Here is a 72,089-nt window from a genome sequence, read left to right as displayed (position 1 = left end):
GGCTTCGGGCTAACCGAAATCACTGATTTTTTTTCGGAGCTCCAGATCCCAAAGGTCCCAAAGAAATGTTAATTTAATCAATTTGAAATGCTTCAATTGCTGAATTCGGCCGTCGAACACCCCAGTGCGCAGCGGCACAGCAAGAAAACTTCGTCGAAAGTAATTTGCGCTAAGTGACAGGCAGTTCCATCGATACGGTACTCGATGCTGAACTGCGGAACCGGCGTACGGTGTGTAGAGAGTCTACGAATTATCCCCTGCACGCCGGTATCCGCAACGCCGTGTGCGTCAACCATTTAATCGAAGCAATGGCGTAGCGCACAAATCCATGACAATGGCGGTTCCGAAGGCGTCAGTGCAGGAGCAGGAAAAAATAAGGACGTAACCTAACCGTCAATTTGTGATTGATTGATGTGCTTTTCTCGTCCTCGTCGGAGTCTCGGAGCTCGGAGACTCTGATTGCACAATCCACCCAGCGCAACATGACGCACCCCTGATTCTGTGTGCCGGTTGAAGTCTGGCATGGCATGATCGTCTTCCATTTCAGTGAGAGCCGACCCTCGTAAAACTTTTCTTACCCTTGTACGGTGCGCACCCCTCGCCAGATACAAGATGGTCTTTTTTTCTCGAGCACACTGTGGAAACGCTATTCTGGCTCTCCCCTCTGGGGTATGTGGGTAGATGACTACACCTCAAAACTCTATGACTCCTTCTCTTCTCGCAGCATCCTCTCGTAGTATCATTTTCCTTCGGTAGCTATCCCGCAGCCGTACAATCCATTGGATATCTATCAGCTAAAACGAAAATCTGGCCCAGAGGGACAATGGTCATGGTGCTAGAAAATAACATACACACACACACAGATGTACATAGAGACCCATTCTCGAAAAAATCTGCCCAAGATGACGCCCTGGGATTGGGAACGGAAATAAGCAAACGGGCCTCAGAAGCGATGACACAAAAAACATTTTTCCAGCTGTCAGAAAAGGAGAACGCAACGGATTTTTCTAAATAAAGTGAAAGTAGTTTCTCTTTTCGCTATCTTTCCGTCCTTATTCTAAGGGATGATGTCGTCAGCACGAATATCGAACTGCTTCCGCTCTGTTGCACACGCTGTCCTTTTGCTGGTTAGTGCAAGAGGACAGAAAAAGTGTCAGGTATAGATGCTAAGAAACAATCACAGTAATTTTTCCTATTATACCTCCAAGTAACAGTGAGTTTTCAAGAAAAATCGATTTCATTCGGAAAAAGAAGCTAGAAACTAGATTTCCATTGGATTCCGTCGAGTTTTTCCCAATGTCCATCCCAAACCAAAACTATTTCTATTTAATTCCAATGTATCAAGATACAGCGTTTCATCAAGATGCTGGTTACTAACGTTTGTGTACTTAATGGTAAAGGTAAGCCGGCGCTCGCGAATCAGTAGTTTGTTCTTAAGGTGTACGAAAAGGTACCTGAAATGATGACATGGTTTCACAAGCCCATTTCTCAGACAACGTAGGACCTGAAGACTCTGAAGAAAATGCCAGCGGACTGAAAATAACCGGCCTCGCCGTCGGCTAATAATTATAACGTAATAAAAACCTTCAACTTTATTGATTTATTGTTTCTTTGTTGAACTATTAATGACTGCATTGGCGGACGAGTAATGCATGTAGGAACCTTCTCGAAGATGGTGAAGGCATTCCTGCTTGGGACCTTCACTTCTTCCGTTGCGACGCTGCGCTGCAGGTCGTTTTCCCATGACGGGATGCCCTCTAGCATACAGGTTATGCTTCAAATTGGCCACAACTTTTAGCTGGTAACAACTTGTGTTTACAGCTAAACTTCTTCCTTTTAATCCTCGTATGACGCCACCCTTCCTCATCTGCCTCTAAGCAAAGTGATCTCCACCTAGATACTCTAGCAAGGGCTCTAAAACCACGATCGAGCGGACGAATTCTTCCGTTCTTTTTACGTCACCCCAAGCATGTGAGATAGAAAGACAGGAAATGATACACAGCGTAAACCATACGACTAGCGTAATTTTGATAAAATGTTGTAAATTATATAGTACGCTACGCCCTTCACGAACCATGAAACAAGGAAGGTCGATACCTTCCAAGCTGTCGATGAATGATAAATTACTTTCTGATCTTTTTCTGGCAATACCTACGGTAAATGGTACGATCATCGGATTAACCATTTCGCGGTGTTGATCCTTGATCCTCGCTTCCCTCCCGTTGAAGCATTTGAATTACGGCACATTTATCCCCCTCTTTGGATCATTCTCAGCGGACTATACTGAGAATCGCACCAATCGGTACCAATGGCTTACGATCAAGCTGACGATGTATTTATTTGAATGTGTAAAATTTGAGTTACAAATCAAAATTAAAGTTATCAAACCAAACTATTAAAGAACTATACTGACCAAAGCAGAATTGTGCGATCAAACGAATGGATTTGTAACATGCACAAGTATTCAAACTGTAGACTTCGATTTGTAGACTAAGAATTTACGCTTTCATAGCCGGTAAAGTGCAGAGTTTCATACTCTTCTGTAACCGCAATTTCAAGTATGAAAAAATATTGTGCTTCGAAACGCAAAGTTTTTCTTGCTCATATTCGCCATCCTTCGGTAACAGGACGTTTTACATGGGTGAAAAGCATCGAAAGAACATGCATAAATCACGCGACACTCTTTTGCATCGAATTTGTACGTTGTTTACCATGTCTCCATTGTTTCGATTCAACATACGCACTTCAGCAATCATCGTGCTCGGTCATGCTGCTGGTCGCATCCCGGCCACCCAAATAATTCATTTATGTGACAATATTCGATGACGGTGGCGAAAATTGTTTCCTAGTGCCGACAGTTTGGCAAAAACATTTCCAAAAACTGACAGATTTTTGTGTCCTCTCTCTTGTGATGGTCATTTGAAGTTTGGATGCCCACAATGTCAGACAATATGCAGAAGCGTAGCAGGCGATGTACTGGCATTGTACGAACGCGGCAAGCAAAGCGCAGCATGCATGGACGAATATGTAATCAATACTTCAGCATCGTTCTGCTGCCGGAGGAATGTTATGAATTTCGTTCAAACACAGCCTCACGGTTGTGAAAACAATAAATTACATTATCCATCCATGGAACCATGGTCAAGCTTCAACTCGATAGAGTCATCATGGGGAAGCTACCTGATATGACGGAACGGCCTTTGAATGAAGTGATTTATGTGTTGCAGCATTTATTTAACCATGCTCGGCGGTGGTAAAACACTACATAGAAATGTTTAAAAATTACTTTTGCTTCACTCAATTCCTACAGCGGAATCCCGACTCTGAATCTGCAATTCAAAGTGTACCTCTAATGCCTAATTTTCTGTCAAGTGAGCGGCATCTGGAAAAAATAGCATGTCCTTCGCCAAGTCACATTGACTACTGGCGAAAAGCTTCTCGGCTCGAAATAAGGATAAAATCATTAAGGGTACGACAAGGGTGTAAAACGCCCCGGGTGTGTGTTTTATGTATCTTTTGTTATGTTTTTTGTTACCTTCTTCGAAGAAAAAAAAATTCTTTCCGACGACAGTTACCGATTCTAATATGGGCCCCCTCAAGGTAACAGAATCGTTACGTCAGCTTACAACGTCATATAAACTAAATGTTCAATCAGTGGGAGGTCCAAGAGCTCGTGGGAGTCCGTTTCAAGTTTACCGCCAAGACTAAGATGTCGTAAAAGTAAGGTCCAGTAAGGTAGACGGCTCAATGCAAGCGAACGAGACGGGTTTTGCCAGGTCAGGAGTCTTGCCGATCGGCCCAATCATATCGACGGATGTTAAAATTACCCTGGCGGTGACATAACTGAGGTTACCAAGGTTAAGTAACAGCGTGACGTTCCTTTTCTTTGTCATAATTCCTCAAAATTAAAGCTCGCATGTATTTGTAGATACGTATGGGGATTTCGCTGCATGCATCAGTAATAATATAAAATAAGAAATCAGTAAAGTAGCTACAAAACAATGCTTGTGCGGTATTTAGTTGTTCAAAGGCAAGGGAGAATCTCCGTAAATATTCATTACAATGTAACGTTACAATCGTTCATATTTTCGTTTCGATCCATGATTACTCACAAAAATGGTCGTATGAATTACCGTACCAGTTTAAAGAAAACTATTTCTTCCAACTTTACGAAACTCAAACTCATATAGTCGTCCTTTTGCTCGCCCATTCTTTTTACTTCTGCTACTCTGTATTTCGTTTCCCCTTCTCTTTCTCACAGTTTCTTTTTCTTACTTTCGAACTTCTCTGTCTGTCTGCCGTTCTCTAGCGATGTCTCGCTCCCTGCTTCTCCGTCTCTTTCTGGCGTACGCCGATTCCGTGCAGCAGATGATCTCTCGTACATAAACAAAGCATAAATCTTACGGTCACGCGCGCCAATGCCGTTTACAATACGTGTTTCAATTCGCAATTCGCACCTACTCTCACTCTCTTCGAATCCGGAGTCTCAGCGAAACGACTCTCTCACTCGATAGAAAAACGAATGGCGTCTGACCAAGCGAATCACGTTTCTAACTGGTGAACTGCTCGTTTGATGGTGTTGGTTTGCGGCGCTCATGAACCATACAAAAATAATTTATAGTATGTTTACAACCATATATCATCTACACATTCCTGAGACTATACAGCATAGGGCGACCAGCAAGCAGCACATTGCTGTAACATCCAATTGCGTTTCTTTTGTTATTGTCGAACGCAAATTGAGTGTTTATGTATGAGCAAAAAACATAAACAATGTTTTTTTTAGTATGAGCGGTGTCATCTGTATATCCGTGGTCTGATCAAAAGTTTCCGCGGGATACGTAAATCCGATTTTCCATTTTTTCGTGACGCTTGCTACACATGTCAGTGGTGTATGTTGACAAGTTCGGCCATTTTGAGTAATCAATAAATTTTTGACAGCTGTTTTGCTTGTGTTTTGGCTCATCGTCGATTTTAGTGTTCTCCAAAACGAATTTACCACGAAGAGGTAATTTAAGTTATGAAAAAACAGGAAAAAATCACAAGGGGCCCGATCTGGGGAATACAGTGGCTAGAGTATTGTTTAGACCAAACATTCACGCAGAAACTACGATGTTTGAGCAAGGCCGCAAAAGGCAATTATTGTCTTCCCACAAATCCTGGCGTTTGTGGCGGATTGCTTCGGGCGAAATGCGCATAACTTGCAGGAAATATTCTTTATTGACCGTTCTATCCTTTGGCAACAACTCATGATGCACCACGAACCTGCAATCGAAGAAAATTTTAAGCAAACCCTTAACACTCCACCGAACTTGGCTTTTCGTCGTTTACATCTTCTGGGCCCTCTTAGAACATTTTGAACTACCGATAAACGCTGCTTTCGGTCTTAATAGCTTCACCATACGCCACAGTCAACCTTTTGAATGCGTCGGCGCTCTTAATTTTGTTTTTCACACAAAACATGATAAAAATTCTTTGCCATCTATATTTTTGGAGCAGAAAAAAATCTTCCACGCAAAACAGCTGTCAAAAATTGACAGATAACTCAAAATGGCCGCACTTCTCACCATAAGTCACTGACATGTGTAGTAACCCAACGGCACAAAAAAGTCGGATATACGTAGCCCCCGGAAATTCCAATGTAGCAAAAATTTGCGATCAGACCACGTACATATCGGCTCTATTGGGCACCCTATTCCGTTCGGCATGTGTTCATTTGAGAGAGGATTTCTGACGCACACACTGACGCGAGTGGCACTCACTCTACCAAAGCGTTCTCTTTGGATGAGAGAGGATTTCGCTCTAGCTGTTTCGTCTGACAACTGAGTTTTCCGGCGACTGTCGATCTCTTTTCCCCGAACGTTTCTCGTGGTCTCGGAAGCGCAATTCGTAAACGCGTATTGCAACATCCCCTGGCTAAGGGTAAAATATATTATCGGGGACTCCCCTATGGCTCGAGAGATGTAGAGAGATTGAAAGCTGAGCGGTTTTCCACACGGCGGGCAATGCAATGGCCCCGCAACGGCTGCAGACCGTGAAGAGTAGTTCCATTCATTTTCAATCGAGACGCTCTCCGGCTTTGTAGATTTTCGTGTGGGAGCTCACCGGTCGCGGTTTGGCACACAATTGCAACGTTCATAACGTAAAACTACGTACTCCGCGTAGCGCACCGCTTCAGCAACCAGTGATCCAGCGTGCTGGCGGCGGTTGCACCACCATTCTGTATTTTTCAAACGTTCGATCGAGAGTTAGGCCCGGCTCTCTGTGACGCGCGCGCTAGCAGCTGGTCCCCGAGTCAACAACAGAGAGCAGAAACAGCAAACGGAACCGCTACTAACAAAGTGTGTGGTTTTTACAAGGGCATTTTACAATAGGAGCAGCTTAGTATTTGCATGACGGTGTTCGAGTAGTAGCCCTTCGAGGTCTCGGGCGTGCGTTACTTGGCAGAAAAATGAATAAGTGAGATTGACACCAAACTTGTTCCCCCAGCAGCGTAGCCACCGACAAATTCGTTCCCATTTTCGTCCCACATCACCCCACAGTCGAGATCAACGCGGTTCTAAAGGATAGTGTGTGATTCCGCGCCTCAAGGTTCCGACAGAAAAGCTGTGTGGTATGCCGTGCCGTGCCCTTTTGAAATGGGCCGCCCGCGAGTGTAAAATAATTACGAGAATTTAAATAATGATATCCACTAACGAACGGTAATCCGTGGCCGACCGTCGCGACCGCTGACGTGTGTGTTTACGCGCGCGCGAAAAGAGTGTACTAAAAGCCGTAGTCCTGTGCCGTAATATGTACTCCGCGAGGCAGTGTTTCTGTTTGATGTTTGTGCGGTTAAAGCAGAGGAGTTCGTAGTTCTTTCGGTCGGTCGGTCGGAAAATCTCAAGCGTATCAGTTACCTCTGAATGTGATTTCTTGCGCGGTGTTTTATGTGCTTGAGAAAGTCGAAGTCGAAAGGAAGAAAAATTGATGTTCAAGTGGTGAAGCGTAATCAATCAAGCGGAAGCATTTAAGCAGTGATCACCGTAGTGCCGTAAATTGCGAATAAGATGGGGATTGTGCAACGCATGTGAGAATAAGCGAAAGTGGATCCTCAGCATTATTTGGCGACAGCCGTGGCGGGTGTTTGTGTTGCATATGTGCCTTTTCGTGATACGTCCGCGGAAACGACATCGTGGCGGGATCAGCGTGCTGTTAAGGATAGTTGAATTAGGCAGAAGCATGTTTCGCAGTCCGCGGTCCTTCTCGACGCGGCGCGGAGTGTTTGGAAACCATAGTTTGCTGCTGTACCGGCAGAAAGCTCGGTAGCCCAAATGCAGCACATTTGAGTGAAATGTTCCAATCGTCCCCATGTTGCCGGGTGGCCTACGAGTGATTTTCAATGTGGATAATGCTGGTGTCGGCGGCAGTAACGTACAATCAATTAGCGGATAAAATTAGTGGTGTTGCATAAAGTAATGCTAAATATTTTCAACAACTTATCATAATGGTAATGAGATAGTATACGCGATAAGCCTTACCGTCCTGTACAGCGTCCTTACATTTTCTTTACTCAGACCTTACATTTCAGACTATATTTTTGTTCAGCTTGTACAAGAATACATATTTATTCGTAACTGACCACAGACGTACGTACCAAGCACAAATTAGAAGAGCAATGGTTTTTGCATGAATAATGCGCTGCCAACAACAAGGCTGAGAAAAACCTAGCATAGGGGTGTCTGGAGACATTTGCTGTGGTGACACAAGGTGGAACTGCAAGTACAAATTGATCCTTCGTTATCCGTTTTCTTTGTACCCCCGGCATGGTCTCTTGTACCCCGGCATGTCCGCTTCTTCTGATTCTATTGTAAAAGTTGTACGGAGAAAGTACAGACACTTCCCCCTTTTTTGGTACAAATTAAGAATAAATAAACATCGTTATAAGTTTTTAGTTATGTTCCTCATCGAAGCGCGGGGCGATCCGAAAGACTGTCTTAGGCAAAAGGGAACAGCGGCATCCTTCCGTATAAATTGGCTTCCCATTCATCCATATCGTAGACCCGTGGAAGCCTTTTTTAAAGTATAGTTTTTTTCGCGCCCTTCGATTTCAAGGAACATGGTAACGGCACACACACACCATACAGTCCTGCTCCTGCTCGCTTCCATATCACAAGTGAATTTTCGTTCGTTTTCGATCGTTACAAATATCAAAAAGATAATTTATCGTGAATGTTTTTTGCCAGTTCCACATTTTGCCGCTCGTGTTTCTTTTTCTTTCCTCTTTGTTTCGCGTTTCCTACTCAAATGTGTGTGAAATTACAATATATTATGTGCACAAAAATATCATGTTTGAGATGCGTTGGAAACGATTCCTCTTAGTTTTAGCCCCAGTATCCTCCTATCCCTATGCCGGTCGACGAGGATCGTTCGTGCTGTGTTAAGAAGAGAAGAAACCCTTTTTGATCACAAAGCTATTCGCGAAACTGTTTTTTTTTTTGGGAACACCACATTGTGTTGTATCTTCGGTGCTCAGTCGCTAGCCATGAAAGTGTTCGCGACCCGCGTGATTTTGTTGCGCAAATGCTTGACCACCGGCAGTTGGAATTCCAAACATCACCAGCATCAAGAAGCAAATATTCATTTTGAGTGAACGAACAAACCCTAAAATCGGGTAATATTGCCCAACATATGACCGGAGTTTGCTCCACCAGACGCTGACACACCGAAATACCGATTCGCTGAGACTAACCAAACAGGGTTCGTAACAGGAAACCTATATCCTACGGTACAAGGCGAGAGCAGTGCAGGCAGTGATGGCTCAAACAGCGGATCTAAAACGCGAATAGCTTGAATAAAAATACAATAACCCAGAAAGAAACCAAAACCTGTTTGAACCCGGGGGGGGACCCTGTCTGCGAGGGCTCTGACTCTATTTAAATTACAAAAATGCTGAATTTTTGGAGGTCACGTTGGCAGACAAAAGGAATGGTTTACCTGTTGCTCCTGTATAACGGAAGAATATTCTGTTTCGAGCCGTTGACAAATGAAACTGTAGGAAATGTTATAGATTAAATGGCATGGCTGCGTAACAATGACAGAGCATTAACATAAAATGAAATGAAGTCAACTCGTTTTTTTAAAATGACACTCTTTCCGATCGCCAACAAGAATATAAAATGTTGGTGGTTTGATTATCAGAATTACTATAACTATTAATTGAATGTTACTGATTAAAACTATTGAAATGAAATACGGAGGATACAGTTATGATATGTGTGCCAGAATCTTTGACAGTACACCGTTCACTTCACCTGCCGTTGATGTCGTTTGCTACTCATTGACTTGGTCAGTATTCAGCGGTTAAATTAGTATGTGATATTAACCCAGCCGCTGCCAGTTGCCAGGATGCCGAGCAGCTGTTGAGGTGTGGTGCATATGCGTTCGGCCGGGGAGAAACCGCGAGTTCGGCCACCTCGAACTTCATTTGGTTGACCGGGACAGTAAGTTGGCTAGCACGTTTCGGGTTTGCCACTAGCCGGATTAACGTAATAAATTAAACTGGCCTCTGCATGACCAACCCCACAACCATGTCAAGCTGCCGCTTTGCTTGTTTCGGATCCGAACGCAGCTCGCAAGGCATACATAATAATTACGAAAAATGTCGAACGAAAATAAAACTGTTCGCGATGTCCAGATACGTTTAGTGTCCAGGTGCGCTGAGTTAAGACACTCTCTTGGGGTCAACTCATCGGATTGTGAACCGAACGACATCAACCTTTAGCATAGCTAAAGGACGTATGTTTTTTTTTTCGCATATGGATGCGTGTATCTTCGTCCATGTGAAAGTTGGAAAAGAAAATACGCCTTTGTCATGCTCAGAATATTTGCGAACGGATAGTGAAGCGCACCTATATCTTTTGTCCAGTACTTCAGTATAAATGTTATTTGACTATAAAATGAACAGAAACCATTGTTAAAAATGTTAAGCACGGGTAAACCAACCAAACATATCTATTTCGAATGCAAAATCTCTTTATTATGAAAATTCTCCTTCTTTAAAAAAACACTCAGTACCGTAACACATTTGAAGAACGTTACCTGATTAAATTGGACAAGTTAGTGAGTAAATAAAACCAGCGTGAAGTTATAAATCAAATAAATAAACTCCTATTCGGGCAGGGTGCAGCTAGCGATCTTGCGCTATACAGCACGCCTAGTATAGGTAACTGGCGTACTGTTTATTGTTTATGTGAGACCAACTATATCAACGTTAATGCTAACGCATCGGTGGGACAGAGTGTTGTTAGATTATTTGAAATTATTCAGTAAGCTCTTGATCCCACAATCGCCAACAGCAGCAGTGAATCCAACAACCTGTGGTTCGTCGGTGACTTTGAACGTAAACACATGAACGGACCGTCAGAAAACGGTTATTAGAGCAGTAATAACAAACAATCCCAACACAGTATTTGTTTGTTGTTATAAACTGTATGTAAAACACGGCCTGAACGGATTCGATAGGTAAAACCGAATGGACTCAACACGAATGGCGCCAAACACATGCCGCGTATCAGGATGTTTTGTGCTGCGAACGATTGATTTATTGGAATTTAATTTCCTTATCACTCCTTACTACATTGGACTAGCACGGGCTAACATTATTTCCTACCTCAGGCAAACCTAAAAGTATACGTACGTGAACACCATAACGCAAAGATATTGTATGGGATCCCTCAGGGAGTTATAACTGCAGATTTGTCCATAACTAACTGGCGTCAACAAGAAGTTCGCTGGATCTTCACTTCCCGTATCTTGGCTTGGGCTTTACGAGCGGATCGTACTCTTTGAATCAAAAATAATAATAACGTAGACCTTATTCGACGCAGTAATTACTGCTTTAGGATGAAAATGAATGCCTTTGTTTTCTTGGTTCCACAGTGATTCAATGTTTCTTAAGAATTGTTGGCGGAATCGAAGAAATGCGCTGATGTAGCCTGGTTCAAACATTGTTGCAATACTGATTTCTCATACAAAATATTACTGGTCGTAAGATTACCCTGCAATAAACGTGATGGTGCAGTAAATCAGTAATTCAAAACGTGATGGAAATGCTCGAATCGGTAATGGTCGGCAATTTGTTCGGGCACGGCATCTGTTGTGGAACCGATTAATTGTTAACGTGTCCAAAGGCGGGTGTATGATAACAATGATTATCTAATTACACACGCAATTTCGTTTTCTTTGTTATTATGGAAGACACCATGCTCTATAAATTTTCTTCTTTTCCCTGTAGATTTCTGCACGAAACATTGTTGTGCGCAAAATTTCAAAACTACAAAGTGTGGTGCTGTTGTTTCGTTGAATGCGTCATCATCGATACGCACAATGTTTTACAAGCCAGCTAGCTGCCTCCTTGTTATTATATTTTTTATTATGTTTCCGCGCTAATTTTTCTACATTCTGAAACATGGTTACGCAAGAAGTAACATATGCATATGACAAAAACGCATAAGCATAAGCATTAAACTTGAAAGGTGCCGCTGGGAAGTATCGAAGGCCGAACAGTGCGCATTCAAAGCGGAATGCAGTATAGTGTAATGGAATGTGCGGGAATATTCAATTAAAAAAAGGTCAACTTTTCACGCTTGCCGCCTTAGCATAGTCTTTCTTGCCGAGCATTAACATACTACTTCCTACACTCTGCAGGGAGCACCAGGTGGGTAGTACTTGTGTACCGTGTTTATCTGAAGTTAATTTGTAATATTATCTTGTTCGGTCTTGTATCGTTGATTAATTCTTCGCGTCTATGATGCTTGCGTGTCTCGTGAAGTCGTGAGCAAACTCTGCGCACTTTGCGAAGCCAGTTAACCATTTCAATCCCACCCGTTCTCTTTTTTGCATCTTAAACTTCGAAAAGTACGTATATTCTTCCCCCGGTAAGTGACTGCACGCACTCTGCTGGTAGCATAAACATGGGGACCGATTACGAAAAACATATTCAGCTATCCAATTGCAAGAAACACCGACAGCACAATTGTGCATTTGCTAATTATACGAAAATTTCTTACAATCTGAAGGAGTGAAATATTTATGTACCAATCGATATCATTACCGTAATGACTACATAATTTTACATTGGCCAATAGTCAACAAAGATCGGTAATGAAGAAACATAACTTATTGCAGAGAAAAACCATAGGTAACTCATATTACAGCAAATTTGTTGTCCGTTGCTCTGGAATAATTTATGAATGATTGTTGAGACTTGTCACCAAGTTATTTGCCTATGAACTATGCGTCTTAAAATTGTAATTGTATTTTAACAACTTTTCTAGATCACTTTTTGAGCACTCAAATTGGCAAGGTGTGACTGTAACCTTTTTCGAATGAATCAACCGTATCTGCACCGTAGCCCAAGCGGACGCCACTTGCATCGTTCCTGTTGCCAAGAAACGCACCAGCAAAACAAACGCTTCTTGGTACCTTTCGTTGCACACATGGCTAGATTGCGTACAAAGATGAAAGTCTGTAACCGTGTTAGCCTTTGATCACCGTTGAAACCTCGAGAATCAACATAAATTTTCAGTTATACGGTTTCGTCACTGGCAACAGCTGTGAAATTTTTATGCCAGTGGAACGTGCTGCTTGGTTGCTTGAAGCGCACGGTCTGGGTATATGAATATTTGCAATACAACTATTTTCTTCCTTGATGCTCTCCTTGATGAATAGGATATTTTTTGCCTCCATTACTTATTTTCCATTCTCTGTTTCTCTCTGCGTTTTTTTTTCTGCTGTCCCTCTTCAACTTTGTCCTATATATGCAGATGCCAAGGCAGTACAATTATAAGTAAAAACCCCAAGAATGTCTTCGCGTCTTACTGCGCTAGTGTTATTGCCGTTTCGTAGAGCCTTTTTCTGCATGCTGCATGATAAAAATGCAATTATAAAATACTCCAAATTTAACAGAGTGTGGCATGGAGTGATCCACCATCGTTCGTTCCGCCACCACCCCAAATACGTTGGCAGTACTTCCTCGCTTCTGCCGCTAAGCGTTCGCCGTGCACGGATTTGGCTGGAATATGGGTGCACGCGTGCCGTTAGTAAAGAAAGCGGCAAAAATTCGGACAGGAATGCTTGAGTCGGCCTCTGTAACCGATACCTCGTTCAAGTCGATCTTGCTCTTGCCCTTGGCGCAGCCGTTACGATCGGTTGTTAATTACTCGCCGATAACCGGTTTATGTCTTGCTGTGTTCTGTAGTATACTGAGCCAAAGTGATCGGCTTTTGAAGGAACACTTTTACCAAGTCTAGACGCCATCGTCACCGTCAACAAGTCGTCATCAAAGATGACTGGTACCAAGCACAGTCAAACGGTGCGTGGCTCTGTCGGGGCTCAAAAGCAGGCCTTTAGTCGCCCTGGAAACGATAGGGATATGATGCAGTGTGGTGTAGAATGTTGCCCGTTCTTCAACTACACCGCCAATCAAGCATATTATCTCGCCATCTGAGGTCACGCGGCATTGAGAAATTGTGCTATAATAAAAAAACGACTTTTCGGGGCCTTCACGTGTAAGACCGCCGCCCTGCCGCCGCCCCATTGAAAAAGGGAAACCGAACGGCGCTGAACGTGGATAAGGTAGCGATGATGGTTGAAGACGAAAAACGAAAATAACTAAATAAATAGACCCTTCCATTTGGCATGTTCAGTACGAGCAGATTCAGGCTGCAGTATTGCCGTTCTCAGCCCTCAACAGATGGAACGAAGCGAAAAATTCTTAGAACAGCACCAGCGCGAATGAAGAGAAAATTGGAATCGTGAAAATGTTATGAAGCCTTCTCGACCGTAACCGGCTGCCGTCTGTCAAGGCACCTATGGGGTCGGCGCCAAAATGGGGTGAAGCCGAAAGCCAGCGCTGAACGCGTACTATGTGGGGAACTTAGGCGCAGTTTAAAATTTCGAAGGGCTGAAGGGCAAGTCTATGGTGAAAAAACGTGAAATGAATTGGGAAATAAATGCAAAAGCAATTCTCGGAACATGCAGAACTCTTCCCGAGGCCACCACCACGCCCTGGTCTAATAAAACATATTCATGATGGTCCAAGGCGGCGAGCGTTGAAATGTCTTCCTTTTCTCGCTTTTGATTATTTTTTAGTTTTTTTTTTCGCGGCACGGCATGTCGACATTAAATTTAACTTCCTTTATATCGGCCTCCTTGTGATATCATGTTCCAACTGTCCCGCGTTTCTCATTCTTCACACCTTCGTCGCCATACTTTTTATGTCGCCTCCCGGCTCCCGGCTGCATGTGGATTTAGGTATGCCGAAAATAAAACAACTATCTAAGAGAACGAGCACATGCCACAGAATGGCGGAAAACGCGTGAAACAGCGCAAGTCGGAAAATCGTGTGTACCTGGCTGCAAACGGCGGCAGGGATCTGACTGCTTCCCTGCAGTTGGTTTGCGCAGCGCAAGCGTTACGGATGCGGTCCGTTTAAATAGAGATGCAATTTGTTGAGCATTTGTTGCGCGATTTTGTCGCGTGCAAGCGGACCGTGCGGATGTTGCCGGTGCGTTTTTACATCCCTCCGATCGGAGGAGTGCTGCGATCATTTGCATGTGGATGATGGCTGACGCCATATTGCTAGACAGGGAATTGTACAGAAACACCATTAAGTCACGATCAAGATGATTCTGTCACTCAGCCTGTCTTTCACAACCTGCTGTACTGGCCCTCTGTACCGCTCCTAACAGTTACAGCGGTACACAATCACTGACAACTGTCGCTTGGCCGTACACATCGGACAAGAGGACCGCTGATCTTCTCCTCCGGAGCGGGAGAGCCCTCCTGTGTAGCAATCTGCCAATGGCGAATAAGATTGACAGCGTTTATGCCTCGATTTATTCATGCATCATCATGCAACTCAACCAAACTTGCCTAACCGAATCCAGAGCACTTCTCTATCGAATACGAAAGCGGCAATATGTTCAAATAAAACGGTTCATAGAATACTAGATTATGCTGGAAACGTAGCGTTCACACGATCATTATCATGGTTATATTTATTACCAGTGATATATGGTTTCTATTCGTCAAACTATTTTATAAACGTTTGAATTGACAAAATACAATATCAATGATTCATCATGATACTTTAAAACACTTGAATTTGAATCATATATGAACTGTTTGAAAGGAAGTAACGCACAGAGCAATACAGCGTTTTTCGCAAACAGCAACCATCATTCACAACGTAATTACACAGCATCCGCTTTTATGTTTTTATCACATCCTCAAATGAAGCTGACAGACCAAATCCAAAGGCAAATGATAATTATTATGTGTCCACCTAAGAGTCGTTTCTTATATGCCCGGCTCTAGTGAAGGGTTATCCTACAGAAGCGTACTTTAATTATAATTCGTTCCACAAGATCCCTATTTTGTGCTGACTCTTGAATCTTTGCGAAACGATAGAAAGCCTGTTTCCCTGCAGTTATTGTTTACAGCTCAGAGTTGCACCATGGAATGAGTCGTTGGACAATTTTGGTTTGTGCTGGTGCCGGTCATCTGGTGCTGTTAAGAAATGCGACAATGGCTTGGTATAATTGGCTCGATTACTTGCTCTATACCCGACCACAGTTACCTTTCTGATGTTTACGTTAGCGGTGGGATCTGTGACGAAGGTTGTGATTATGTTACTTCAAAACCCGTAGATAACAATAAGGATATGAGGAAGAAAGCGTACTGCCGGACGATTCTTTCGTAAAGAATATTTTCGCGACCAGCTATTATATAAAATGACAAGAAAACATACACTATTTTCAAATTTTATAACAGTTCTATACATTTTTACGGTGTCTCCACTCCTAGTAACCGATTAGTTAATGCAGAAACGTATTGTTTTCGTATTCGTATTCGTACGATTTTCTTTTTAAATAAAATAATAAATTATTTTTTTAATTAAATATTAATATTTTATTTTTATACAAGACACCGATTTTTACTAAACGCTAGTTTCTTCTATCAGACTTCTTTAGGCCTTACATTTGTACATTTCAAATTAAATTTATTGAAATACAAACTTACAATTAGTTCAACTAAACCGGAACAAATAATACGGCTTCTTAATCATGCAAATCAAACTAGAGTAACGTACAACATGCTCTAAATATTATACATACATTTAAAACGGTACTTTTTACGGGTCGTAATCAGCGACATAATAACACCAAACAGCGAGACCTTAAGCAAAACATAAAGTAAAGGGAAACTGAAAAACTGAATTTATTTTCAATTTCAAGCCAATTATGAGTTGGTGTATTTGTAATATGTTTGAAAATCTAGATGAAACATAAAAACATCTAACATCATGCAAATCGGTGCATGATATAGACTACCAAACCAAAGCTACAAAATAAAGAAAAAACATATTTAGAATTTTGTTACCAGACATGTTGTCTGTCTTCTGAGCGTCTGTCTTTGGCGCTTGTGAATTGCGGACGGTAAATGTAAAAGAAAGGTCTCTGCGACAAGTTTCGAGCAATGCCATAGAAATCGACCATCGTTACATCACTCAGGTTTTATGGAACAGTGTTTCCACAGTTCTCAGTGGGTGTCTTTCAACTTTTTTTGTTGGTTCAAGGACGAAATTAGAAAGCTGAACCGATTTTGTGTGTCGATTCCTGACAACAACGCTACGCTCGGTTGGGACATTTATGAATTACAAAAGAAGTGAAAGCTGAGAAGGCCTCGAACGAGAGAACACAACTTATTTTAAACATTTTGTCCGACCATAAGACAATAAAAGTAGAAATCGTGCTAGAATACTCCTACTCCAACTGTCCTTCACAAAGCCTCTGGAAAACCTTGAGAAAAGTTGCATATGTTCAATGTGGGAGAAAGTTCTCTGGGTTGAAAAAGGTCGAATAATAAAAGACTCTAGCAAATCGACTGCAAATACTATGGTTGAATCGAACAACACATACAATTGCAAAGGAACCAGGAAAACCTCCTGGCTGATAGATTTGCGTGTCAGAGGTTAATTAATAATTTAATGCCTTTGTGCTGAGCACGTGAAATGAAACCTTACTTAAACTGTTCACGTATCAGTTTTACTGGAGCTTCTAGCAGCTGGACAGCGAGTTAGAATGCGTCCAAGGAAAGGACCTAATAACAATGCTTGTTTTGGCGTATTGTTTCCCATCTGTGTTTTGAATTGTGTATTCTGCGCAATATTTGAAAAATGTCCTCCCCTCTCTTTGCTTGTTCGAGTAAGTGAATATATGATTTCTAAAATTATTGATTAATCATATTATGTTGATTATTGATTAAGTAAATTGATTTCTGAAAGCTTAAATAATGATTATACTTATTAAATATAATTTTCAATAAGTCAATGCGCATCGGAACATAATTTATAAGATACACATGTTGTAAAAAACAGCTTTTATCGAATCATTTTTACGAATCAATATCGCCATCCAATCGTTCTTAGGAATCGAGTACTGTCTTTCAATTGGAATTGTATTCTATCATGCGGTCTCCGTCCGTTTGGTCGGCAAAATGTTGCTCTGAGAACAGGTGTTACTCGTGGAGTAGCTTCATCAATCTGCACTCAGAACAGGTCATCTCAAATTCACTACACCATAGGATACATTCTTGTAATGTTTGCCAGTTTTGTACTTGTCAACTGAAATACGGAATGACTTCTAAGTTTTTGTTCTCCAGAAATACCTCACCTCACATTAGCTCTCGCGTTTGCAATCGTGATCGTTGATAGTCCGGTTGAAGGTTCATATTTGATCCATAGCCGTTTTAAAATATGTTTACCTTAATCGTAATAAAAGTAGTAATAATGTTTAATCCACGTCCTATTTTAAGTTACAAACTAAATAACCAGAACCAGGGCAAGAGCGATTAGAATTGAAAGAGATAAAGAGAATCACTAGTGGTTGACCCAAATGACCGTTAAACAAGAGAATTTATGACTCGCTTTCAGGCATTAGCAACAAGTTGATAACATAATTTATTCATCCACACATTTGTGACCTATCGACACCCATGTTCTAGAATACGTTTGCCGTCGGTAAAATGGCGCGCCAAACTGGATACATCTTCTCTTACGTTGGGTGCTCCTATCGAAACAACTGTTAAACCGACTAATAAAGTGCTAATTGGAAGTGTGGCAATAAAACAAATAATCAAAACATTAAACACCTTTTTTGATGACGATCGTTCCCATGAAGGCGCCATAGCATGTTGCGTAAGGGCCATCAATAAGGCGACGCGTTTAAAAGTCCATCATCATCATCATCATCATTATTATCATTGAGATTGTTTTGATGCTGATGATTGCGATTATCACAGTATTTGATACACTTCTTGCCGTTGTCGGAAAGCCAAGATTTTACCTTGGCCACTAACCGGTATTTATTAAGCCATAAAAAAGTAAACATTTCAACGAAAATTGCTCCAATTGCGGTGCGTTCTCTTTTCTCAACTATATGAGCCAAGACCAAGAAAGAAAGAGAGACACAAAAAACGAGAACAAGTAGAGAGAGAGAGCCAAAGGAAGAGAGTAACGGAGAAATAGAGAGAGAGAGAGAGAACGACAGAGAAAGTCGAAACTGTCTTATGAACGAAGGAATAATTTAATGGCAGAATAGGAAACGGCGGAAAAGCTGGCATGAGAAATTCACATCAAAATTTATTGCTCTCGATTATCACATCGTTAAATTGAATTACTTCGAATTACAGTTTAAGTACCACGTAGGCATCAGAGCACTGCGTGGATTGATGCCAGTGATCACCAAACGATCTTGTTAACCGTTTAAAGTATACTTGTCATACACCATTGCCGCCTGAACCGTGGACAAATGTGTTGTTTTTATTTGTTCCAAAAGGCTTATTAGATCCTGCTAAAGGATTGCACTTTAGTTTCAGTTTGAGTCATACTTCTCTTTGAATTGAATTGGTAAAATTGATTTCTTTGGATTCAATTAAGTTTGGCTAAATGGCAAAGATCTAGTATAAATTGTGCAAATGATTATGCATTATATAAACTATATGAAGCATATATTTATATTTTCTAAACCTAGCAACAAGTTCAATGCATATTTTTTATAAAGATGATAATCAAAAAAGTTTTCTTCGTAAAACGTTATTAGAAGAAACTTGATCTCAAAATAAATTCTCTTAAACAATTATAGTTGTATCTAATAGTCAGTAATAATCTATTTTTGCAATAACATGCTGCTTGCACATGTAGCATTTATGTGCTGAATCAAGCGCTTATTATATACGAAATACTTATTTTCGTACATTACGTTTTCTTATATAATTGTCCGTTTAATTCAGTTTAGTTCGAGAGACAAACGAGTCGAGCGATGGGTGGACAGAAACCGTTCAATCGTGATATCCATTAAAATGCCTCACCCAGTCCAACATAACCATGGTGTGTTCATCCAATTGGCGTTTCTCTGGCAAAAACAATTTTTACACCGATCGTACAATGTCACATGATCGGGCGTAGTAGGAGACAATCGCACAAGTGTTGTTAAAGTATTCAATAGCAATCACCGACTGCATCGGCTCTGCTGCATGGTCCCGATGCGCCAAGCGGCTGATCTTGAGAAGTCCAAAGATGTCGATAAAAACAAAAAACAAAAATTGTGTTCGATTGAAACATCTTGTGGGTTTCTTGTGATTCAATAAGCAGCCACGGGTTTGGTGTTCTCAGGGATATAATTGCAAACCGAGAGTCTGTCGAGAAGGATACACCGCAAAGGAAGCGAACTGACGTACATCGCATCCTCGATAGAGGAAAATGATCGCGGCTGTTGCCTACAGTTGAGCTTCTTGCTGCAACAAGTTACCAGAACAGTCTTAACCAAGCGATGTATGATTAAATGTTGATTAAATTGAGACAAGGTGTTAAAAAATCCCATAGTGGCGAAGTAATCGGCGGTGCAATCTTCCAGTTTTATGACTTAATTATCTGAGGACGCATTATGCAATTGCATCAGAAAGGAAACATCGTTCACACCGCACCGCAGTGAGGTGATTCTGGTTATTATGATGTTGCACTGCTTCAGCAGGACTGTCACGAGTGTCGCTCGACGTCGAGGAAACGTGTGCGCGTTTCGCGTACGTGTGAGAAAATGACATCAATTTACATTTTATTTACTTTTCAACGTTAACATTTGCGGTTTTTCTGCTACGCGAGAAGAGGTCAGTACATTTGTACGATGCGTTGGTTCGTGCGTGGCTTGATTTGGTTAAGATTGCCTGTAATGATGCATATTTATGCATGCCATGCACGCGCACTGTATCGCTGGACATCCACGCTGCACACCCGAAGCTCTGTATTCGAACGGTGTCTCGAAATCTCATAGAAAAAAGGGAATATCGAACATGCGAAACTATGTTACGATTGTGACTAAATCGATGACAAAAAGTGAAAACTGTTTACCGATCACTCGATATCTACAAAGTTAAATATTTCATCTATAGATTACCAACACTGCAGATATACTTTCTTAACTGATAGGTAGGAAAAACATAAGTCATTCCATGACATGAGTATTCTTTCTATCCGGCTCTGTTCTATTGCTTACCAGTTTAAACTGGTTTGACTCAGGGGCTTCTGAGACAAGGACGCTTTGAAATTATTATTCATCAAACCTAGCTCCTTCATAAACCATCGCTGTGTAGCACTCGGTGAACGTTTTTCGCCTCTCGCTTTATTAAAATGCGCTTTATATTAAAATGCGTATAGTTTTCTTAATATTCTTAGGCATCAGTACAGTATATTATGGATGTAAATAACTCTTAGGGCCGTCGGTAGTTTCGAAGTTTTCCCACAAATGACGTTTACAAAACAAGTTTTCATTTTTCAATCCAAATTCTCGTTTCGGTTATTTTGTTATAAAATACCATGTTTAATTTTTATTTATTTACTCATAAGCTATTGTCCAAACCTTCTAATACAGAATTCTTGCCGTCATTCGTTAGTTGGTGCAATGGTATGGTATAAATATGAAGTTAAAGCAATTAAGAAAATGCTTGCTTGCTCTTAAAGTTGGCGAAGTTTAAGAAATCTTTAACAAACGTATGTTAAAGCAAAAGTGGTCGATGCACGACTTCAGTGGTTATTTTTTATGCATTTTTTTCACTTCAGTTAAAGGGATTTGGTGTAAGTCCAATGGCTTCTTTGGCTTCGAATATGGTCGCCAAACATACATTTTGCAACTACGATTATGAGGTTTGAAGAAACCCGAGCAAAACTTTACGGAGAGAGGGTTTTACTCGGGAGAATATCCCAAGCGAAAGCGAAAAGGATCTGAGAGCATAGGAGAGAGGACAACAATGAGAGAAGAGAAAAGAGAAACAGCTTACAAGAGTTACAAGAATAATTCGATTCAGTGAGCGAGACAATGAAAGGCAACGAAAATGGCCAAAATAAAAATGGCCAAAGAGGAATTATTATTTATAGCTACGCCCATCAAATCCATCCATCAAAAAATAGGAGGATCACTCTCCTAGCGTGAGTGAGATGGCATGAGAGTGTGAGTGAAAGGGGTGAAGTATATTCTTTGTTGCTTCCATCATGCCATCTACATGCGAGTAGCGGAACGAAAAAGTCGACAAAAAGCGGCAAAGCTGGGAACTTGTAGTTCAAACTATCGACAAGAGATGACGTGACAGACGTTTTCAACTCACCCATTCGCGCTCGATAATTGCCTACTTGCAGGCGTTTTCCCATAAGGCAAACATTTCCAGCAATTTTTTTTGTAAATTTTTCGTATGTTTGTTCTTTTTGTATTTTTGTTTGAATGTTTATTTGTGTTCTTCTTATGTTTTCTTACGTCGGAATTAAGAATTTATCAGTCAGTAATAGTTAATAAGTAAAGTAATTATATTAATTACGTAAAAGAAAAGAAAAACCATTTTATCGTTAAATCAGTAATGTTCGTATTTTTTAATTAGACTAGGTGTGAAATCTCCTATTGCTTAACTTTATTACCATTACCGGGATTAGTTTGCAAGGCTCAGACAATTTTTTCCTCGTAGTGTTTGCTGTCGTTCATGATTTTCCAATAAAGTAATTGCAACAACAGAAACCGGTTTGGTGTTGCGAAAACTCTTTTGCACAGTGATTCTAACACGATCTTGATGAATTATCAAAACATGGTTTGCCCTTGAAAATAGAATTCTAAACAACTTATTGAAAAGCAATTTAAAATATACTACTTAAGACGTGGGGTAAATTGTATCACTTGTGGTAAGAGGCAGAAATATGAATTTAAATTCATTCACAAATTTCTTGAGTGATGGCCTCGATTGGCTACTGGCAGTAGATTTCTGCCTTCCGAGTTCGGAATTCCAGTCTGCAGCATGATTGTAGGGTGGATCACGTTTGCAACTCCTGGTCGTAGATGTGTTGAATGCCGAGCAATGAAGGCTGAGCCTTGTAGAACAGAATAGCGTCAGGTTGCCGAAGGACTAGTGCTGCTTGCAGCAAGCCAACAACAGCAAAAATGTAATAAATTAATCAAACCAAATTGCAAATATTCACACCATTTAGCTGGAATTCAATCCAGATAACACAATTCAAAGCCGAACACCGATCGCCACGGAGAAAATTCGCAGGCGTCGCTCGGCACCCACAATCTCGTTCCGGTTCTGCTGTTGTGCCTTTTGATTCAACTATGCTTCTCGGCTTCGGCGGACGGCCGTGCCCTACATGGCTAACCACGGTCAGCCCCAGAATAGAGAAGAATAAATATGTGGACGTTGATATGTCGCTGTATTCGCCATAACCGTTGTCGCCTCTGTCACCATCGACTGCGTACTGCAAAACGCGTTAAGTAAGGAACGCTCCGTTTCGAGGCGTGTTAGTGAGGGCAAATCTTACATTCTGCAAAGCGTACACTATTCACCACTGAATGCCTATCATTAAAAGGTCCTAGATTCGGCCTTAGTCAGCGGAATCATCGTTGAATTCCTGGCTTCATCCTTATTGCTCTGGCATGTGCTGCTCGGTTGTCGTCGAATTAGTACGCTTCAGTGCGCCGGCAATAGTCGACTGGAAGGCAAGAAATATGTCGTTCTGGAATATGTACCGATAGTAATGCTTTACTCCGTAGTACGCACCCGTTGTTCGTGGTGTTGCACGGATAAATATTCTCTATAACTTGGGTGACGACATTTTTGTTATAGAATTTTACACTCACATTTTAACTTATAAAAAGAATGCAGTGAACGCTATGAATGAGAATATTCATTTACGAATTTGTTCTTATAATTGATCCAACACACATTAGCTTTATATTGCATAACTTCGCCTCTCGGTTCGAAACGCTGGTCGTAAGGTTTCCACCGTTCCTATGTACCATTTTTTGTTAGTGTTTGCATCGTTAAGGCGAGTGAAGACGGCACCGACATCACTCTATGGGGAAGTGAACTGTTTTAGTTCATGTTCGCTTCAGCTTAAAAGAGCCCTGATGCTACCAGTATATGTTTACTCGCTTTAAATTCAATTAAGTTTAATTAAATCAAATGATGAATGTGGTTTTTTGGGATATGCCATACGTTATCTTAGGTCATATGATCACTCCAGTTGGCCAGTTGGCCTGTTCTTAGAGGTAGTGACAAGAATCGGGAATGGTCCACCACCTAAAATGGTAAATACGTCGACTGATAAATGGAACCTATTGGTTTTGAGGGGAAGGACCTTGATTTATGGACGAGTCCGACCAGCATTACTAGGCAGAGAATCTCTACAAACACTGAGAATGCAACCAGTCCATTGGACAAATCTCTTTGTCTGTTGGAACATTTCTTATTATATTGCGCAATCATGCATTTCTGATGACTAGTTGTGATATCAACGCGTTCAGAACCAGATAAGCTAAATGCTGAACAACAAGTAATGAGTATGAATTTGATCAGGTTTTGAACACTAAAAGTGCCGTGACTGCTTCGGCTTCATTTTAGCCAACGGCCGTGTTCTGGTAGAGCGTTCAGTATTTTTACTTATTCATTGTTATGGTTTATTTCTTCTTACGGCTCAGTTTTGCATTAAATCGAGTAAAATGTTTACATGCTGAAAGATCTGCCACTCTATTTATCATTGTGCTTAATAAATTCTTCTGTCTGCTGTCGTTCCTAGTCTCGGGGGGCCAGCGGAACCACGAGAAAATTCTATTAAGAAGATCAGTAATCCCTCTGCAAGCATGGCTTCATTTGGCGGCGCTGGCCGTGGTTTTGGGTGTGTGCGATTGCGCGAAACTCCCTACGCACGGTAATCCTTGGGCGTAATTATGATTATACGCTCGCGCTGGCTGCACATTGAATGCATTGAAGACGCTATGGCTCATCGCTTCTCATGTGGGTAACAAATCTCGAAAATAACATGAAATGAAATTAGTCACTTTCACGAGACCAGCCTGTCGTGGCGAACGTCCAATGTTGACGTTGGCGCAGCCAAAATGCTACGACTGAGATGCGGCAGTAGAACCGCTTCCTTCGGATTCGTCTTCTGCCATCGGATTTTGTAATTGTACCACTATGAACATCGGTCTTTCATTTATGGATCCTGGCGATATTCTAATGTTAGCCGGTATGTTACTGTCTCAGCTTTGCCACGGCTGACGGTGCATCACCTAGACCTCGTAAAAGAATACAGTCACTCGGTTCTGTCTAGATAATTGAACGGTACGGACTCTCGCGGCGATGTTTTTAATTTTCTTTGACATACTACATGAGAAAAGTTTGTAAATGTCGCCCCGTGTCCGTCTGGAAGAAACATGTCGCCGCAATGTTCGAAACGGCGAAAGCAACGAAATTTAAAAATGAAATACAAGCCGCGAGTAAAGACGACGAAATCGGGACTAATGTGATAGCGTTTATCGTTACCGAACCTTAACAGGTTATTTAAGCAATCTTTAGTCATCATCACAAACCTTAGTTATCGTCATACTTTAATAAATACATCTTGATTCTTGATTACAGATGAGATTAATTTTGGTGTTTTGTATAAATGGTCGTTGACGCAGAACATTTTAAAAAGCACCAGCTTTTAGTTGATTTTATGAGTTTTCTTTACGTTCGTTGAAAATACCGCACTATGAAAGAAAACTTGCCTCAAACCCATATAACAGTTTTACACGACCATCGTTTAACTACGTTTTTCTTTCGATTTCGTTCCAGATCCAGATCCTGACTCTTCGTGAAACGCATTTTACGTAATAGCGCTCAATCGATGTGTTTTGATGAGCTGACCTGAACCGGCGCCGGGAGCTTTAGCGTTTAGTTTCGGTTTTTAGTCGACTGTACTTCTTCTTGGTTTCGATCAGCCTGCTGCTTCCAATCCAGTTCCGTGTGAAAACAAGTCAACACTCGATTGGCAAAGACGCTATCTACTGATTGGCTTACGTCACGAACGATCGCATGAGCACCGGTCTCGTTTGTGTGCGGCTCTATTTAGTTCACGCTACCGTCTGTCGCCCGATTAAAGCTCGGTCGCCTGATTAGAGACCGGCCGAGACCAGAACCATGCTTTTTGCGATGCGATATCATAGCTGAATAAGTTCCTGTAGTCCTATGTATCCTGTTCGTTTGTCGGCCGTAGCAATCCCTGCTAGTAACACAACACACTAGAGAAGTGCTCTTGGACGCATACTCTCGATCGGGCTGCCGGATTCGGTCCATACTGAGTGCTCTGGCCGCTTTCTCAGATCGCAACACATCCTTTGCCCGGACATCAAGCAAACCAAATTGAAGATACAAGCTGTGCACTTTTTGTGATATTTTTTGTAAAACAAACCCCGTCAGAGAGAGAGAGAGAGATAGAGCCCGTCGTGTCCTCAATGTACCATAACAACAACGATCGAGAGCAAACCAAAGGCGACATTTGGTAAAGAGAACTGACCTAATCTAAGCGGAACTCAGAGCCGGGAGGCCAATCGAACCAACCGGAAAGAAAACGATCACAAGGTTGGTCGTGGGTGAAGTAATAGTTGGCGCGATAAACAAAGATAACCATTCACCATGACTATGAGTACAAATAACTGTGAAAGCATGACGTCATACTTCACCAATTCCTACATGAACTCCGACATGCACGGCCACTACCCGGGGACGGGCGTCGACGGGCTGGACACGAGCCAGCAAATGTACAGCCACCACAATCAGACCCACGCCAACCAGGCCAATATGCCTCCGTATCCGCGGTTTCCGCCGTACGATCGGATGGGTTACTATCAGCAGACGATGGATCCGGCCGGGTACGCGCGTGCCGATAGTCCGTCGAGCCAGGTGGGTGGTGTGATACCTCCGCAAACGAATGGCAATCCTTTGCAGCAAACGCAAGTACAACCGCAGCAACAGCAACCAATCGTTTACGCAAGCTGTAAATTACAGGCCGCCGTAGGCAACGGCCCAACCGGGCTGGGTACGTACGGGGCAGAGAATGGATCTCCTCCGCTCGAGCAGATGGGCCATCATATGAGCACGGCGCAAATGACAATACCTCAGCACCACATGGGCCACGCACAGGGACAGGTGAGTGCGAAATGTCTCGCGTAATCAGGAAAGGGCACCCACCACCAACCCGCGTACCTCGTTCCAGGAATGCTATCCGGAGCAAGTGCATCAAAATCCGCAGCACATGGGCATGTACGCGAACGCGGCCGGCGGGCCCCCGGGGGTCGTGCCACAACAACCGCCAAATATGATGCACCAACAACCTCCCCAACTTCACCAAGGACAACAGCCACCGCCAAATAGTCAGAACGCCAACTCCGGCTTGCAGTCACCGCTATATCCCTGGATGAGGAGTCAGTTCGGTACGTAATCTTATCGGAAGAATGCTACAGAAGATTCCTGCCTTGGACTTGGACTTTGTGCTAAATATTGTTCGGCACCAGATGTTCTATTTGTATTGAGACACATTTACCCAAAGCTGCTAACTATTTTACATGTAACCGATCTCCAGTTCCTAATATGCTTTTAATTTCTGTGCTTCACATGAAGAATTACTATTGTTTTCGTGTCTCTTTTATGGACGATGTTCCACTTGCTCTGGAGATCTGACAGATCTCCAGTTGGTGCTCTCCTGCAGAAGGCCCATCTTTTCTGTACCTTTTCGAATGCGGAATAAATGCGCAAGAGTATTTTGTCCTGCGGCAGAAAAGCCGAAGAAAGTAAAACTTTTGAGTACCCGGCAAAGGTAATCTGAAATGTCCAACATGCTTCAAATAGTACTGAAAACTACAACATTTACAGACCTTTCCAATGCCATCAGAAAATGCACACCTTCTTCAACATGACTGGGCGAAGCGGTACGAAAAACAACAGAAAAAATCAAAAACAAGGCAGAAGAGTTGAAGCCGGAGCGCTCCAGAGAGCGGCCCATCGGACCTGAAGCTGCACTACGAGATTAATGAAATGAAATTAATTTTAATTCCATTTATTTCATACGCCTTGTGTAGCGCCGTCAAAATTTGGGTCCCCGTCTGGACGCCGCCAAAGCTAGAGGGGTGCTACTTTGATCTTGCTACAGTTTTGAGCATTTTTTTTCTCTGTTATCTTCTGTTTAAAGATGCTTTCCTTATGTATGGTTCAAAAGTCGAAAATTGGCACCTTTACACTTTCCACGGAGACTAATTCCACATCACCTTGGATGGTATGTGATCAATTTTCTTGCCAAGAATGAGTTCTGCAATTAATTTCCGGCGCACAGTGTCGAAGTACACAGAACAAGAACTGTTTTGAAATTATATTACGATTATTGACTAATCTACCTTCTATTTAGTTTCACGTCCTGTGCTCTGATACTTGTGGCAAGGCACGCCAGCTGCCCCTCGGTACACCCGCCCGTACGTTGCCCCGTACGGCTAGCGGCCCGTGGCCTCGGTGGAAGTATGTGAGAAATACTGTGCATTAATGCGTATCAACCGGAGCGCGTCAAAATGGCTTCCTAATGATTTTTTAATTTTATGCTTCTCGATCGTCCATCTTCTACCGAGCCACCGAGCGTCCGTTGACGCCCCATTACCGTGGAAAAAGATCATCTACCATACTCGTTGCCATGGGCCGAGCCTACGCGGCCACTAATTATATTTGTGTTGCCGTTGATGGCTATGATTGACAGGTTTTAATTTCATTGAAGTACAGCATTGAAATGCAGCACTGGCCGAACTCGCCTATTCCGCTTCGGCCGGGCATCGTAAGAAGAAGGAGCACATCCAAATCCAGTCCTGCGATCAGAGATCATTAATCATCGGAAGGCTGCAATCGCCGGGCTGCGGTTAACTATGAAAGTTCTACAAAATACAACTCATCCTTGTAAGACCAGCGAAGGCCACGATAAAACCATTTTTTTCCTTTTCGACAAGAACGCTTTTGGCTAGCCAATCCGAACACGGTCGGGTCGGTGATTTGACTAGAAGTTAGGAAGACGGAATCCATTTTGAAATGGGAAAACACACTTGAAACTTTACGAACAATCTCTCATAATGAACAATTTTATGTTCATTTTTATATGAACGATTGGACTTGTTTCCTACCTTCCTTGAACCCAATTATTCGTTTTACATCCAGCATAATAGTAATCAGCATCAGTGTGAGTCGTAGCGAGGGAATCCTTTAACGTATCGAACAATGTTAACGAGCGATTCAGTGTTATTCCATTTGTAGCTACCTCTCAGAGGGTTTTCATTACGCATTTCTTTGTTCAACAAATCAACGAACGGTTAAAAACTTTCGCCCATGCTTCATGGAATTTCTCAACAAAAAGATCCTTTGCACAGTGTGCCGATAGCCGATAAAGTGTAATATTCTAAGTTCACGCCAGGAGGCACTTTCGGGTTACTTTCGCTTGCATTCGGTCACTTTCGCTTGTGTAACTAACTATTGCTTCGTGTCGAATTGCGTCCGTCCGTCTGGGACTTTTATCATCCCAAACTGGTTCAGCAAGGGGCCGAAGAGCGGACCATAATTATCACGCTGAGGCAACCCGGGCCCGGGCCACCGAGAATGTGCTCTACTTTTACCCGATCGTTCGGGATTTGTGTGGGGTTTTTGCTTTGCTTATCCTTTGCACACAATGTCGTCTCCCGGCGAGGACCGTCGGCGGTGTTCTTTCGGAGGTCTGTGACCGACTGTGCTGCGACGTCGGACATCGAATTCATTTGCAATTGTGCATTTATCCGTCTACAATGTAGGAGAAATGGCTCCGGGCACCTTCTGTTTCGGCCCGTGGAACCTAAGGAGTTGGTTGACAAGGGTGTCCCCGTCCCCTGTTGGTTCATTTGCATGCTTCAGTTTCCAGTCGTATTTATGGCGTAATTTACAACACTTCGCAGGCCCTCGCAACGAGTTTGCGAAAATGTGCACAATACTGCACAACGCTCTTTTGATAGGCATTTGCCGGTTATTGGAAAGTTTGAAAACAAACCCGACCCACGGGTTGACGAATCAGTGCGATGCGACGTTTTCGCTTCCATCCGGGGCCAGTATTGTAAAACTTTTCTACGGCTTGACGGAAAACCACGACTAGAGAGAGCGGTGAGGTAGCGAAACGCGTAATCCTAGCTATTCATTGCAAGATTACACTCGGACATGACGAAACAGAGCGCTGCTGCCCGGAGACGTGATTGCGTTTCGATCCTCACCTTGGCAGGTTGCGAAACGCAAGCCTCTTTGGCCTCGACACGCATCACGCAGGACGACACATCTTCAAGTAGAAAGTCTTAAAAAGTCATCAACCGAAGCTGCAGATAAGGCCGAACAGTGTGATGTGCCAACCCAAGAGCGCAGCGCACTTGATTGCCGTGACCGATAGCTATCAAGCATCAAAGATTCCCGTAGGTCCTTGGCCAGGCGTTCCTTGTGAGACATTTCGCATGTCCAACGCATGCGAAATAGATTCTGGGGGCTGCCCCCACGTAAGGCAGGGCACTTGACTTGTATAAATAATTCATTTTCCTTCCGAAAGCGATCAGCATTCCATTCGACAGCTTCCCAGACATTTACCGAAGAATTGCCAGTTCGAGCAAGGAATGGATTTTCTTAGCGAGCGTCTCTACCGACGAAGGTGTGCTCGCTGAAAGCCAAAGATGCTCCCGGCCCGGGGGGGCTGGACACAGAATGGCAGATTTCCTCCCGAGGCTGGTGGAAGTTCGGTGAAAAATCGCTTTTGATTGTGTTTCCGATGTTGATAAATGCCGCCATAGGCGTCGGTTCTAAGAGGGTGTGTGCTGGTGGTGTATGCTTGCGTGTCACACGCCCGGCACATGCACACAAGACTGCGGCACAAGGTGCGTAAAGAAGTCGATACTTTCACGGCATGCGTCATAAGAGATCGGTTCTTCAATGTTATCAAAGACCGAGCATCAACTGTTTCCTGTCGATTGCCGCGCAGAAGAAAGAAAAGAAAGTGCTTCCGATCGTCCCAAGCATCCATCTTTTCCCAGTTCCGGCCTTAGCAGGCTTAGCTCAGGCGGTAGGCGAAGACTTTTCGATATTTTTCACTGTCACACGGCGGCGGCGTTTGCCCGCAAGAAACAATCGCTGAGGCGAAGGGAAATGGGAAAGACTGTGAAAATCTTCTAGGCCTACTCTTTCGCTCACCGTTCAGACCGGCTTGCTGCTGTTCCTCTGTTACCTACGCTCGTCGCCGGAAGACCACACCGCCTAGAGCTCGGGGAGTAGAAAAAAGTCCATGTCCCACACGATTGAAGAACCGTAAGGGAAGAGCAACCAAACGAATGTAGAGAAAGGAAAACTCGGATCGAACGCCTTGTAGTAGAGGAACATATTTTTCACTTTACTCCACGGATCTTGTGGCTGAAGGCGGGGAAGAAAGTGGCCAAGGGCAGGATTAAAAATTTGTATCTTTCACATGGGTGTAACGTGACGCGTAAGCTGTAAGGGAATCACAAGGAACACATGTACATGGACCTCACAAAGACCTTAAAGTCATAATTGTCTCCAAAGTACCCACCGCAATGTCTTAAACGAATGTTGAAATCCTGATAAATAAATTCTGAAAGTTGCATCATGCAAATATCTCATTGTGAGATAAAATCACGAATTCGACAAGCTTTCAGCAAATAAATAGAAAAACAAGTTAGAAATGGCCTCTGCTCAAACCTTAGAGCGCGTTTTCAATATGTCACCCTTCAGTGCGATGATTTCTACACTCCACTTTCACGCAATCAATGGCCTTACTCAAAGAAACTTCATTCACAGACGCTGGCTCCTGGCTCGTGGGATAAACCTATGTTCCTAAAGTTTCGTCGTCATGACGGCTTGTTGCTGAAAATGCAAACTCAACCAGCCAAAATTTATTATTGATCGTTATCTGTTCTCCGCAGAGTTTCCACACCTCGCCCTAGCTCTCCGCTGCTCTCTGGCGACGTGTCCAAATGGTGCCGTGGCTCTTGGCGATGGCATACGAGATGAAAGGGGATGATGACACCGACATCAGCTTCTCATTGCGAGGTGGGAAGTTTTATTCAGCCACTTCTCTCTGCGCTTAGCGCCGGTGCCAGTATTTTTTAAAATATGGCCCACTTGTTGATGAACTTTCCCTCTCGTTTTGCAAACGAGAGCGGCCGCCACGAGAGCCTTCATGCAAAAGTATTTGCTGAAGTGGGGCCTTTCTTGTGCTCCTGCTCCTTGTTTGGCGATGTTGACTCGCTCCCTGTGAAACTTCGTTTCTTTCTTCGGTAACGATGTTTGTTTTAAACTGGGATTTATCTGGGATCCAACATATTTCGGAATACACTCTTCACTCTGGCGTCGTATGCAATCAAAACTATACGAAATTGTCAATCCTCAACTCAATGGGTAAACAGTATCTCTGTGAGTTGATGTTTGTTTGAAAACGTGCTTTGTGGAAAACAAACTGTTTGAAACTAATATCATCACTGGCAACACTTTGTACACGAGCACAAATACGAAGGTCGGAAGATGTGTCAAGAATGAGATTGCATAAAGTGGAAAACATATTCAACAAAGTGAACATGTCTACGGTGGTCGACGGTGGTCAGTGTCGCGATTTTTATGTTACCAATTATTTCCTGCGCCACTGGACTTACAGATCACTCGCTATTGGTGCCCGTACCGGTGAGTTTAAGCACAGTGCGTACGAGATTGAGTAGACACCGTGTATGTTGCTAATGTTGGTGATACATTTTACTTTAGCTCTCAATTTCCTGCAATTTTTCCCGATTTACTCATTGCTGCCTTTGAACCGTTAGCTCTTGAGCTCACAGCGAGCACAGCTCCTTGGTCCAGGTAATATGGCCGTGTGCAAGAAATTGGATCCGACAGCATGGCACAGCCATAGGCAGTTCCAAACCGCAGAAAAAGGCTTACTGATTTGGCATGAATTAGGTTTTTCGAGTTTCTATTTGGGACCGAAAAGTGCCTAAGCAAAGAGTGCCTCAAATGAAACCATTTTGAAGACGCATAGGCGAAGGAAAATAAAATTGGTTTTGTATTTCCCCATGCAGTTTCGCAACCAATTTTTACAAACCCGAATAGGCCAATATTTTTGACAGATGCAAGAATAGATTTTCAGTACATCTCTTTTTGATAAATCAACTTAAAAATTCGTTTATCAATAAAAAAGTATGGTGGGTTCGAGTTCGAGTGAACCGGCTGAAACGAAGGACTCAGTTGATGGGTGAATGGAGGATCGATAATTCCAAAGCGAAACGTCCGAAAGAAAAAGAAAATGGTGGATAAAGTCATTATGCATGAATTGAAATAAAGACATTTTTCAAACTGCCGCTGCCGAAGGTAACAAAGAAAGCGGTTTCAGCTAGTTCATGCTGAACGTTGTTTCAGAGCCACGTTTTATGGTGCTTTCGACAAAATTTTGATGGTTTGTTGAAAAACACAAAATAGTTGATGTTGTAAAAATAAGGAACAACGTATGGAATGTTTTGCTTATGTTTAATGTAATGAATATGGTCGGCTTTTCATACCACAGTTGTACATATTCTACAGTTTTGTTACTTATTCACATCGTTTGTATGTATATCGGCCGGCGAGTGATCGGCCACACAGAGTAAATACACTTTGCCCTGATGCCGTTGCAACTTTCATAATGACATCACTTAGTACACGGTGCTTCTAGCGCTCGTCAACGCTCCAAACAAACAAAACCACACACACACGCACACCGCACATCCCCTAATACCCCCTTTGTGCCCCTGTGATAGCCAGGGGCCGCCAAGATCGCCATAGTTGTATGTTTAATACGATTTTAATTACTTTCATGATCGTGATTTCCCTGGGAAACAACGATTGCGCACAGTTTAATGCCCGTGCCCGGCAAACGGGCGAAGCATTCCTCCCTCGGCCCTTGATTATGGCGTTATTAAATATTCATTTCTTGTGCACCCCGCTCACGGGACTCGTTTGCACCCGGCTCTGCCGGGGTAACGAAATTGATTCCACGCCTAAAAAACTCGTCATTGTAAATGTACCTTCCTGTCATTTGTATGATTACTTTTTAATCCTTTCCTTCGAGGCCTTGTGTTTGGCTGGTCTTCGGTTGAAATTTTGCAGCGCTATTCACCTAAAATTTCCGCAGCGTGTTGTGGCCTTTGGGATTCGTAATAACAGGCGCTCTGCATCACCCTGGCCTGAATCGAAACCAAATAGGTGGCAAGAATGTCAAATGAATGCACAATGTGTACAGTCACCCCTTTTTCAGCCCAACCAATCGGGGTTCATACACATGAATGTGCAACCTGCAGTATATATTTTCAGTTCCTTGTCTATTTGTATATTATTCCATTCCCATTTCAAGTCCATTGTCGTCGGCATGTGTTAATGAGGGACTCAAAGCGAAGCAGTGCCTCTATCGCGGTGCCCAAAGTTGTTTTTTAGAGACCAACCTATCTAAGAAAAATGTGTGTTGTATGTTTTTGCGTGTATGCGTTTTTTTCTAAACATATCTGTGTGTGTGTGTGTGTGCTGGTTTGGTGGCCACTTTCTCCATCTGCTTTCTTATTTTGGGCCATCCTTCGGATAACCGTCCTCCATCATTGTGGCCCGCCATTCTAAAGGATGGGACGGCTAGCTTTGACGCGAGGAAAAAAAGCAAGTCCTTGAAGATCCTTCGTCTCGCGTCGGAAAGGGCCGACGGAAAAGATCAGAAAAAAATGCAAGCGAAAAAGAGAAAAAGAAAAAGAAATTCCCTTCCAAAGGAGCACCACCAACCAACTGAAGATGAATAATAAGCAGCAAAACCGAGCGGAATCGACGAGAAAGGCCCTTTAAGTCTTGGCGCGTACGAGAAGGGTACAGGTTTCGGTCCGTCCCAGGAAACGGCCCCAGCTTCACGAAGACACTCTGGGATGGATGTCGGAAGAAAGGTTTGGCGAGCTCAAGCACCCATATCAAAAGATTTGACAGCTGACTGGAGCATGAACAAGAGCTCTCTTCGTTGGTCCTCCTCCGGCAGGTCCCTTCTGTCCAGTGCGTTATCCGTCTCGTTTTCCGTGTGCAGCTCAGGATGGGGCCATGGATGTTTCGCTCTTTATCACGCGCACAGCAAGACGGTTTCGAAAGCGGAGGCTAATCGAAAACATGCAGGACTAACCACCCAACCATCATCGCCGGTTTCGCGGCCGCTGGTCACCGGGAACAAAGTGTATCAAATAGAACGAGAAAGATAGCACCGAGAAAAGCGCTTTGCGGAGAAAATCCTTATAAAATAGTAAGAAAAACTACAATAACTGAATATTGCGAAACCGGAATAAAAGTTTTCACTGGGGACGTGATGAGGGATTCGGCTGCTCTGTGCTGTAACAGGCTTTCCTTTGTCCCCTTGTCTTCGATCAACTTTCAACTCCCACGTACACAACTTCGGCACCCTTCGGTACATGCACCGCGATTTGGGCCAACTTTTGCGTGAGATTCGACAGTGCGAAAAAAAAGTTGATCGTTTTGGGGCTCCACGGTTCGCTCCTGCGCCATCGTAACGATCTGCGGACGGTTCTTTGAGCTATCGTAAACGGCATTTTCATCTTTTGTCTTGCCCTACCGTTTCCATGTTGCCCGATCGGGAGCGGTGAATAGGTAATTAGAGTGTCCAACGACCGACGAACCGACGACGGAGCAGCCGAACGGTTGCAGTGGGGCCAAACAACAGCCAAACAAAATTCCTTAATGGCACATGAAAGCAGACTGCTAGAGTGTTTCAAGGGTGTAAGGGAACTGGGGAGCGAGGGTAGCAAAAAATCGAATTATCCATCATCGGAAATCTCATTTCCACTGTTCTCATGCACACGCTCTCATTGCCCCGGCCATGGCTAGCCGGGAAAATGGACTGAAATTCGGCATTAATTTGAAATCTCATGCTCATTGCTAGAAAGGCGAGTGTACCCGACGAAACCATCATCATTCGGTTACAGCATTTCCTTGACGCGTTTAATGTACCGGCGCTCTAAGCCGACTGCGTTAAATGATATCCAATTAGGGAGAAAATTCGGTAGAAAATAGATTTTCACCTTTTTCTCTCCCGTGATTTGAAATCTTAATGAAAGCCACGCATACGGCCACCTTTTCAATCAATTTGGTTTTCGTTTATGTTGCAGTTATATGTCGCGGTTTCCCAACCGTGATCAAAGCGCGCAGCCTCTACATGGGGCCTAATGGATACGAACTCTAATTATAATGTCGTTAGAGGCTTACATTTTGCGTTCGTGTTGTATTGTATGGCTGTGAAAAAAGATAAATTGAACTGATTAAGGCATACATCAGTATAACGTAACAGCATCTAGAAATGTTTATACAGAAATGTTGCTGATACAAGTGGATTTAACGTTACCGTAATAGGGTCCTGTATAAAAAGAACCAAAATGAACCGAATGGCTTGAGCATAACTCTGTGACGATTACTATTAGTTTACTATTGAATTTAAAATCTAGATGTGTTTTAACTATTATCCTCATGTTCTGCTGGTTGAAATGTAATGGCTTTGTGTGAACTATCATATTCTCTTCAAATTCTGATTCTATTAAATGGATATCAATGATTTCGGCATGTATTGATGTGAAGGATTGAACGTTGGTTTGAAGTCCAACGCCGGTTTAACACCTCTATAGTTTTATATAGCCTCAAAAAGCAAATATTTGCGAGCACAACGTATCTCAAAGGCTTTTGTGTGTACTGTCAATCCATATGTTGGATGGGTCCTATGGGCTATGATTCAATATCCTTTCATTTCCTCATTGATAGGTAGAACAATAGCTAACATACTAGCTGAGTGTTAAACATTTTTTGAAACGGTCGTAATTAGTCTAATCCATAACCAGTCATATGCAATAATCGTAGTTGAATATTTTACACTGAAGATATGGTTAATTAACACCACAACTGAGAGAAACCAGTTCTTTTTATGGGAAAATTATTGTGATATTTTTCTAGCATTGATTGTAAAGGACCGTTTACACTTCGGTTTTAATTCGGTATTCTTGTATTCTTTCAGAGCGAAAACGTGGTCGACAGACGTACACAAGATACCAGACACTGGAGCTGGAAAAGGAGTTTCATTTCAATCGTTATCTAACTCGACGACGAAGGATCGAGATCGCGCACGCACTCTGTCTAACGGAACGCCAGATTAAGATCTGGTTTCAAAACCGACGGATGAAATGGAAAAAGGAAAACAAGACCAAAGGAGAACCGGGCTCAGGCGACGAGAACGATATGACACCGCCACAATCTCCGGCATAAAAGTTGGAGCATACCAGCAAGAAGTAATCATCCCACTCTCACAAAGTCAGCGATGGCTAAGGTGAGCTTTTACGTTACATGTGCTTGCAATTTCTGAGAATCTGATACCTCCATTGTTTGATCACTGGTCGAAAAAGCTTCGCGTTCCATATACAATACGAATAGAAATGTGTTAGATGTAATGGGCTGAATAGGTAGCCAAATTAAGATGCATTGCATGAGAGAGGAGAGGGATACAAATGATTTGACTGTGCTTCGGTTGAAACGATCAAAACTTGTTTTGTTGGAGTGCAAATTCGACGTGTAGCAGCGTATCACGACCTTTGAACACAAAAGCATATAATCAACCCCTACAAAAAACGTCCTGAACATTTATTTCCGTGTTATATTACTGGGCGAAGATAGAAATTGCAAACTACATTGTAACTAAATCAACTTATGTGACCTCAAACTTAATTTTAATGAATGAAAAACAATCTGGATAATAAAAAAATAAAATAAACGCAACAAAGAACTCACATCCGTTCGAGTGCGTCTATACAAAATAGTAGGAAATCGTGCAATTTCAAAACTATTGCACTGCTAGTAGACGAAACGGCCAGAAAGTGTAGTAATCATCGGACAGGATCGATCAAATTGGGATGAGAGACAATTCCAACTACACGTTACGTACAAAGCTGTGCTAAAACTCTTCAAATGACATTTCACGGCTCGGACAGCGGCAATTTGGGTACTAGACAAAACAAGTAAACACTGGGGAGAGCAACATTTATATACAAAATTGCATGCACTATGCAGAGGAGTCGAGTCTAAGACAAAAACATTGCATGTTTTATATGTTTGATAAGAGAACAAATCTCGAGCTAGTATTTCAAAGAAAACATAGAATGAAAGCGAATCAAAGCGAAAAGAAACGAACAATTGAAATTAGTTTTAGAAAGCTGTCTTAGTTGCCTCAAACAAACTACCATTTGAGAGAGAGAAACAATTGTTTTTGAAAATTGAACAGTTGAAGTATATTGGAAACGTAATAGACGAAAATGCTTGCTACTAGTACGCCATTCAGGGAAAAGATTTAAAGATAATTTGTGGTTTTCCTAATTCGAACGACCATATTTAGTTTTCTCGTATTTCATATGGTTTTACAGTACGGAAACGGTAATTTTTATTTCCATCAGAACATTTCAGAAGCGTTTGATACAATGTGGCACACTCACCGAAGTACGGAACTTGGAAGGTACAGGACAGAAGAGATACAAGATAGTTTCAAAATAGGCTTTCTTCAATTATCCCCATACCTGAAGAGATGTTGGCTAGAATTGGAGCGAAATGCTGAAAATGTAACTTTATTTGCAATAAAAACGCTTACGTCTTGCAGCACATTAACGGTACATCGCAAGAATATCCAAACACTTCATACCAAAGTCAATAGTATAATGTTTGTTTGTAAGTCCCACTCAAGAATCCCACATCGTCACTTTCATCGTCACCGATTTCATTCTTTGAGCAAAAAAAGCCCTTTCTTCACTTATAAGCTGTAATAATGCAATCAGTCAACCAACGTTTGCTGCAAGTATTTAGTAGTATTGGCTTGAAACACATAGTCGGACTTAACTCATCATTTTTTTTTCATTAACTAGTTTTGGTTTGTTTTTCGTTTTAAATAAATAGCCCCTGCGTACGAAAGTTTATTTATTAATCAGCTTATTCACTCATTGTTAACTAGTGAAAAGAATAATTATTGATTGCGTTTAAGGTGCACAAGGAAGGCATGTCCATCGCATTTATCGTGACTGGGGTTTGTGTTGTCATAATGTATTAAACATACCCAGCAATTGGTTTTGGAGCGTGTACGATAATACATGGGATTACTAAACAAAGTCAAATCTTACACTGGATCAATACAAAGTCCAAACTATTGACCTAAAATACGTAAACGTTGTATACGATTTTCCACGAGAAACAGGACTCAAACGAAACGGCCGTAAAAGAAAAACATGAATGCAAAAATCAAAGAACTATATTTAAAAATCAAGGAATGTTCTATCTACCGCACAACCGCTACAATGATGAAATTTAAGCTGATGAAATATATAAAATTAGATTTAAACAACGCAAAACAATGTAAAAAGTACACTTTGAAATTGAAAAACAACGAGGAAAATTATTTGAACAAAACATGAATACAACCAGTGAAAGGAAGCAAAAAACAATGAATCGCGAAATCAAATAATTAACAGATAGATAAATAATACATTACACGATGATATCCAAATACGTACGCGATGGTGCATCGCCATTAGTGCAAACAGCAAAGAATGAAAATAGTAGTAACTTATAAACACATATGGATAAACTGTGTAGATGAAATGAATCGCGGTACGCTACTGTGGGAAAACATGCCTACAGGAAAATAAAAACAGAAGCACTGAAAAAGAGAATACCACATACAACAAGCTTTACGAGGTGGTAAAGTAAAATACCTATTAAAAGAAAATGATACTGACGATCGAACCGAAAATGATTTCGTATTTTACAAAGAATAACGTGTCCTGCTAATTAGAGATACCCGGACAGCCGGACGAGTTGGATCCACGCTACATTACGTTGGATACGACCGTGTAAAAACAAAAACTTTGGACCTAACGGTTGAAACAACTGACCGACAGCTTCCTTCCCACAGGAACAGGTCCTTTTCGCGATTTGTTTTCGGAATAGATTGGTGAAAACGAGTTAAATAGGTGATTTGGATCTACTGCTGAAAAAAATGAGTGTGTGAAAACTGAGATGGAAATGTGCGTAAATATTTAATCTTAAGGTGTAAGTTAATCTCGCAGCAAATACCAACCTTCAGTGAAACTATAAGAATGAGCATTCATTCTGGCGTGCCGCGGATATTGCAGATGAAAACACGCGTTTCCTTTAACACGTTACGAGATTACTGGTCTAAAGAAAAAGCAAACGTACTTCATACGAAGAATAAAACTCAGCCAGTCAACAAACACAATTGTAACTAGATTTGTACATACAAACACGACAAGAAAAGGAAAAAAGGCTAAAATAAAAACAAGAAACATAAACTTAAATCATTTTCCAAATATCCCAACGGCTCAGTGCAGGCCAAGGAACTAAACCACAGCGCACACATCAAACAGCAGAAGCAAGCTACCATCTCACAAACGGAATATTGTCTCACCTTCCAATAATTGATACATCTCATGAGCCGTTTGCACTGTCTTGATGATGAAATTGAAAAATTAACACTTACATGCCCGAGGCCTGCCCGATATGTTGATTGATTAATTTCATTGCGATTTTATTTTCCAATCATTCATACGGCCGATCGAAATTGGTCTTCAATCGGTGCAATTGCCAGTTCGCGATTGCGATTGCTAAGTTTGCTTCCAATTTCATCCGCTGGCAGCAAACATTTTCGTTCCCTGGCCAGACATCGTTTATCTGAAGCGGCCAGTGCCTTTTTGGCAGGAACTCGTAGCACCGGCAATCTCGGGTGCCATGGATCAGTGGCTCGTCAATCGGCGCGAGCGAATAAAATATATGAACTGTCCACGGCTTTCGCTATGTCCGAGCTCTTCACTCAACCTCGGCTGCCCTTGGGTGCCATTACGAAATGGGTCTTTCTAAGTTTAAGCCCGCCCGCCTAATCTGAAAGTTTGCTTTGCCTGCTCTTCCTGCTGACCGGTGGCAATAGCTGGTTGTTGCAAGCCAGTTCCTCGCGAGAACAGTGTTTCTATGCCACCAAATTCCTGCGTTAGAAATGTTTGCTGTTGCTGCACACACTTGCGCAAACGTCATTAATGCGGCACGCACACCTTCTTGCCGTTCACGTGCTTCGTCGATTCGTCGATCAACGATGCGCCGTTGCGTCAAACCAGATCGTATCACCGGTGTGCTCGCTTAGATCTCTGCTCCTAGCTATGGCGGAGATCCTCTTACAGCCCGTCGTCTCCTTTACTCATCTAGCTGGCCCGGCCCCTTTGGCGAGTGCATAGACTGTTTCCTGCGCGACATCCCGTCAAGTGTAGGCTTTTTCATAAGCGCGGAACATTCAAGATCCATCACGTCGCTGAATGACATTCCGGTATCCATGGTGTTACACAGTCGTCGGACGTGGTGCCGTTTTTCGTACAGCGCAGAGGGTTATGTGGCAGGATAAAAAACTGTTTTAAAAACTCATTCAAGTGGTGTGGTCGAAGTGGTGGAATCTTGCGAACATTTCCTTAAAACAGACTATATTCGAAAGCGGCACATACAAACCGTTGCTGTTTCTATTCTGTTCTAGTCTCTTTCCGCTTTACTTTTTGTTCAAGTTGTCCTCAATATTACCGAGAGAGATACGATGTTTAGAAATTGATATGAACACAAAACTGATTACTTACTTCGAAAAGTTTGGGCGAGAATAAAAAGCCGTTAGGTAAGTACAAAATTTAAATTAAGCCAACATTTTAACTTTGCTTGTGAAGATCTCTTTTTCTGCCGACGGACCATAACATTGTCACTCACGCGTGTACTGTGTTCCTATCAAGATGGAAAATGTCGGTAAATGTAGAAAGATAAAACAGCGCTTAAGTGAATAGTTTGTTGTTATTTTTTGTATTGCAGATTTTGTGTAATCGTTCTTTTAGATTTTAAGCCTTCGGCTTATGGTCTTGAACGATGAATTTGTGCTCCAAACAGCACCTAATATTTACACCTATAACAATGTCAATGACAATGATTATCATTTTTATTAGCAAGAAGTCGTTTTTAATGATCTTTCTATCATTATATGTAGCAAATCCAGAAAACAAATGCATTTTTATTCTTCAGTCTTCACAAGGATCGTTTAAACTATCATCACTTTCCAATCAAACTTATGGTATATGGTAGAGGATCTATGAAGAATCAATTTTTGATATTGTGCAAATATTGTTTTTATGAGCATTTTTAGCGCTCAATCACCGTTGCTATTCGATAGCTTTACATGCATCGAACGGAGTGGGCGCATTACAACTACATATAAACTCTTTACATAACTTTACGAAGAACTCGTAAACGACCGCGTGCTGGAATGTGCAGGGGTTAAGAAAAAAGGCAATTAAAGTAACTGAAAAGGAAACCACACAAAACTCATGGTCTCGGGACTGCAGCAAATTAGAAAGTTATAGTAGGTAGATCGTAAAAAAATTACAGCGAATACCCCGAACAATCACACGTTCAATAGACTTTAGGTCCCTGAAGATGCTTCACGTAGCGCACTAACGGACGTAGATCTAAAGTTGCTTAATGGTTCTGGACCGATAGAGGTGTCTAGTAATAAAGGAGAAGCCCTAAAATCACCATCATCTGCTGGTATTGCAAGCTGTGGCATCGCATTTTTTCTTTTACCACCTACGTTGGAAATTACCGCCTCCGTTCGGAGCATACATATGCTTCCGGCATATGAGGCATCCGGATCCGGAAGCACTATTCGCATTTATTTTCATTCTATGATGCCCATAGGAACGGTTTTTTCACTTTTATGGCATTTGGTTCCACTGAGGAATGCTGCAGGATGCACAGTGCGCGGGTCTCTCTACTGGTAGTCAGTTATAGTTTCATTTATAATTTTGCCACTGGTGGGCAAAGTTAAAATTCGCTACCCGTGAGCGCCCCAGCGATGTGTGGAACGTCGAAAAGGTTTTTTCAACCGCCAGTTCCGCTGGGACCAGATTAGCTTTATTTTCTACTTAAGCTACAATTCTTCTACTTCACAACACTAAAATTCGGTTTCATTTGCTTACATTACGCTGAACTATGTAAGTCTACACGTATGTGTGCTTCACGGCCGAAGCAAGGACCCTTGGGACAAAACTCGTCAAGCGCATCGTTCGAATCCGAACTCAAAACAGCCACAGTGGCAACAAACGTACAAATATGCTTTCCCGGTGCCTTCATTTAGTCGAGAGAATCCCCGCAAGGAAATTCCGTACCCAGCGTACGAGAAAATGAGCCGTGGAATGAAATAGAACCCAAAGTTGGATACTGCTTTTTCCGAGCCCCCTAACATTTTTGTATGTATGTGCTCTCACCGGCCGTGCCCGACTCCCATGTACTACGACCACCACAGCGTGTCAACTATTGCTTCGCTTTCGGCCACAGCATTCGGAACCAGTCGGTCGGCCGGGCGGTAAGAAAACGGAAGCATCGTAATATAAAATATACACCGAGCCCCAACAGCATTAATCCGAATGACATTTTCAGTTTTTCGCTTTCCGTCCTTTTTAATCCATCAATGTCATTGAGAAAAAATGTTACTATGTATTTTCTATAATATAAAATAATTCTTCTCCGCCGTTGCTGCGTCGCCGAAGACTTTTTTTGTGTTATTCATCTACAATGGGTTCTTGGTTTTCCGTTTTCCGTGGTGGTTTGACACCAGAGCACAACGCAACGATTGGATGTTGGAGAACTCGGAAGTACTTTCTTGTGCTTCAGTTTTATTTTTCGTTCTTCAAATCCCTAGCAACATTTGTAAAGCGACTTTCTGGTCACACGCAGAGGGAAAAGTTTTTACTTTTTCCGATGATAAATCCCGAGAGACGGTACGCAGCGCATCGAAGCTTATCATCGTGCTAGAAAGGAAAAGTATCCAAACGAAGTGAAACCCACCCAAACACATACACTCTTTGTAGCACCTATAATGCGGGTGTCAGGCATCAGACCAGAGGCAGACAGTGAGCTCTTGAGAAAGAATTCTTCAAACAGTTCGCGATCACCGTGTATCCTGTCGACGACAGGAGAGTAAAAGCACCGTAACCCGAAAAGGGCATTAGAAGTTCGCTGGTAAATAAGAGCTGATATCGCGTTTCACCCTCGTGGTGCTGAAGGAGACTCCCTTATTCGCACCTCTTACTCATTAGCTCTCCGTGGGGAGTGTTACGAGGTTCACATGAGCCAAGTGGGCTTAGAAAATCTACCCTCGATGATAGATTTCCCTCACTCAGTGCCGCTGATATCCTCTCGGTCGGAAAACAGCCCCCTTTTAACGGCGGAAATCACGTAATGGTGTAAGTGCGTCAAACGAATGTCCTTTTCCTTCCTAATTCCTTTGTAGGAGGAGGAGCGTACGCAAACTCAAGCGGGTCCTTTCAATAGTCACTTAAAACAACAGTGTGGCCTAGCCACTTTATCGTGGGATCAGCCCCATAGCGGAATGTTTTTAATTGAATCTATCGGGCGAGGGAGAGCCACAATTAATTACAGTTTGAATAATTCTCGGAAGTTGGTGCATATGCTTTATGTTGTTTAAAATTCTACGACTTAATAGAAAATATGGAAAGCGTCTTCAATTGCGATGATTGAAAAAAACGTTGTTAAATATGATAGTGACATAGCAGTAAAGTGAGTTTCGTTTTCGACTAAATGTAACGTATAAAAATTAATAAAGTTTTAATGAAAAATTCATTCATGAAACATTAATAGCAGTTTTTAGGAAAAGGCGCAGCAATCTGGCGATGTGATGTGACGAGTATTGAGCAATGTCAAGCGATGTCACAAAATGATCAACAAATCTGTCAGTCAAGAAAACAAACGCAGTTTGACAAATGGAACGTGGTTTGCATATTTGCAGCGGCAAGTATTGGCCTTCCTTACGACAACCTTGACCAGGGAGGGAGTAGGGTTGGCTGTTTTGACCAACGCCGTCCCACATCGCTTGTCTGCAGCAACCAAAATTTAACAATCGAACAAAGTCTTTCGGATTGGCCTAATTTATGGTCTAGTTCAGTTCCAACAATAACGGTCCCATTTTGTGTAGAAAAGTGCATTTTTGACCAACCTCACTTGCAAAAGTTTCTGCACGATTCGTTTGCAAAAATAAACCTTTCAATTTCACCCTCCGTAGCCGGTCCTTTGCCGGTTTTATAGCATCGTTAAACCTTTCGGCCAGCGGTCAGTGATCGTACGGTTCAGTTTTGTTTTGGTCCTTGAAAAATGGCATGTACGGTGAAACGAATTAAACCCATTACCTGATAGAATAGATTTTATTGACATGCATTGCTTCAGTAATGCCCGTAAGGGGTTAGTCACCAGAAATGGTGCATTGCTCCGACGTTCGGAGTCCTGTCAAGGTCGTTCGGTATCGTCGAAGACCTTGAGATGCAAGTCATGATCGATGAAGGATTAGCAAAATTTCCTCTTAACTGCCTTCTATTCGTCAAACGGCTGGTGCGAGTGCGAGTGAAGAAAGCTAAACAGCGAACTTTTAATTGATTGTATAACAAATCATTTCAAATCAAAACACTGCTCACTTTACTAATGACGATCATAATCGCCAATATAAACTACCACGGCAATTGATGTGATGATCGGCAGCAAACGAGCAGCTGTGGTTTTGCTGCGGGGTTTTACTTTTTAGCAACATCAAGACATATACACTCTGCTGCCATTATTCATATCAGTCGGAATGATTGTTTTATGTTGTTAGCGTTGAAAAAGCCGTCGTTATGCATCCTTCCTTCCACATGATCTGAGTGCTGAGTTTGATAATAAGTTGAAAAACGAACTCTTCGTAATCATGCATTTGCTGACATTGCACCGAAAACTAGTTGACTGCTTGCTCCTTGCTGCAATCGTGATGCGGCCAAGGTGTTCATTAACGACGACACAGTTTGCATAAATAGTGGCAATGCTGCGTTTTGTTTCGGCTACTAGTTCCACCCGATCTCACACCTAGGTCTCGTCGGCTACTTTTTGCTGTCCATCGCGACTTCCTTCACCTCTCTAACCAGCCGTTTGCCTGGAGTGCGAACTGTTGCCTCACCCAGCGCCGGTTCTCGCCGACTTATGAGACGATTGGTGTCTGTTTTTATTGGAGTCACTTTTTGAAAAACTGCCACATCGTTAAATTTAATATGAAACTCATTTAGCTAAAGTGTTGTCGATTTATTTATTTATATGTTATGCTCAATGTGCCCACTGCCTCGTGAAGAAGAATGGCGTATTACATCATGACTCACTCTCACCTCTGCGCGATGGTCCGGTAAAAATCTCTTTCTCGCAATCAGTGCTCTGTCCGCACGTTTCTTCGTTTTCTCCGGGCTTTGCCACTCTCTCTCAGGATCAGCTTCTTAGCGGACATTGAAGAGCATCTATTGAGCCCCACATGCATACACATTTAAAGTCAAATGAAATATGTGGAAAAAGACTATACGGCTGTGTCCCTTCTTTGCCATATTTGAATCTATCTACGTTTTCTCTGTCTTTCTCACAACTACGTCTTCCATTTTGGCTTTCTACCTGCATTTCTCGTAACGGAACGACCCATTGGTTCAGCACCACCAATGCACTGGAATAAACATTTTTGATGTATGAGCATCATGAGCAGTTCATGCTGCTTTAAATAGTTGGTAGAATAAATTAAGGAGAAAATAACTTCCTGGAGAAGCTTACCGACACCTACGATCTTACGATTGAATTTGAGATTTAAAAGGCGGATACAAACACATGCATCAAGCGATCGTCAATGAATTCTCACTAAAGTAGTAAAAGTATTCGACAATAGTTTTATTCGTTCAAAATGGTCGTATATCTCGCATCCTGTTGTGTTTTCTGCCTTATTACTAAATATATTCAACTACGCAACTATGTATTTTTGTTATTCAACATTTTGTTTGTCCAAAAGAAGCCAATTTTTTTACACAAGACCACAAATCCACGAACGAACGACTGTCGGCGTCAACGTGTCGCAAAATTTCACCTCGGCAACTCGGTTTTTACATTTGACACAGTAACGCTAGGCAAATGTAATGTCTACCAAATTACTCTACTTTCAAGTAAGGGTCACATTTGCTTACTTTTTCACGTTTTTTTAATGCATTACACGGGACCTGAGATGCAGCAGACCGAGTGCTTTCAGTTACATTGCCTGTACCAACCCTGTGTGCTGTTGTAGAGTCACATGGCTGCCTATTTGTAAACTAGCTCTTCTTCACGACTGCGTTACAACGTTAACTTTCATCTCGCTAATGGATGCTGCCCCTAGTTTCAGTGCACTTGGCCACTCTTCTTCTAGTGTGATATACTGCGTAATGTGATTTTTAGAACTGCTGATATTGAGATTAACTTTGCATAAGAAAAATACCTCATCTGACTAATATTCATAATATTACATGAGAATAGTGTAGTCTTGCTGTCTTTAAGGCTAATGGAACTTGCAGTGAATGTTACAAATAGGCGTTTATATCGAAAAGTATAAAAACTTGTTATTGAAATTTGTTTCCTTTCACATTGCTAGCGAAGATGCTTCCAATTGAAATGCTGTTTATGAAATTATTCTTCATAAATTATGTAAATATTTCTACTAAACCGTGATTTTTATAAACCGTGATTCAATTGCAATTTACACCATTAGTTCTAATTCAGTTGCTGAAACAGATAGTATTTGTATTTCGACCGGTTAAACTGAAACAAAATACATCCTATCAGTGGGATTGGATTGCTCTTTTCTGTGCGAATGGCTTGCGGGTGGCTTAGCGCTAGTGTATGATGCCGGTCCACTTCACTGCTCCAACGACGTAATGTAGAGGATTCGATGACCATTGTTGACATTGTGTTGCATAACCCTCTCGAGAAACCGTGTACTCCACACAGCGAACATCAAACAATCTTCCGCTGGTGGAAGCATTCCCATTGGGGCCACTGTTCGAAAACCGAAGAGAAAAATCGGTAGGGCAAAATACACTTACAATGTATACATTGCTTGATGGCCTATCATTCATCATCCCATGTTTGATTGATGACTCTGTCACCCACGCATTTTCATTTTCTCATTTTCCGACGAAGCGTTTTTCGCCGGTCGATGGTATCGGGATTGGGATTCAGGACATTCGCTGTCTAGATGACTGGGAAGAGGTTTGTTCCTCAGAAAGGTCGTGGAGTCCGTTGTTGTTTATTTTCGTACCATTTTTTTTTGTTTCCGGCTTGGAAAAGCGGAGTGGCCGTTTTATTTCATCTGCTTAACAATGACGTAGGAAAAACGTTTTCCTTTTTGGAGAGATTTGTATTTATTCAGAACTCTCATGTATTTTACATTCGGGTTTCATGGTTTCTGATTCTAATTTCGCATTCTTAGAACAAGAATAAGTTTTAGCTTATTATAGTTGTTCAAAAATTGTGATTCAATCAGAATACTGGATTGATTTTGTGTATCCCTTGTATCATCTCCATTATCGTCCTTCAGTTCTTCGCTAACGGTTAACGACCATCCCAAGTACTTGCTACCGTAGCAGAGAACCATTAAGGATTTGGTCAAGGCTATGTTTTGGTTTTAAAGCGATTGGTGTTGATGCAACTGAAATTTATGACGTAAGTGAGGTCCGGAGTTTTCGAAAGAACCTTGAAGATCTGAAGAAAGACGCAAACATAGGTGTTATGACTCAATAAACAGTGAATGACGCGTTTCAAGGAGCGTTAACCACAAAAAGGACAGTAAAATCATTATCATCACAATAGAATGAACTCAAAATAAGTTAAACAAACTCAGTAGGTGGTAGTTACGTAGGAATCAAATGATATTTGAATTTTTATGATTTCATGAATTCAGAAGAAAGCTAACATTCTACATTATGTTTTTCATATTTCATTTCACATTATGTTTGTTATCACAAAGCATACAATCAACATACAATAAACGAATAATGTCGGATACTTAGAAATAAGTTTTGTGGTTTAAATTAATAGCTTATTCTTTAAGTGCTTATAGCTTAAGTGATATTAAACAATTACTTGAACTCAAGCATTTCGTGAACTTTTTTTTATTAATTCTTTGTAAAAATTTGTTTCTGTATGTTGAAAGCAACATTTTTAACAGTGGGACGATTTCACATAACCTGAAAAAGAACAACATAAAAAATATCAAAATGAATACGATCTATTAGTTGAGCCATGTTTAATAAAAGCTTAACGAAAACCACTTTACTATATGATATGCTTTAAAGGCGGTTGCCATATTTATTTGTTTCATTAACCAAAAGATCAATTCCGCTGTTTACGTTCGCTAGCGGATTGGAGATTAAGATTTCTTGACTACCCAGTAAGTAGCATCTAGTTCAGTGCCTGTGTTTCAATATTGTTAAAGAGAGGCTAGGTTTATTTTAATCGAAACATTTGTTCAAGAGCTGGACGAAACTTAAATCTTTCGGTGCTTTCGATGTCACAATAAGTTTCTTAAGAATGTGTTGGTGATTGGAAGCAATAATGACCAATTTCTCTTCTCTCCGGTTGGCAACAAAGCGGGCTCCTCGCACGTACCCTAGAATTTCATGCAGCTTTAGAAAACTGATCCCTTACTAATGTACGAATGTGTGAAAAATACATTACTCCATAAGGAGGACGCATCGTACGCTAACAACGCTGGCCAACGATTGTAGCGTGTTTTCATGAGTCTTCAATATTAGCCGGCGTCAAAAAATAATCTATGTTCAGTTATTATAATAATCGTCGTACATTATATCCTCAATCTTGATCTCAATTACAAAATAATTGCCGTTGAAAAGTACGAAACCGGCCATCTCATTGAGCATGAACGCTTTCACCGTCCCGTTTTTGCGATAGAAACTGAACCGGTGAACCATCATTCACCTACCCGCTCACACACAAGGGCTTTTTTCTCGTATGATTCCAAACTTAAATGGAACTATAATGATTTCGGTGCGGAGCACCAAATATGGAGCAACTTTTTCTTCGCCATGTCCGTCCATCAACAAACTGTAAGTGTATGTGTTGGGCGATACTCCACTAAACTCCGGCAGATATAATTCCCTTTGATAAACTCGTTTATGTCGGCTTCATCAACGAGAAACATCATTACCGTGCACAACAACATACGCTGAGACAATTGTCATCACCATTAAAGTAATCATACAAAACAGAGTTCAGGCCTCGTAGAGATCATTCATCCCCTAGAATGGAAACTATTTGGGTGTGGAAGCGTTCACGGACTTCACGAAACTCTTTTTGCTTAATTTTTGTCTGCTCTGGTAGCACTTTTTTTTACTGCGATAAGATTTTCGAGAGCATACATCCTAGCACGGCGATGTGTTTTCGGAAAGTAGTGTAGCCACGCTGTAGCAGTACATCAAACAAGTTTACCCAAATCCATTTTTTCGTTTGGCTGCAATTTATTCAAGCCAACCGCCAATCACTAAACTGAATCGACGCGCATGACCTGTCGGCCTGAAACCTGGCAGATCGAATCCATGCTTTACTGTTTTGATTCAGCATAGAGCGATGGCATTATTCGACACAAATTGTAACACTCCATCACTAGGCACAACAGTCATTCGCAATGCACATTAGCGAATAAAAACGGTAGATAGGAAAACGTATGCGCGAGTGGTTCAGGATGGTTTTAATGCGAATCGATTAAGAGAAAGTCTACCGCGCCAGTAATTACAGGCAGGATTCGCTGATAGCGGCGGCCAAATTATTTGGTTTACGTTGATCAATGCAATTAGGGCGTTCGGGACATGATATAACCACAAATGAACGGTTTCGAAAATCGATCACAAGTCAATGCATTCGAATGGAAGCCACTGAATTTGGTTGAATTATCCGTCACCGTATCACTATATAACGGTCGATGTCTATAACACATGGATACAACCAGATTAAACTAGATTTGGATAAACCATAATTTTGACTTGGCGATATGTCACATTGTAATACAAACAATTAGATCGGTGTTATGAAATTCAGAATACGAACGAATAACTCTGCTTGATACTGTGAGATTTTTCTTGACGCTCTTGACCTTGCGCTTTACTCTTCTAAAACAACACTGGCATGAAATTGGCAAATATTTTGTTGCAAAGTAGAACTTGGCCAGGATATAGGATAAGCCAGGTAAGCCAATTCATATTGTAAGTGCCCGAATTTTTATGGCCTTGCAAGGGATTCATTTCATGTTACTAAACATGATTTATGACTCACAATATTCAAACTAATAGTGTTTGTAAATAGTGCAGGGCCAAATAAAGGATTATTTTAACCTTGACTTTATCATATCCTTTTAAAATTTGCCTCCGAAGAAAGGATGAAAAACAGACAGTATTGTGGCTACCTGTGAAACGGTTCACCAACAAACTATTGCTATGAGGATTCTTGTAGGAATTTTTGATACAAAGCACAACAGTTTCATAGGAATCTGTTATGTTCTATATTTCTCATACGAAATTGAATGGCGATTCTGTTACATTAGTTTTCAGTTGTAGTGACACACCTTCAAAACCAATTGCCTGAAAACTATTGATTTGTTGATGACATGATTTGATAAAAGTAAGTTTCAAAATTTAACCAAAGTGCAAACCATGGAAATCTAAGTTGCCTAGGTGCCAGTGCCAACATTTTTGACACCTTCGGACAAGGACACCTTTCCAGTAGGCAATACAATAATTATGACTTGAATTGGAAACTGAAAACTGTAATATTTAAAAATCTGACATTCTGGATAACTTAAACTTAAAATGTATGACTTCATGACATTCATGTAATGTTTCATACGCTTGCTGAAATCATTTATCCCGGTCCATAGTTATAGTTGACGAAAATTTTACTCGTTTTGTGTTTACCAATAAACGAGCTAGTAAGAAGCTCGTTGTTGTTTAGGATTTTAAGCTATATTCGAAGAGAATTTTACAAAAAATACACGCACGAAATTCAATCTCCATTATTTTGTTGATCACAAAACTTCTCAAAAAAGGTGTTCCGGCTGCTTCTAAACGGCGGCGTTTCTTCTATCGCCATGACTGAAACTTCGTCATCCCCAGCCCAATATTCTGGGCCGTTATTCCTACCACCCTTCCGGCCAGACTGTAAAGCTGGTTTCCCTTGATGTTGACGGATTGCCGTCATTAATCTATGACGTGCATGATTTTCCAAGAGAAGGGCAGCCGAACCTACCAGCCTGTCAGTCAGAGCCAGCACAAACGTGCTGTTACCCTGCGCATTTAGATCCATTTCTTCGTCCCTCGTTCGCGCCCTACCTGTGGTTCTTCCTCCTTACACGCGCGTATATATACTTCTCTTTCTGTTTCCCTGCTCAGAATACACGATCCTTCGAAGCCATTGTGTTCGTCCTTTTCGTTTCGAATACGGACGGACGGATCCTGGTTTGACGGATTTGTGCGAGGGAAATGCCTTTTCCATTTTCATGCGCCATCTCTACGGTCGCTCCTTGCTGCTGCTGGCCACACAACATGGCGCGTGAAAACTGCGATGTTTTTTTTTGCCCTCGCACATGATGACACTGAGCCCGTTGGGTTGCGCCGTAAGGTGGGAGACACCCTCCAGAGAAAATGGTCCCAGACGAAGGCGAAAAACAGCAAAGCTCCATCAAGCTTGAGCAGTTGGAATCCGGAACGGCAGCGGGGCCGTTTACGAAAGGGACGGTTCGAGCGAAAATAATCATTTCTCCAGAGATTGTGAACCGGAATTGATACAGTTTTCTTTCCATCCATCCATCCATCCATCCATCCCTGCATTCATCTGTCCTTACTCCAAATTTTCGTTCCACCAAGTAGCTCGTTTTTCATTGGTTGCCATAGCAAGAAGATAGGACATTCAATAGTTTCCTTTGCTGCGGTTGATTGCTGGCAGATTTCCGAAGGTTTTCCCCTTCAAATGACCGGGCCTTTTGCTTGGGATGCTTTTTTTTTTGGGTGAACAAAGCAAACAGATAATCTTCTCATCATTTGAACACCAACAGACTTACCGTGTGATGGACGAATCTTACACGCGCACTGCAGGGGAGAGGCCAGGGGTTGAGATGGACTCGCCTGAAAGGCTCTCGTTTTCCGGCAGAACAAAAAGAATACAAATCTAGCGATCAATAGACGGCGTGCAGTGCAGAGAGAGGTGCAATTAATATTCTTGTCAACTGTCAATCGCAGTGCGTGCTATTTGAAGAAACATGGGGTCAGCAACGCGTCAAGCAAGTATGCTCAAAACGAAGCTCAAGGCCGAATGAGAACATTGTACAATAAACCGGAGTTTTGAAAGTTCTACCAAAAGGAATTTGTGTGCCCCACAGAGTAGAAGCTTCGTATTTTTCCCCTAAAGTTATTTCTGATCGTTCTTATGGTATTTTAGGGTATATTGGGATCCTGTACTCCTTAAGGTCTTTCAACGAATTCTATGTTTCTTACAATGGAGAACTTATACATCTATCAGTGAAGAAGTTTTCCTGCGAATGGAGACGGGCAGCCATGGATGAATCGTATCGGAAAGCCCCAATGGAGTGCTAAATTGTACGCCATTTACTCATTTAAAGTTTCGTCTGAAATTCATGCCGAATCTCTTACTCATTCGGTATCAAAGGAGAACTGTATGAAACATACTTTTCACGGCCTCCCAGGATGCAAAGATGGCTGTGTACTTCAAATAAACCGATTAGGACCTCAGAGTTACTGCGAAGTTGGAGCGTCGGAAGTATTTCTAGTGACTGGCTCTGGTTTACAGGTTCACATTTCATGTCATAAAAGCATCTTGCTGAAAATGTCTCCAGAGAAGCGTAAACTCATAAAGCTCCCGTAAAATGTCCATCATTAATGGTTGTCAGATACCCACAGCATGCAGTTAGACGGCTGCATGCTGATTCTTATTGAAGTCCTTATAATTTTCGCAAAATCTAACAATCACCTTTTGACATCACTGACGCGTACTAAAGAATAGAACCCAAACAAATACAACATTTTATGTATGGAAATATGTTTTCAACATATTTGTTCATGTTTTGACTTTTTGAATTACCAAGCTGATTTTTTCATCTTTGTCAATATTTGGTTGTAAAAATATAAACCACTGTGATAGTTTACAATGATCGTTTACATTCCTGTAAATTAATTATGGAACAAAGCATCGCCAACGTCACAACAGTAATTGAACATGTAGTTCTGACATTTTCTTTAAAACAGCGATTATTACTTTCTAACGCCGTAGCATAAATTATATTGAACTGTAACCACCATGCTGACCGATCGGCAAAGCGGTACTTAAATCATATATGAAGTGTTTTCTTCGGCGTTGTGGCACGTAATGCAAGGTTCTGTAATTATTTCCATCAAAACATAACCAAACACATGCCCTTGCTTCGTGATGGGGAGCTTCTGCAAAATGGGTGATGATTGGTTTACTCATCAAGGTGCAAAGAGCGTACCACCTGAATGTCAAAATGGTTGCAAGGAGTGAGCGAGAGAAGGAGCGAGGACGATCAGCTTCAAATTTCATTCGTGGATCTAGCTCGTCTGAAGTGTTCCACATACTTCGCTTCCAAGACGCTTATGCGTTCTGCTTCTAGTTACAACATGACACGATCAGCACCGCATTGATGAACTTAGGCCACACGACACGATGTCGATAATGGATGCCTTCCACCGCAACACGGCGGAACATATTCGAAAGTAGCGCGTCCTACTCTCCGCCGCTGAAACCGTCGATTTGAACGTAATTTCTGGGTTTTTCCTGTTTCCAGTTGAGGTTGAGTGTGTAGTTTTCTCGAAGTACTTTTGTTTTCTTAGCGATGTAATCTTTACAGTTCGCTCGCTCCGTCTGCTTCGAGCACACCCATTCACGAGTGTCTGCTCGTTTTGATCACTCTATCAAACTACATCACATCATCATCATTAACATTATCATCACCTTCATCGTCTTGAGCAGCATCGCCATCACCATCATCATCATTATAATTACCTCTTATCGTGATAAAGATTACTCGTTCTGTTTTCCATCTTTCGGTTTCTTGCAATTCAGCCAGTTGGGCACCATGTAAATAGTTTCAATTAAAAATTTTCCTATAAAAAGCGCAGCACTGTGACTTATTTATCTTTTCTATTTATCCCTCTTCTATGCTGCCCGGTGCACTCGTTCCCCTCGGATCCCGCTTTTAAAGTTGGTGAAAGGCAGTACTAAAACAATGCCGCAATTACCTGCCGTTCTGCGTTCATTTGTGGATGGCGAGGTTATGGAAAATTGTGGTTTTCCTTTCCTGCCGAGCTTGTTTGAATATTTCCGTCGAACGAAATCTCGCACTAGAAGCTCGTTTCTTCGTGCTTCATGCTAATGTAGTGCCTCGCACCGAAGAGGATCAACGTGACGAGTAAGATATGATCTTGGCCGTGGCACTCTACGGCCGCTAGTCCCCGTGGTGAGGATCACCAAGTCCGCGGCGAAGGAGACGGCGGTTTGCGGCGGTCGAACGGAGCGGGACAAATGAAAAAATACCTCAATTACGTTGACAACTCTTTTAAAGGCATCGCTCCCGAAATGGGAGCTCATCAATAACGCCCGGAAGAGTTGGTTGCCGAGAGTCACGTTGGGTATTGAACGTTGGGGGCTGAGAGGCAAAGCTCAGAAACGCGAACCCAGGCGAAAAACAATCCAATCCAGCCAATCAGGCAGCAATATGGGTACGACCAACTTGAAATTTGAGTCCTGATCATATTGTTCGATTCGTGGAGCTTCATGTAAATGTGTGTGTTGATGTAGAAATAAACAAAACAGGTATTCAAAACAGATTTTACCTCTGCTATTGTCATTTGTTTTACCACGAAGACGGTCGAAGGAGGTGAACGCCATTGCTTTCTCCAGCTGGAAGTATTGCATGTATGGGCAGGCACCAGCCACAGGACTAAGGCTAGGCTAGAGAAAGAACATGGAAGGTAGTCACTAGAGTGGAACTCTGGAAAACGAGACAAAAAACCAGACAGTACAATAGGCGGAAGGGTTCCTAGGATGGTCTAGCCTGTCCGGAAGGCGACGGTAGCTGGGGGGATACCACAAAAAGCAGACCTCACGGCTTTTAACCACCACCGGGGCAGGGCAGGACAGGGGACAGGAACCATCGCCACGGCCGAACGATCGCTCTTCGACAGCGCGGCCCACGCGTGCGAGGTAAACGTTAAGATTTTATTATTTCCCTTTTTTGCCTAAAATAAATGATCATCATTAATTTTTATGAGGAGATAATTTATTTTGATATTATCATTGTGTTTAATCTTCATACATACATATACATTCGGTGCTCTCGCATGTTTTTGCGTTCGCTCCTGCTCTCGCACACCGTGTTCGCTGGGCATCGGGATTCGAGTTCCGTTCCTCTTCCAATCGACGGTTGCACTCACCCACTTCATGGCTTTATTACGCCAGCTCTTTCCGTTTTCAAACTGGACATAACCACCGCAGGTAAGGCGGCGTGAATCCCTCCTCAAGGAAGCGTACATTCTACGCTGACTGCGTTCGGAATAGCGGACTTGGTGTTCACTGTCTAGTCGAAGTATAGATGAAAAGTTCCTGGAGCTTCTAATTAACAGTGACCGAAACACCTGACACCGTGGCACAGTAGGAGATTCGGCAAACGATCGGCAAAGGTTAATGGGAGCAAGAACGAGAGAACGGAAAGGTCAATCGCGCACTCACAACACAAACGGGCACACGGGACTAACCAAATAGAAAGCCTCCCATCCGAGGGTCAATCCGAGCTGCAAATTGAATAATTAAGTTATTAATTATGCCAAAGTGGAAACCAATATTTATCGAATCATGTTCCTAGGCTCGGGTTTGCACCTATGCTCGAAAAAGAATGCCACGGAACATACAGACTGGTCCGTCATTCGCATAAGCCCCGAATTTCGACTGTTCAGAGCGGTTCGAGTTTTACCTAAGGCCGCATGCTTTGATTGACAGGCAGAACCCCAAAGTTAGACACATGCCAGTTGAGTGTCGGTACGGTCGGACTTGTGATATCCATCGATCCATGGGCTAGTAGTAGTGGCAAGAGAAAGAAGAAGTTTATGAAATTAACCAATCCTTCGACATCTCAGTATGAATCGTGGGTCGAATCATGGCTCAAACATGGTGTCATCATTCCGTGACGGAGATTGCGACCGACGGGGAACCGGCTACGGCACCAGAGGCCGTTGCCTGAGCATTCCAGCCGAGAAACCAGAGTTACCCTAACAAAATGGTATGTGAGCAAGACGCTCGGCACGCTCAGAACGCATTAAGTACGCGTTGAATCCGTGCCACGCCGCGAGGCGGAAGATGCGTAGGATGCGCGGTCCCAAAAATGTTACCTTCGGCCAAAGAACCGCGACAGGCGTCGGGCGGAGGAACCGGGCGAGGGATAGGAAATAAAAGAACAAACAAAAATAGTTACACTCTAATATATTCTGACATTGACGAATTGACGGCGATTTATCAATCTCCATTGTGTTTTTGCGCGTTTTAATTTGCTGCAGCGTAGCGTTAGAGCGGCAGAGCAGCTTCGCCGGGACTTCGGGCCGGGGCTAGACGAATACCCTTGCAACAACGTTGACGATGATCATTGGCAGGATCCGAATCCGAGAGGATATTCCCAGTGTGCAATAAAAGGGTCGCGGTGATGCCTTGACACAGCCCGTGACGTTGACGCTGGGGCGGACTGCTCTACTCGTACGGTTGCGCAAGTCTCGCCCGTTCCCATCGGTTTGATTTCCTGTTCAAAATGGCCGAGAACACTCCTGTCATATCGAGCTCCTGCGAGCATGTGAGCCCTGCTGCCAAACCCGATCTAATCATCTGCATCTCTAATTCAACTTCTCTTCGCACGGGACCCCGGGATTGTTCAATGAGTCCAGCTGTGCCCGAACCGGGCTCGGTTTGTGAGCCACTCACAGCCCGCCGTTGTGCTATCTGATTGACGACACAGCTGTAGATGAGTGATGTTGACGAAATTTGATAACGTATTGCTCGCCAGAAGCAATCCTGTGTGTGTGTTTTCCGACGTTACACGCGCGCGGCGTCATGTGCACATATTTTGTAGCCAATTGCAGGCAGCAAATGTGCCGTTGGCGTAATGAAAATTATGCAAATCTCTTCTTCGGCCCTTGATCGCTCAATATACGGGGCGATGCGATGCGTCGGTGATTGGCAACTGCCACTGTGCTGCTGCTGTTTGGGTGAAAATGCTTCCAAACAAAAAGAGAGCAAAACGATGAGGCGTAAAATCTGCAATTTGAGGGAGCATTCTGCGGTGCATCAAGTATTACATTTTGTTTTATATTTAACACCGATTAGGCCATCGATTTTAGGATCAACGAAAGACACACGGACAATGCGGTTCCAAAGGTGCGTCAATTTCGATTTTCAATACCATAAAACACATTGAAAGCTTCCCGTTGCGAAGCGCTGAATTTTGACGTACATCGAACAACGCGCATAAAGCATCATTAATCAAACTAGAAGCTGCAGCTCTGGCTTTACAATTAAATGCGAACGAACGAATGGACGAGCAAATGGCGATCGCTCACGATCTGGCATAATTTTACTGTTCGACTCATTCATCACTTCGATCGGCTTCGGCGATCCTTCGGCAGTGCAAACGAGGGCGCGTGCACAGGTATTAAGGTTCACGCAATTGAGCACATGGCGTAGGGCCGCCACACGCTCGAGACGCTTCAGCATACAAATTTTATTAATTGAAAAACGTAAACTTTTGACGCCCGCTGGATGCGCCCGCGTAACACCACTTTTCTTCGCTCGAGTCCTCGGGCTCGATTGACGATATTTGTTGGCGTTTGTTTGTCACGGCAAGGCAGGGTGTGACTGTGACGCAGTCAATCCAAGCGCTGGCCTGTTTTGTTAGCGCTTTTGGTTGTTTCTTTTTATCAATACTATTAAAACATCATTAATCATGCACACCGCAGCTCATGGAGGAGGTCATGCTTGCGCTTCACGCTTAAGTTTCCAAGGAGTTCCGCATGTGTTCCGTATATTGATAATTTATTGCTTTTGAACAAATTTTTTACACTTTAGCCCCACCAGCCGGCCATCGGGCGGGAGGTTATCTGGTCCCTTGTTAACCTTTTGTCACTGCTCAAACAATTGCGGGCTCTCTGGCCAACCCATCAGAACGATAATGTTTAATGGCCTAGACTACATACGGCCAAGTGGCGAAAGGCACTTTACTGCAATTGAATGAAACATCAACAAAAAATACTTGGCCACTAGATTTGGAGGGCAGACCAGACTTGAGGAGCTGCCGAAAATGTCCTCAAATCTTAGCCAATGGTCTTATTGGAAAATTATTTAACGATCGATTTAATGGCGTTCTGCTTTCATTTTGACGCTCAAATATGCGAATAGCAATGTCAAAGAATACTAGTCTACCCGTGAGTAATGGAACTTTTCTATCCCATTCCGGCCAACTTAGATGTCCAGTAAATCACGCGGCGATTGCAACAAGCAAGTCCAAGCCCACGACAGGTACGCACTCCTCAGCAACGGCGCGAGCGCGCGGTAAAAAATAACGTCTCCGATAAGCTTGGCGATGAAAAATGGTTCTCGATAAGTCGTTTCCAATAAGAGAAATATCAAACTAAAACCGCTTAAGAATTAAGAAAACTTCGTATCGCACACTTCGAAACGCTCGAGTGATGATATCATAAACCGCGCCGGGCTTCTCTGTCCGCATAGAGGAGGAACAATCAACTTGTAAGCCGCGGCATGCAACAGCATCGCACGAGGAATTTTGGAAAAGACATATCTTAGCATCTGATCACCTATAATTAATGATCAATTTTCAAATTTTGAATATAATCTTCCAACATGTCCCTGGAACAGTGCACAACCTCACGCCCATGCCGTGTCCACCATTGTTCCAAACAAATTCCGTTTCTTTTCACTCCTCTCGCTCGTCGAGATTTCTCTCTTAACTCTTGGCTTACGGTTTGAATACGCTACGAAACTGTTCTTCGCGTAGGCAAACCAACGGCCACACAACGAAACGAGTTAATAATAAGAATAATAATCCCTTCAACTATTCACTCGTTTTCGACTAGGTGTCCAATCTACGGACCAGAAGAGTTCAAACTTAGCCATACTATTGCTCCCCGGCTGGGTTTCAGTAAAATTCTTGCCTGGCGAAGAGATTTTCTCGTTCCGGGACGTTCCAATGTTGTGTCGATCTCGCGCCCGACATAATTAATAAAAAGAGCTACGAGCTATTGGGCTGCGGTCAGGAGCGATCGCCGAAGCCCGAGCGTTTCTATTCTATTCGTTTTCGCCGGGGATAGCGATCGCTTTATTAAGTAAGTTGTAGTGTTATTTTTCTCTTCGCTATCCGCGGTCTTCCCGGTATTCAGGCATGCCTCTTAGGCACGGAGGTGCTACACACCTTCAGCTACCCTGCAATAGCGATCAAGATTTCTCGATCGGTCCGCGCTTAAACCTTCTCCCCGTGCCCGTGCCCGTGCCCGTGCCCGTGCCAGGCAAACATCGGTCGGCCTCGTCGCCAAGGAATAGTAATGAATTAAGACATCGTTTTTATTCGCCCAATCCTTACCACCACCACCATCACACGCACACGCCCACAAGAACAAACATTCTTCTCGGCAGGTCGGTTAGGATGGAAGTAAAACATTATAACTAACTTATTAAATTTAAAGATCATTAAGGAAATTTATCATTGTATTTAAGATCATCAATTACAGAATTGTTATGCGTTCGGTTTCCGATTGCAGTCGCGTCGCGCTGCCGCAGACGTGTTTCTTTCCTCTTTTTTCTTTCCTTCGGAAAAGCAAATGGACATTGATTGCCATGCGATCAGACACCGAAGCACCAGGTATGGTCGCGATCGGCGACAATCGACGATCGTGTCAGAGGTAGTCCCAGATATCGAACAGATCCACTATTGCTGGACCGGCGCGGGATCGTAGAGAGTTCAGCGAAAAAGAAAGCCATGTTGAAAAATGTCTTCTCTCTTGAATGTTTTTATTTTCTCTAGCCGAAAGGTGCTTCAGTGGGATATAAAATGGAAGGTAAAAGAATGTGTCCTCATGTCCCACGTTTTTATTACTTTTTCCTTCGGTTTCGATCAGTCCTCGTACGACGGCCGGAACGGGCGGAATAAAGTTAAGGATTAACGAACGAGAAAAACGGTTTAAAGAGATTCCACTCCCAATTTTTAAGTTTTCTCTCATCCAATCGTGGCTGTAGGAAGTTGGCCGGCAAACAAGAATCAGAACTTAAATCTCCCCAACCGTTGTCGTGGAAAAGTAAATAGAATTTAATGAGCTAGTTTTTGTTGTTATCATTTGAGAGACTTGGAGCCGGATGCTTCTTTTATCTCAAATTTAATGAGCTGGCATTGCATTAAGGTGGCATCTATTGTTTTACCGTCACTTGAGGGAACCAACGGCGTCTACTTCGTTTACAAAGCAATAGGCGTGTTTGCGTTTGCTGCTGCTGACCTTAAAATGAATGTTAAATAAAGGTGTTCAAACGAATAACTCAGTTAACCAATTAATTAAAATATTTTAAAGTCGTTTGGCAGATGTTTCTTCCAAGACGGTTGGCTACCGTTCTTCCTAACACATTAAACATTCCGTATATATTAGAAAATGAACGAGATCGTTAAGGGGCCAAAGCCTCTTTGGAGTTTTTTGGTCGGCTGTATGAAGAGAACAACAACGTTACAGTGGAAAAGTGGATTGCTTGATTTAAAAAGTGCGGGTATCATAACAAATATAAACTTCAAACTTTACTCGAAGATACAGAATTGAACGGTGCCATAGACTGTTTTCTTACATACCGACTTTTGATTTCTTTTAATTTGGTCAAGATTAAGATTGAGGGAACAACTTTTTAAGCTTGGGATTGAAAATAATGAACGACTTTCATATGAAATCAGAATTTTTTCACAATTAAACTCCTTGATAGGACATCAACAAAAACACAAACTGTAATGTCAAGTGCGTCTAGAAGTGCGCAATGTCTTTATCAACTGCTTTATGATACATTTGAAATGATGATTTGCCCAACGGCGTATGATTGATCTTGATTCAAAAGGGCAAAGATGACATGTTCTTTTCAATATTCATCCCTAATGACGCGATGACGACTTGCCTGGCGTCTTTGAAAAGCACAATTGATAAATCTCAACCTAGGATTCTGAACTTCTAACATTGTACTGCGAATCGTTTGGTAGATTTGACAAAACTTTCCATGAACAGGCGCTATCGTGCCACCAATTAGATAAAAGCAAAAGAGTCTCTTTCAACTCAGTTCAGCAACCCTTGCCGGAAAAGTGTGAAGGTTTCTTTGAAGCCACCTTTTGGTGCTATCAATCTTGTCCCCCGTCCACAGAAAACTTCGACACCATATACTTTATATTCGTGCATCAGTGTGCTTCCTGGAAAACAATCTAGCAAATATTTCGACAACTGGATCCGCCTGTCTTCAGCTGTAACTAACTAGGGGGCATAGGACGTTGAATAATTTTTCACTTTATAGTGCCAAAACCCTTACCTCATTGCTGCTGACAAAAATTAAGGCAACAGCAGTGAAAGTTGAAGAATTCGTGCAAAAAACCAACAACACGTTAGATATTCGTTAGTGTTTGGCACAGAGTTGATGGCATTGGTGGCAAAAGAATACTTTTGCTGTAATTGGATGTCGAAAGTCAGAAGAACAGAACATTCCAAAAATTATCGTAATTATTACCATCCATTTACAATGGCCGCAAGGGCAGATTTTGTGCGGTTGGCTTTTTTGTGTTTTAGGGCCGGAAATTCGTCTTCGCATTTTTAGAGAGCGAGCATGCCATTGACGGTCGGGTTCTTGCAATATTTTTCATGGAAAAGAGTGAAACAGTACACTATCATCTGTCTAGCTTAGAGCGAAGGAAAATTGAAAGAGCCAGCCCGCCACAAAGTTTCGCAAGAACAGCAAAGTACAGCGTCAGCCGATCGTTTAAATTTAATTGCATGTCATAATATGTAACGAGTTTCAATCAATTTACCATTGCTTTCTGCTTTTAAATTGGATTGTCAGGTGGCGCACATTTCAACAAATATAAAAGTGTTAGTGTTGTTTCACTTCGATTTCTTCCAGCGAGTTTTAAATCTTATTTTGTAAAGTAAGAATGCACATAATAAATTGTTGCCTTTACAATACTGAAATGCACTATTGGACCAGATTGTGAATGGTTTGAAAATTAATTTATTCACCTTCAGGATTCTTCAATGACTTCATCCGGCAAAATCAGAATTTTTCCAACGAAATATAGTAAGAACCAGAACTAAAAGAAAGGGAAGAAGAAAGAAGCTTTGGCAAAAAGTTCTACAGTTTCGCTATCAAGCACTAGGTGTCACTGTTCGACACAGTTGCGTGAAACTTTTTGCATGAAATTTTTTGCATGAAAAAAAAGGAACACACACACACACACACAACACACAGTAACTTTAAAATTTTTTAATACTATTTAAGTAAATTTTGAGCAGTTTGCTAAACCAAAATAAAAATAGCACTGAAATTAGAAGGTTTAAGGTCGAAATGTTTGAAATAAAAATAGCTTCGAAACTGCAAACTTTTAATTTAACTATTTACAATAAATAATCGATTATATAATTTGCGTGATCATTAGTAAATATTCACTGTTTTGACCTTATTGTACTTTATAAACGTTTGGTACGCACTATAAGTGAATATACTTAACACACGGTCACCATATTTTCTTTGAACTAGAACAATCTCTTTGCTTCTCCCAAGTACACTTTCTAACAAAACTGCTTCCAGCTTTGCTTCAGAACTGTATGAACAGCTAGGTGAAAAGTGTTAGTAATTGAATAGTATTTTCTCCTTTAAACTATAAATAAATACTTAAACAAAGCCAAATTTACTTTACTGCTGCTTACATTGCATATCTTAACTGCTTTGGGAATGTTTTAGTAAATGTCGTTGATAAAATTGAAACAAACCAACTAAGATAATACAATTTTAAAAATATAAAAATCTAAATCATAGCCCAATAAAAATTCAGTACCCGTGTGTACATTGTTCAACAGCTGTGTCCAACATTCGCATCACGTGTCTGCTGGTTTGTATATTGATACTTTTGTCGTTGAGAAAGCACATTCGTCTCAACTAGAACAGTGAGGCATTCTAGTAACTAGTACTAGAAAGAGAAACGGTACTCAGCTATGAAACTGTTCCTAACTATCATTGTATACTTTGGGGACTCTGCCATTGCCGTTTTAGCTTGTGTGCTTGTCCACTGGAGCACTTGTCGAAACTGGCAGCTATGGAAATTTGTGCGTCGTGGGATATTCACAGGAAACGGCACACTTCTGTTGGATTCTGCCGATATCCATCCTTCTCGAGGCTGCTGCCATTCGTGTGTCAGCAATTAGAGGAGATCCTACCCATTGGCCCGGCCATTAACACTATTAACCGTTCGAGGACAGCGAAGCGAAGGTGAAGAAATGTCCTGCTGTTACGTTATCGTCTGTAGCGACTTTTCTGCTTTTCCCACTATTTAAATACTCCTTCGATATGAGCTGCGACAAGGGCATAGTAATAAAGACATAGAGCAAAAGAAATTGCTTGTCAACCTTGAAACTTCCCGGCCTCGATGCGCGCGTCCCCGGCATTTACGATCTAGGAGTCAGTGGAGTATCGTCGGGCGTGTGGCAATCTTCGGTTCATGCGTCGCGGCACTTCGACGCGTTGCCTTTAAACCAAAGTACATTCGGGATCCCGTTGTTTCTGGGAGGTGGTCCGGCGTAGCGGGACGTCCTAGCCGGCCAAGCCTTAGTCGCTGGAAGATGTATGCTTTGTTTTGTGCTTTATAATTTGTTTTGAACAAACTAATAAACAAATAAAGCATCACACACTGTGCAGATAGAGAAACCAGTATGAGGCACCGTGTGCTAAAGTTGCCGACAGCCAGCAACGAGTTTGTGGGCCAGCAAGTTCGATGCATTTTGATCATCCCGCCAGCCTGACACTCGAACAGTGCTGCTGCTATCACACACATGTAAACATGATTGGTACAAACGATCAACAACCGAAAGGCGCTAATTACTTCGTAACTTCCGCTCCGATCAAAGTCGTGCAGCGACCGACTGTGAGCATCGTGTAAGAAGCGACCTCTTGGGGAGTGTGCCTCGTTCCGACCGTTTACGTTATATGACGTGAAAATTTGATTTGATTTGATCACCTCCTCCTTGATTTCTTCATTCCAACAGTGACACTCAAGACACCGCTTGACAGTCTTGATGGGCTCTGGCTACAGTTTGTTGGACTTGCATGGGTCCAACGGTGAAACCCGCCAACAAATTGCTTTATAGCTTTATTAGACACAGCTCACGAAAAGTAGTATAGCTACAAATAGAGGACGGCACGGGTTCCTTGACCGAGGCAGCGTATGTTTAACTGTAAGATTTTAGACAAAAGATTCCGCTAGGTACGACACATCGACAAGAGACTGTACGTTTCCCACTGTATGTATTTTCAAATAGTTAATTTTACAATTATAGTACCTTTCGCCAGGAGTCAGCTCCGAGACTGGTGCATGCGTGCCGCCCGGATGGGAAAGCTGAAAAAACACACACTTCCAAATTGTTGCTACGAACCGGAAAATACACGCATCTATGCCTTTATCATCCTTCGCTGCTCGACGGGGAACCTGTTATCCGTACCCCAATAAAGCACCAACTCAGAGAGTCTGCCAACATCCCTAGAACCGAATATCTTCTTCATTTTATTGGGATCATTACGAGTGTAAACTAATAAAATAAGTACCGAAAGCCCAACTACCAGTTGCGGGAGAAAATTATACATCGCACGGATCGTTCGTGTGCCTGCGATGTACTCTGGGTGTGTGTGAGAGTCGTAGGATCTCTTGTTTCAAAAAAGTAAGTTGTACGACCAATTGGGGTACCGAGCGAAGTTTATGTACGTACCTTTGATGAAATTGCGCCCTAAACATGTTTTTTCCCTACATCCAGCGGCCCGTTTGCCTTTACCATGTTCAATATTAGCAGCGGAGCACCAGGTCCTTAAGGTCCCGAAGAACATGTCCAAAATATTCAAAAATTCATGAACATATAAACTAATAAACTTGTAAAACCATATTCTTGTTGCTTTCATGCCTTCGAACGTTTGCGTTTTTAAAGAGAAAGGTAAATTTGCTTGATTCTCCGATTCCCGCCCATCGAACGTCTGCTACTGATATCGAAGTCTCCAATACTGACTCCAAAGTATGCTACAAAAGCCCCACTAGATAAAGCGAGTAAAGATAAACAAGGATTCAGCTTAAATGCACCATCTTTGCCTATGCATAAAACTTAAGTGTTTTTGTTTAAGTAAAAACCGGAACGCCTAGAACCAGGAAACATTGTGTGTATCAGGAATCTTCCAACATTTAAATATCATGCGACCTTCAAAGTTTCAACCGAGTTCGGCACACAACAAAATTTTCAACACACCAGAAGACTGAAGCATACGATGAGTTTTTTTTTTGCACTTCCCGTCCTGAGGAGACCGACAATCAAACCCCAGAACGAACGGAGCGGTTGAAGGGCCAACTAATAAATTAAAATCTTGGCACACATGAATGCCGGGTTCGCGGTTGATGTGCGGATGGGCAGTCGACAAGTGTTTCTTGTGCTAATAGTGGGACAAAATTAACCTTCTGGCAAACATACACCGGGAGATAAAAGTCTCAGTTCAGTTGCAGTCCGCCGGCGTCGTATTGTGGTGGTAGGGATTAAAAATCGTTCCAAGAGACTAAAATTATGTGGCGACAGTTACGCGACATTTACTCTCCATGGGGCGTATAAAAGGCAGATTCATCTTGCGAGAAGGAAAACTACAATTTAATTATTGTAACCTCATTCATAACGCGAACGCGATATCCCGAGATTTGGTCCCGATTTCCAAGAAAGTGCCGGATTGCCGAGTTTGGCAGGGCAAACGGAAGCATCGTAAGGCGTCAGAAGCGAAAACCAAGCAGCCCTTGCCTTTGCTGACCTTGATCTTGGCACGGATGCCATCGTGTCGTCTGATTGGCTCGTCGCGTCCTGCTAATCCGGATTACCCAAAATCAGTAATGGAACCAATCATAGCCGAACGAAACACCTTACCGGGGGCGCGGACACACTGTTTGCCCAACTGTGAAGCGATTATCCAGTCCTAAGCTGTCGCCATGGTAGATCCACGCACTCCTTCGACACCCCATGTCGAATGGCATGGCGCGAGGTAAGATTTCTACCGATAAACGCCACCCCGGTCCCGGTATGTCACCCCCGGAATCGCTGCGTGTGTGCCGTTACTGGTGCCGTTCTCCGCTTTCCTTTCGCGTATCCTTCGTGGCCAGTTGCCAGTTGGCCAGTCGGTCGGTCGGTTGCCGAAAATGACCCTCCCTGTGGCACTTTTGTCGCCCTTTTATCGCCTTTCGTTCCCGTGTGCCTCGTCGGCGGCCTACCTTTGGCCGCAAAGAAAGGAAAGGGACCATCAGGGACCATCTGTTTCGTTTTGGGCCCCGCAGCTACGGGCCGCGGTTTTCCTCCCCAGGAACACTTTACCGCAAATGTGCATCAACGACTCGGCAGGACGACCGTTCCGGGCCTACGTCACCTAGCGCGTCTCCCTGGGATCGATTATCGGCCGGACGGGACGGGGGAAGCTGATGAGTTCTCGGGACGTCGTGGGGAATCGTGCCCCAGCCACGTGTGCTTTGCATATCCTTGTTACCTGCAAACTCCAGCACATAAAAAGCTCCGAGAAGATTTGTTTACAATTTAATATTTTTATCTACACAAGTTCTGTTCGCTTACAAATCTAATTAATTTCCATAAAGGCATCACAAGGGTCGGTCGCTGGGTAACATATTTTGGCAATCTACAATTGGGCGGAAGGGGTCCGTCTCAAGGGACGGAAAGATTTCACGCAAACGTGGGTGTGATGCCCGCAGCACCGGACGACGACGACAGTGGGTGGTACTGCACCCGTTCGTAGGGAAACGGGGCACGCGGAATGCTATGCTGACCAAAGTGCGGATGCTGCGGCTGCGCTGGCGGCTGCTGGTGCTGCTGCTGCGGGGTGTGTTGCAGGAGCTGCGAGTGATAATAGTCCTGCGAGTGGTGATAAGGCCACTGACCGTTTGAAGCACTGCTCACTGCGCCCTGGGACTGTTGCTGGTAGTGCTGGTGAAGGTCTAGGTGCTGCTGGTTCGTAGCCTCTTGCTGTCCGTTGCCATAAGAAACCGGTATTTGCGACGACGGCATCGGCATCTTCATGGGCCCGTGGGCCACGCCCGGCTGCGACAGGTCTCCGTCGAACGCCAGCTCCGGTGTCGTAGAGGTCGACTGGTAATCTTTTTTGGCCTTCATGCGTCGGTTCTGGAACCAGATCTTAATCTGACGCTCGGTCAGATGGAGCGTTCCGGCAATCTCGATCCGGCGCCTTCGCGTGAGGTAGCGATTGAAGTGAAACTCTTTCTCCAGCTCCAGCGTCTGGTGCCGGGAGTACGATTGGCGTGTTCGTTTCGCCGCGTTTTCTTTTGCGTTTTCTGTAAGATCGAAGAGAGGACAAAAGTTAGCAAGCCGGTTCGCAACGGCTCCACTCCACCGTACGTACCTTCTGAATCACCATGGTGCACCCATTTCCCTACGCCCATCGCTTCCGATGGCATTGGGACACTTTCCAGGCCCTTCGGCGACAGAGGCGGAGTGCTAACGCCATCGTACCGGGGAGTTCCGGGCTGACCCAGGTGCGCTAGGCCGAACTTGGGCCCTTCTCCGAGCGATTCGTAGTCATGCTTAGTGGCGCTCTCCAACAGGCTATCGATGCTGTCGTCCGTTTTGTTCGGCGACATCGGGACGATGTCCGGCACGAGGCGGTCACTGGCTGCCGGGGACAAACTAGCGGATCCGGTCAGCGTCCCAGCACGGGCATAGTGCGGGTTATACTTCAGCTTTTTGGCCGGATTCGTGAGCAGCGCGCGCAGGGCGGGCGAGTCCTGTTCCGGGCACTTCACCGAGTTTTCGTCGTCTTCGGCGGAACACTTTCTTTTCAGCGTGTTCGAGGGCGGCTCAGCAATTGGATCGATTTTCTTAGCGTAGAGCGCATCCGTTGCCGATAGCTGCGTGTACTGGTACTGGCTGGAGACCGAGGGTTGTGCCACGTTCAGTGACGCATGTGAAGGCGCGATCGGGTAATACTGATAATTGTAGTAGGAGTCCAGATGATTCGCGTAGGCAGACTGTTGCCCGGACGAGTAGTAAGGAGTTGCAGCATACTGCTCACTGCCACTGCACTGGTAGTGGCCGGAGCCGTAGATCGAAGTGACTGGTTTTTCCGGCAGATGCTGTTGCGGACACAGCACACCAGTTGCGCCTGACTCCGCCTGCTGTTGGGGCTGGATCCCGACACTTTCTGCGTACTGCAGCGCAGGCGATTGAAAGCTGGTCACACTGTACTGTTCCTGGCACGGCTGAGAGTAGCCGTAACAGCCGCCATAGTTTGCCTGAATATCACTGTAAAATGAGTTCACTGTAGCCATAGCAACCACACCACCAGCGTCCAGGGTTCGCGGCCGAGAATATTATCCTGCGAAGAGATACGGAGTTGCGATTCTGTGTCGCGTCGTGGCGTGCGCACTTTGGTCCTGGTTTGTACGGTTACGAATACCGAATGGCTACCGAATTCGTCGTGTTGTCGATTTTTGACAACTTTATTTTTACCTCCAGCCACAACCCCGCAGAAAGGCGCACACGGGCGGCACACGACCGACGGAGGGCACCGAGGGAGGGTAGAAAAATAAATACAATAAAGTAGTTGCATCCCTTGCACACCGCTGCTGTGGCCCTCTGCCGGTTGACCTATACGAACGAGAGGGATTGATGAGGGAGTTGAGGGTGAGGGATAGAGAACACAGCGAGCCTGGAAGCCCGGGTCCGGGTCAAAATGCACTTCCCCTCCCGAGCGTGCCATGTGCGAAAGTGCATGCGGAATACATAAGAACCCAAAGTCCTAGCTAGCGGCCAGGAGTCGCACGCACTTTCTTCGTCGAATTTTTCCGGGACTTTGGAAAGTACATAAGCCAAATCACACGCCGTCGAAGCGATGGGCCCAAGGATCATAAAATCGCACGTTAAGTGATTTTTTCATGCGCATTCCCGGATTGCTCGGAAGATTCGGGCGTGCATCCTCGGGGAATGTTTTATAGTTATTTTGTGTAAACATCGCCGAGGATGGCGTACGAGGATGTGAAGGACGCGGCAAGCGTGTAGGTGGCACGTCAAGGCTGCCGGCCGGACGGCGACTGGTAATTAACATAATTGAGACGTCCTTGCGTTGATGGGCTGCAGCGGCGTGAAGGCTGCTGGCACGCTTATAAGCCGAAGCCTCCGACGACGCGTGGTCCTGAAATGAAATGCTTGCTTCAATAAAGTCTGACCTCGGCGTAGGGGACACACCATTCAAATCTAGCATTGGCAATTAAATGTCGCCGGTAGCCGAAGCGAAAGCCACACTCCAGAGCCGATACGCTTCCAGAAGTTCTCAATTGTAAATCACGAATTTCCAGAAATTTGGCCTAGGAAAACGTTTTCCGCATACACACGTTCTCGTTCCTCGGCCGTTGAAAAGTCAAACATTTAGAGCCACGCTCTGGCACCTCCGCTAAACGGTTGAGCTGAATTGTACCATCCGGCAGAAGAAGCCCCGTCGAACACGATCGTTTGAGGCCAATTGAGGAGTGGTGAACGGCGATGATATCGGAACATGTGATAACCTCCTGGCGGGGTCCTGGCCACCCTCCGCAAGGCTTTTTTTGTTGTCTTGCCGCTTCCCTTGAAGCCGAATTGATCGTTCAATCGGTGTTCGATTCTGATTTCGGTTCCCTCCCCCTCCAGCTGAGGCGCCCTCCCGTATTTCCGGGGTGCGCCTGAAATAGAGCAGGACGCTGCGCCGGCCTTTCCCTCAAGCCACACGGGAGTACGGGGGAATACGGACTGGAAATGTCACAAAATTTTTAGCGATAAAAGTATGGAATGAATTAAATAAATAGTCATAAATTAAGCTCCTGTGGCATGGCCGGTGAAACAATTGTTCGTGCGGAATTTCGCACACCCCAGAACCCCGGGGCCTCGATTCTCACACACGCGAGGGGGCACCGCCGGGGACACACTGAGGCACGCGACGGATCGGGGATTGAGCATCATTTATCTCTCCGATATCGACAAGGATAGCGGGGACCACACCATTGCCGGCGCCGGGCCGGGCCGGACCGGGCCAGCGGAAAGCGACAGATGTAAGTCGGGGTCAGAAACGAAGGGCTCAAAACAGACGCAACAGAGTCACAAGTTCTGAGCCAGTGACCACACACTGTCGTGCTTGGCCAGTGAAATACGCACCCGAACGGTGGGACGTTAGCGCGAGGAACTAGCCGATCGCCGAGCCATTAATCATTCCACGGAAGCTGCGCATCGCGTGCAGAGGACTTTACGAAGCGATTGATCGCGCGGGAGTATTGCCATATAGGAGCATATGCAGTTTTCTTTCGTGACACTCGCAGGCTGAGCATAACATTGCCGAAATGTGTCGAGTAAACGACGGTACCTGCTGGAGCCCACGACAGTGACGATAAAGTGGCAAAGCCCTAACACACTCCCGCCTACCAGGCTAAGGATTAACGCGTCGTTACACTCGAGGATACTCTGCATTCTTTTCATATTCCTTTGAACTAACTTTCAATATACTCAACATATCATAACAAAATAGGAAGGCACCACGTCATGATCAATCACCGGATTCCCAATTTCTACCCAGATTCCCATTTTTTTCCCACTTGCCAAGAAGATGTGCCTCGACCAAGGTAAACTGTAGTCTAGCGTGGGGTGCCACATTCAAGGTAGAAAATTGCAAGCTGTTCGATGTTCAAGTAGCAGCTCATGCAAGGATCTTAAAGTACAAGGCTTACGTTTGGTTGTGGTAACGTTACTGCATTACCTGTTAATGGTGAAGCGTGTAGCGAAAACCAATTATCTTCCGAGTAACGGACTCTTTACCTACATGAACGGAGGTAGAACTGAGAATGTCTAATGTCTGCGCGGATTGGAAGATTTTCCCATTTGCCTTTTGGTGTTTTGTTAGAGGTGTAACTTTTGCCTGGTAATATGCCTCAACTTACCTGTTAACGGTGTCTGGCAACTGTGGCTGCCATTAAAATCGTGAAGCAAACCATGAATTCAACGTTAATGATTTAATTGTATGAAAAACTGATAATTCTTTTAAAACGGAAGCTTAGATGTGAAGTAGCCTCGATGTGCACATTAACATGCAATTCGAAGAGACACAAAGTTGAATGGTAAATAAAGAAACATAGCGCCTGTGGCCTGAGTGTTTGTTTTACATAAATGATTTATTACACTACTATCAAATTGATGCCAGGTCAAAGCTACAAACCAAATCAATGAGACACGCGTCGAAGGTGCCGAAATCCCAAATCCAGCAGAGATGAGATACGGTTATAAGAACGTAACAAA

General features: G+C 43.1%; 2 protein-coding genes across 2 annotated transcripts; one reads left to right on the top strand and one right to left on the bottom strand.

Moving 5' to 3' along the window:
- The first annotated feature begins 26,031 nt into the window (after window positions 1-26,031).
- Window positions 26,032-36,744, top strand: LOC128271741 (homeotic protein antennapedia). Its single transcript, XM_053009369.1, has 3 exons — window positions 26,032-26,544; window positions 26,612-26,828; window positions 36,497-36,744. The coding sequence occupies exons 1-3, from the start codon at window positions 26,032-26,034 to the stop codon at window positions 36,742-36,744; spliced, it is 978 nt and encodes a 325-aa protein (XP_052865329.1).
- Window positions 36,745-67,484: 30,740 nt separating this feature from the next.
- On the bottom strand, window positions 67,485-69,103 carry LOC128270532 (segmentation protein fushi tarazu). Its single transcript, XM_053007940.1, has 2 exons — window positions 68,179-69,103; window positions 67,485-68,110 (listed from the first exon to the last, which is right to left on the bottom strand). The coding sequence occupies exons 1-2, from the start codon at window positions 69,101-69,103 to the stop codon at window positions 67,485-67,487; spliced, it is 1,551 nt and encodes a 516-aa protein (XP_052863900.1).
- Window positions 69,104-72,089: the final 2,986 nt, after the last annotated feature.

The sequence above is a fragment of the Anopheles cruzii genome, chromosome 3 (genome assembly GCF_943734635.1).
Source record: "Anopheles cruzii chromosome 3, idAnoCruzAS_RS32_06, whole genome shotgun sequence".
In the NCBI taxonomy this organism is placed as follows: Eukaryota; Metazoa; Arthropoda; class Insecta; order Diptera; family Culicidae; genus Anopheles; species Anopheles cruzii.
The sequence above is the reverse complement of the archived record's forward strand: the minus strand, read 5'-3'. Positions and strand labels throughout refer to the sequence as shown.

Bases quoted from the DNA above. Each gene is read 5' to 3' on its own strand.
- LOC128270532 (XM_053007940.1), bottom strand. From the start codon at position 69,103: ATGGCTACAGTGAACTCATTTTACAGTGATATTCAGGCAAACTATGGC. The intron at 68,111-68,178 runs GTACGTACGGTG...TCGATCTTACAG, and splicing joins GCACCATGGTGATTCAGAAG to AAAACGCAAAAGAAAACGCG.
- LOC128271741 (XM_053009369.1), top strand. From the start codon at position 26,032: ATGACTATGAGTACAAATAACTGTGAAAGCATGACGTCATACTTCACC. The intron at 26,545-26,611 runs GTGAGTGCGAAA...ACCTCGTTCCAG, and splicing joins TGGGCCACGCACAGGGACAG to GAATGCTATCCGGAGCAAGT. The intron at 26,829-36,496 runs GTACGTAATCTT...GTATTCTTTCAG, and splicing joins CTGGATGAGGAGTCAGTTCG to AGCGAAAACGTGGTCGACAG.